The sequence below is a fragment of the Hyperolius riggenbachi genome, chromosome 4 (assembly GCF_040937935.1).
Source record: "Hyperolius riggenbachi isolate aHypRig1 chromosome 4, aHypRig1.pri, whole genome shotgun sequence".
Classification (NCBI taxonomy): domain Eukaryota; kingdom Metazoa; phylum Chordata; class Amphibia; order Anura; family Hyperoliidae; genus Hyperolius; species Hyperolius riggenbachi.
In genome coordinates, this window is record NC_090649.1 from 11,655,832 (window position 1) to 11,727,920 (window position 72,089).

At 47.3% G+C, this 72,089-nt stretch overlaps 1 pseudogene; it reads right to left on the reverse strand.

Annotated features, from left to right (window-relative positions):
* Positions 1 to 9,800: 9,800 nt before the first annotated feature.
* On the reverse strand, positions 9,801 to 48,965 carry LOC137571037 (vomeronasal type-2 receptor 26-like; annotated as a pseudogene).
* Between the last annotated feature and the right edge of the window lie 23,124 nt (positions 48,966 to 72,089).

The following is a 72,089-nucleotide window of genomic DNA, read 5'->3' on the forward strand; positions in this document are numbered from 1 at the left end:
GTGACACGGCAAGGCTTATGAAGCAGAGGGAGACCCTCCAGGCACGCCCCCAGCGATCAACCAATGGGGAGCGGCGAGCGTCCCCTCTGACTTCAGCCGACCAGCCGGTCAGCTGACGCGCCTCCTCCCCGCATAAAGGTCCTGTCTACGTGCGCGCGCGGCAGGGCAACCCTATGTGCAACTGACAGTTCCGTCCTCGGCGTGCTAGACGCCTGAGGCTCGGATACGCTGCTGCTCAGAGCGCTGGAGGTAGCTGCGGTGGTAGCGCTGTTCACCGCAGATGCCTCTTCAGCATATGTTACACCACCCTATATTTTGCTCAAAACACAATTGCTGTGTAATTTTTTGGAGGTGTCTGGGCAGATAACTGTGCTTTCCGAGTTGTGGGGAGGCCCCAACTGTGGCAGTATGACTGCTTCCTGGAACCTCTCCTTTTCAATGTTTTAACTGTGCCATGGTACCAACACTAGGTGCCATGGTGAACTATCTAAACACAATTGCTGTGTAATTTTTTGGAGGTGTCCGGCCTGAAAACTGTCATGTCCCAGATGTGCGGTTGGACTTTGGACACAATGTGTCTGGAACCTAGTCCTGATGTTAATTTACAGCCATTATTTTTTTATTTTATTTTAACTCCCCACATAATCAATTAGTGTTTCTCTTTAAAAAAAAAAAAAAAAAAAAAACATGATGCTTCATGCATCATTTACTTTCAAAAACGTTTTGGAAGTAATTTAAAGGCCACTTCCGATTTTATATCCAGATATCCAAATTAATTTGGATTTACCTGGATAATGGGTTCAGATATCCGATTCTATTCGGATCCCGGAACGTTCGGATTTGGATATCCGATTTGGATACGGATTTCTAGCTATCCAGATCTGAATTAATTTGTATTTTAAAAAGAGGTATCCGAGCACCCCTGCCTGCCACACTGGTGTATGGTGATACTGCTGGATGGTGTACCACCACTAGTGTGTTGCATTCGTGGCATTTGTGCACATTAAAGTGAACCTCCAGACTAAAAATCTAGTCAGACTCAGCAGCCTGAAAAGGCTTGGTGTTTCTTTAATTTTCACAGCATCAAAACAGGCATTTTTCCCTGATGCGGTGCCAAACATGATGGTATTTCTGATGTTGTTCTTCTTCTGCTGTTTTGGTGCAATTTTTTTTTTTAATTTTGAATTTGAGATGTGAAGCCTAGCGCGCACAGCTGGGAGGGGTGATCAGGACACAGGACAGTTGGAACTGTGTCTCATGCTCCCGGTCACCTCCTTTCAACCAAAATGATGGCTGTCCCCATGAAATCACAAACGTTTGCCTGTTCTTTTAAAACAGGGTGGGTAAGATATGATATTACCTATCTATTTTAATTAACATAACTAATGTAAATTAATGACAGTATGTTTGCTTAGGCTGAAGTTCCCCTTCAATGATTCTTGTATTTGACAGTTTATAGTGCAGCATACCACAGTGACTTACTCTACTACAACACCCAGACTGGACTCTTGACCAGTCATGTGATTTGGGAATCATAGTGGTTTAAGTTTTTCATATATTTATCTCCATATTTACTCAAAGGAAACATCCAAGTAAAAAAAAAAAAAAACAAAGATCCACTTACCTGGGGCTTCCTCCAGCCCGTGGCAGCTGTCCTGTGCCCTCGCTGCAGCTCTGGAGGCTCCTGGTCTTCTCCCCTGGCACAGCCAGGTCGGGTTCTGGGTCGGCCTCTTCTGCGCTCCACGGCGTGGGCCACATGGTCCACATTGGGACTGTGCTGCGGAGGCGCAGTAGTTCTGTGCCTGCGCTGTACCGTCCTGATGACGCCGGTCGGACCACGTGACCCGCGCGATGGAGCGCAGAAGACGCCGACGTGGAACCCGACCTGGCGAGGTTGGCTGCACCAGGGGAGAAGATCGGGAGCCTCCAGAGCTGCGGCGAGGGCACAGGACGACTGCCACGGACTGGAGGAAGCCCCAGGTAAGTGGATCTTTGTTTTGTTTTTTTTTACTTGGACACTCACTTTAATGCATACGTGACATGGTCTTACTTGAATTAATGTATATTATACATATAATGTAGGTGTCACGACACTACCTGGTCTGTGCGCCCGTGACATTCCTGTCACTTCTGAGTTGCGGACAGAGCAGCCTGATCTTCTTCTCATCAGCCCGGCTGGTGACACTGTCTCTGCAGTGGTATAAGCACGCACGCTGGGGGTCTTGCTAGTTTGGTGCATGTGGCCGCACACCCGCAATATGCACTCAGATGCTGTGCTAACAGGAAGTGTTAGCACTCAGATGGATTGATTAGTGGTGGCTGGTTGGGAGGTCCTGACTGGTTCATGTGAGTATTTAGTGTGCACTCTGTCAATTGCCAACTGCACATGATAGCATTAGTTGCTGCTAGTTGCTGGGTGTGAATTACTTACTAATTTGATTTTCTGGAACTGACCTTGTTTTGTGTATTGACCATTCTCTAATTGTTGCTTGTACCGACCCCTTGCCGGAATTGACCTCTCTGTGTTTGCTGCCTGGATTGACCTTTGCTTGTGTACGACTATTCTGTGGATTGCCGCCTGGACCAACCTTTTGCTTGAACCTGACTACTCTTATACTTGCACCCTGTTATCATGATTTTTTGGATTTCATGTGTATGACCTTTAGCCTGATCAAGTCTACTCTGCTTGTCATTGCCTGTATTGGCCTTGTGGGTCCTGCTGTTATCTCAGCCTCCATCCTATGAGTCTTTATACCTTGCCCATACCAAGGCCTGGGTGTAACCAGATGTTGGGATGACATACTTTCTCATCCCTCGGCTGACTGGAGACACGCCACACAAGGTGAAGACTGCAGAGGAGATAAGGGCATAAGGACTGATACGTAGGAGGAGAATGCGCCAGGACTCATAGTATGATTCAATAATTCACATTGCTCAAATGTACATAGGATACCATTTACTACAGTCCTCAGAAGCGTTCATATTTATCATACAATTCATCACATTACTGATTGATGGCAGGGCGGCTCCTTTTGTAAAAAAAGGGAGGTGGATCAAAATGATAGGAGGGGAAATTTGAACAAGTTTACTTATGTGGTGCTGGCTGCTAGTTCTCTAATACCCTGATAGTGCTAGATAGCAAAACCTGTCAGATGGGAGTCTAGCAGCACATTGATTTTGTCTACTGTTTATTGAGTGCATTGAAGCTACTCATATTTATGTTTTTAGATGCTGAAAAGCAGTTTGTGAGTGTAACGCTCGGTGAAGCACAGAGAGGTCTGATTACCGGTGACCTGCAGCGTCACGGGGAATACAGACGTATACTAGATTATATGTGATCTGCAGTATCACCGATAATCCAATATACTAGCTAACCTCTGTTCACCGGAGTAGAGTGTAGTGTTTAGGTGTAACAGTAACACTTAGAGGACTAGGCCTCAGTACAGTAAGACGTACTGTACAGATTACTTCCGCAACCCTGAGCTCTCCAAGACGGGAGGAGTCAGACTACTAGCAGGAAGTATCTTCTGAAAGTCACCCTCAGGCGGAAGGGTTACTAACAGAACGAGGAACCTCCTCCAATGGTGAGGTCGGTTCTCGAGGTCGGACAAGCCAGGTCGTACACACACAGACAGATAAAGTACAAGATCGAGAGGCAGAAGCGGAGTCAAAGTACAGGCAGGGTTCGGCAACGGGGTATCAGAAATATCGGAGTACAAAATCAGGAGGCAGAGGCGGAGTCAAGGTACAGGCTGGGTTCAGCAACGGAGTATCAGAGATAACGAGGTACAAGGTCAAGGTTCAGAAGGATAGTCGAGGCAGGCAAAGGTCATAACAAATAATCACAATCAAACTAGTACTTTAAGCTATCAACAAATCTAGCTTAGTGTAGGATTACAGCTCCAGCTGGTCCCGGCACACTAACGGATCTGACTAACGGATCTGGGTGCTCCCACATATGTGATCGCAACGCCAGACAAGGAACAAATGAACAGCTAGCAGTATATATACATATCCTCTCTCCAGCACCTCCCTAAGTGCTGGACCAATGAGGTGTGGAGCCAGGATCAGCTGACCAGCCTGGTCAGCTGACCCCTTCCTTGCTGCCATATATCATCTGCCTGAGTGCGCGCGCGCGTCACTCTAAAACTAGAGGGACTACGAGTCCCAGCCAGCGCAGCCCCGCTCAGCGGTGACTCCGCAGCGGGGACCTGCGGGCTACTCGCCACACCCAACGCGGCGGTTTCGCCGCGTTCTGCGGCCTCATGCACGGAGGCAGCCGCCTCATGATGCGAGGAGGCGGCTGCCTCTCCGTGCGAGACATGGCTGAGTGCGGAAGGAGCCGCCCGCCGCCGGCTCATGGCGGCGGCTCCTCCGCGCTTTCTCACAGTACCCCCCCCCCGAGGAGTGGACTCCGGACAGCTCCTTCCAGGTTTCCCTGGATGTGCCGCATGAAACTCTCTCACCAACTCGTCCGCATGCATGCGGTTCCCAGGCACCCATTGCCTCTCCTCAATGCCGTACCCCTTCCAATGTACGAGATATTGCACCGAATTCTGCACAGTACGTGAATCAATTATCTTTTCCACCTCGTATTCAGGTTGGGCATCCACCAACACAGGAGGGGGAGGAGTGGGACCCACCTGGACCGCTGGCTTAAGAAGGGAAACATGAAAAGACCTTACCCCCCGCATGCTAGTGGGAAGTTCGACAGTATAAGTAACATTGTTGATCTTTTTGGTTATCGGAAATGGACCCACAAACCTGGGACCAAGCTTATTAGAAGGTTGTTTTAGGGCCAAGTGACGTGTGGACACCCAAACCGGGTCTCCTGGTTGGAATCTCCACTCCACCGACCGTCTCTTGTCGGCTTGACCCTTCTGACTCAAGAAGGCCTTCTCCAGGTTATTTCTTACTGTCCCCCACAGGTCCTTGAATGACCTTTGCCAGACCTCCAGGGCTGGAAACGGAGTGGAGGCTATAGGCAATGGGGAAAATTTGGGTGATCTTCCCGTCACTACTTGAAAAGGCGAAAAACCGGAGGACGAGTTTTTTAAATTATTTTGGGCAAATTCTGCAAACGGCAGAAATCTGACCCAATCGTCCTGTGCTTCAGCTACATAACACCTTAAGAACTGCTCTAACGATTGATTTAATCTCTCAGTCTGGCCGTTGGTCTGAGGGTGATATCCAGACGAGAAAGACAGTTTTATGTCCATGAGCTGGCAAAAAGCTTTCCAAAAACGTGAGACGAATTGAACTCCCCTGTCTGAAACTATGTTTTCGGGAATACCGTGCAAACGAAAAACATGCGTAATGAACAACTCGGCCAGTTCTTGAGCGGAGGGGAGTCCTTTCAAAGGTACAAAATGGGCCATTTTGCTAAACCGGTCGACCACGACCCAAATGACCGCCATTCCCTCAGACCTGGGAAGTTCGCCTACAAAATCCATGGACAGGTGGGTCCACGGTTCAGTCGGGGTGGGCAATGACTGCAAGGTACCGACAGGTGCCAACCGGGAGGGTTTACTCTTGGCACATGTCACACACTCCTTCACATATTCCTTGCAATCCGCCGCCAGAGAAGGCCACCAGGCGCATCTGGCTACTAAATCTTGTGTTCTGGATGCCCCCGGATGCCCTGCATTCTTATGTGCGTGGAACATCTCCAGAACCCGAAGGCGAAACGGCAGAGGAACGAACAGAACCCCTGCGGGCTTCCCTTCCGGGATGTCCTGCTGAAAGGGACTCAGCGTCTCCCTCCAATCCTCCCAAGTACCAGTGGCTGCCAGTATCAATCTCTGAGGAATAATGGTCTCAGGAACGGAGGGCTGTGCTGTCTCTGCCTCAAAGCATCTGGACAAGGCATCTGCCTTAACATTCTTGCTCCCCGGGGTATATGTAATGATGAAGGTGAACCTGGAGAAAAATAGCGACCATCGAGCCTGACGAGGGCTCAACCTCTTAGCCCCCTCGATGTATTCTAAGTTCTTATGATCGGTGTAAACCGTAATGGTATGCTCAGCTCCTTCTAACCAATGTTGCCATTCCTCGAAAGCTAATTTGATGGCCAGGAGGAGCTCCCTATTACCAATATCATAATTCTTCTCTGCAGGGGAAAACCTGCGAGAGAAATAAGCGCAAGGGTGCATTCTACCCTGCAAGCCTGATCGCTGAGACAGCACAGCCCCCACTCCTACCTCTGAAGCATCCACCTCCACAATGAACGGGAAGGACGTATCCACATGTCTGAGGATGGGTGCTGAACAGAATAGGCCCTTCAGAGTGGAAAAAGCATGTAAAGCCTCAGGAGACCAGTGAGTTGTATCTGCCCCTTTCTTGGTGAGACTTGTAAGGGGAGAAATGACTGTGGAGTACCCCTTTATAAACCGTCTATAGTAATTGGCAAAGCCAAGAAAGCGCTGCAGAGATTTCAACCCCACCGGCTGTGGCCACTCCAGCACAGCCGAAACCTTGGCAGGATCCATTGACAGGCCTGTGGTGGAAATTATATACCCCAAGAAGGCGACGGACGTTACTTCAAAGATACATTTTTCAAGTTTTGCATATAAGGAGTTCTGCCTTAACAGATTCAAAACAAACCTCACATGGTCTCTATGTTCAGAGAGGTTGTTGGAGAAGATAAGAATATCATCAAGATAGACTAAAACAAATTTCCCCAACACCTCTCTAAATACCTCGTTAATGAGTTCCTGGAAGACGGCCGGGGCATTACAGAGCCCAAAGGGCATCACCAGGTACTCGTAATGCCCGTCTGGTGTATTAAAGGCCGTCTTCCACTCATCGCCCTTTCTTATGCGTATCAAGTTATACGCGCCCCGCAAATCTAGTTTAGAGAAGATTTTAGCGTCTGTAATTTGTGTGAACAAATCGTCTATCAGTGGCAGGGGATAGCGGTTCTTGACTGTAATTTTGTTAAGGCCGCGATAATCAATGCAGGGTCGCAGGCCTCCGTCTTTCTTTTTAACAAAAAAGAAACCAGCTCCAGCAGGTGACCGAGACGGCCGAATGAAACCTTTGGCCAAGTTTTCACGTATATAATCCTGCATGGCTACTTTTTCGGGTCCCGACAGGTTGTACAAATGACCCCGGGGAGGTACACATCCTGAACGGAGGTCAATGGGACAATCGAAAGGGCGATGTGGGGGCAACTTGTCTGCTGCCTTGGGACAGAACACATCGGAATACTCGGAATATTGGTCGGGTACCCCCTCCACCTGAATTCTGGTTTGCCCCAGGGTCAACTTCCCCAAACACTGCTGAAAACAACGAGGTGACCAAGTGGTTAACTGCCCTGTGGCCCAGTCTATTTGAGGTGAGTGGAGTTGCAACCAGGGCATGCCTAGGATGATAGTGGAGGTTGACATGTGCAATACAAAAAATGATAATTGTTCCCCATGAAGTACCCCTATGGTGACCTTCACCTCCGGAGTCTGAGACAGGGGACGATCCCGTTGCAGAGGGGAATTGTCCACTGCTGTGACCTGAATGGGGGGTCTCACAGGAGAAAGGGGGATACCCAACTCCTGCGCAAACTCAAAATTCATAAAATTGGCCGCTGAGCCCGAATCAATAAATGCCTCAGTGGCCATAGACTTATTCTCCCATGTAACCGTACAAGGGAGCAGTAACTTCTTTTCCTTAAGGGGTGCAGTTTGTGTGCCTAGGGTGTCACCCCCCACTATTCCTAGGCAAACTTGTTTCCCGACCTGTTAGGGCAGTTTCGCACCCTATGCCCTGCTGCTGCACAGTACAGGCACAGCTGTTCTGTCATTCTTCGCCTTCGCTCTACCTGGGTCAGTCTCGACCGACCAATCTGCATTGGTTCGGGCGGCGGCAAGGCTGGGGAGGGAGAGACAGGCGGAGAAGGTGTTACTAGGGGTGTAGCGGACGGTGCCACATATGATGTCACCCTGACACGGTGACTGCCCCTAGCCTGCCTCTGATGGCGCAACCTGCGATCCACTCGGATGGCCGATGATATGGCCTCGTCAACTGTCTTGGGCTCGGGTACTGTTAACATTAAGTCGGAGACCTCCTCCGACAACCCAGACAAGAAGTAATCCATTAAAGCAAAGTTGTCAAATCTAGCCGTGACTGACCACCTACGGAACTCTGCCGCATAATCCTCAACCAAACCTCTGCCTTGCCGCAGGAGTTTGAGCTTCCGCTCAGAGGACGCAGCAAGGTCAGGGTCGTCGTAAATTACGGCCATGGCCTTAAAGAATTCTTCTACTGAGGTCAGAGCTATCTCAGTAGAGGGTAGGTTATATGCCCAGGACTGGGAGTCGCCAGTCAGCAACGTTTTAATAAAAATGACCCGTTGGGTCTCAGTCCCCGAGGATCGGGGTCTCAATTCAAAATATGATAGCACTCTACTCCTAAAATTCCGGAAGTCAGACTTGTGGCCGGAAAATTTTTCGGGTACAGGCATACGTATATCATCACTAGGAGGGGATCGCACTGAATCAACTGACGTCTGGAGGGTTCGCACAGAGCCTGATAGGACATCAATCATAGTCTTGTGGCTACCCAGCACTTGGTTGATGTTTTCCACCGAAGTGGCAAGTGCGCCCAGACGGTCAGTGTGTGCGTCCATTTGCATTTTTTGGGTCTGGCGTTCTGTAACACTCGGTGAAGCACAGAGAGGTCTGATTACCGGTGACCTGCAGCGTCACGGGGAATACAGACGTATACTAGATTATATGTGATCTGCAGTATCACCGATAATCCAATATACTAGCTAACCTCTGTTCACCGGAGTAGAGTGTAGTGTTTAGGTGTAACAGTAACACTTAGAGGACTAGGCCTCTGTACAGTAAGACGTACTGTACAGATTACTTCCGCAACCCTGAGCTCTCCAAGACGGGAGGAGTCAGACTACTAGCAGGAAGTATCTTCTGAAAGTCACCCTCAGGCGGAAGGGTTACTAACAGAACGAGGAACCTCCTCCAATGGTGAGGTCGGTTCTCGAGGTCGGACAAGCCAGGTCGTACACACACAGACAGATAAAGTACAAGATCGAGAGGCAGAAGCGGAGTCAAAGTACAGGCAGGGTTCGGCAACGGAGTATCAGAAATATCGGAGTACAAAATCAGGAGGCAGAGGCGGAGTCAAGGTACAGGCTGGGTTCAGCAACGGAGTATCAGAGATAACGAGGTACAAGGTCAAGGTTCAGAAGGATAGTCGAGGCAGGCAAAGGTCATAACAAATAATCACAATCAAACTAGTACTTTAAGCTATCAACAAATCTAGCTTAGTGTAGGATTACAGCTCCAGCTGGTCCCGGCACACTAACGGATCTGACTAACGGATCTGGGTGCTCCCACATATGTGATCGCAACGCCAGACAAGGAACAAATGAACAGCTAGCAGTATATATACATATCCTCTCTCCAGCACCTCCCTAAGTGCTGGACCAATGAGGTGTGGAGCCAGGATCAGCTGACCAGCCTGGTCAGCTGACCCCTTCCTTGCTGCCATATATCCCCTGCCTGAGTGCGCGCGCGCGTCACTCTAAAACTAGAGGGACTACGAGTCCCAGCCAGCGCAGCCCCGCTCAGCGGTGACTCCGCAGCGGGGACCTGCGGGCTACTCGCCGCACCCAACGCGGCGGTTTCGCCGCGTTCTGCGGGCTCATGCACGGAGGCAGCCGCCTCATGATGCGAGGAGGCGGCTGCCTCTCCGTGCGAGACAAGGCTGAGTGCGGAAGGAGCCGCCCGCCGCCGGCTCATGGCGGCGGCTCCTCCGCGCTTTCTCACAGTGAGGAAATGTTTTGACTACATTGGAGATTGCTTGAGTTTCCTTTCTGCAATTATATTAGACCTGGTGTTCAGTTCTGGTCTCAGTAGAATGATGTAACATTTGGGAATGAAGATGCAGCCCAGGAGTCCAGCACTGGAGGCCAAGATGGAGAAGACCTCCACAGCCACCATGTACTTCCCTTTGGTACTGAGGTAGGCTGGGATGAAAGCGATCCAAACACTGCAGAAGACCAGCATGCTGAAGGTGATGTACTGAGCTTCATTGAAGGCGTCTGGAAGTTTCCTGGCTATAAAAATGCTACAGTAAAGCTCAACACAGCCAGGCCTCCCATGTAGCCAATGACAGCATAGAAAGCAGTGACAGATCCCTCATTGCACTGAAATATGATCTTCCCAACCTCCACCCGGGTGGCATATTCGGGAAATGGTGGAGAGAGCATCAACCAGAACATGCAGATCATAACTTGTCCAAGACAGCAGATAATCAGTACTGAAACAGAGAGTTGTTTCCCCAACCATCCCTGGAGGGCTGTGCCTGGTTTGGTGGCTCTAAAGGCCAAGATGACGGTGACTGTTTTAGCCAAAATTAATGCAACAGAAAGAGTAAAAATGATCCCAAAAGCCACTTGTTGTAAGAGACAGGTGAGGTTTGTAGGACGTCCGATGAACAGCAGAGGACACAGAGAGGACAGGATCAGTGAGAGGAGAAGTATGAAGCTTAGGCCCTGGTTATTGGCTTTTATAATCGGTGTGTCTTTGTGTTTCATGAATAAACCAAAAACAACAGAAGCCATTAAACAGAACAACAGAGAGACCACAGCAATAGACAACCCCAGAGGATCTTCATATGACAGGAACACCATGATTCTCGGAATACAGGTGTCTCTTCTGTCATTGGACCACTGGTCTTCCGGGCACTGAAAGCATCTTTCCATATCTGCAAAACAACAACAACAACAACAACAAGATAAACATTTGGAGTATATATTTATTCACAACTACTATATGCAGTTGCAACATTTATTCTCTCTGATCCAAGGAAAAGTAAATTAAACAAAGTTTGGACAAAACACAGGATTTTTTTAAACTCTATCCTGTATAATAAAACCTAACGGTCCCTGCGTCATCTACTTTCCCTGTCTGTCCATCCGTGGCTTTTTTGTACTGCGCAATACAGACAGCCGTTGGGATGGGAGGTCAGGCCAGGAAGCAGGGTGGCCGTGTGCGGGCACAGGACGGGTGCGTGCGGTGGGTGGGTACCTACGCACGTCGGGTGCATGCGCGGCGGCGGGCAGGCGGGCGCACTGACTGGCTGCAGTAATTTCTCTACCTAGAGCCGTTTTTAAACGGGCTTAGGTAGACTAGTATATATATAAAATCGGATGTATGTATGTGTGTATGTAAGTATGTGCCACGATCACTCGAAAATGCCTTGACCGATTCGAACAAAACTTGGTATACAGATTCCTTACTACCTGGGATGATAGGTTCTGGGGGTCTCGTGTCCCCCCTGCACACGTGGGCGGAGCTACAAACAGCCAATCAGATTTCACCCATTCAAGTCAATGGAAAAAATGTAAAAGGCTGCCATTCTCACAGTTATCAAGCCAGAGTCCCCACATTTGGCACAGTTGGTCACTTGGGGACCGAGGTTACAAATCCAGGAAAAGTGGGCGGAACATAAAACAGCCAATCAAATTCCAGCCATTCATTTGCAATGGGAAAATTGTAAACTGCAGCCATTCTTACACTGTTAATCGCAGGGTTTTCAAACTTGGCACACTTGGTCACTCGGTGAATGAGATTAAGATTCAGCAAAGTGGGTGGAGCCTAAAACATCCAATCAAAATTCACCTATTGATTTTCAAGGGGAATATTTAAACTGCTGCCATTCTTACACTGTTAATGGCAGAGGCTTTAAACTTGCTACAATTGGTCATTGGATGACTGAGGTCCAAATTCCCTAAAGAGGTGGGGCCAAAAACAGCCAGCCGGATTTCCTTGCTAAATAAACTGCTTCCATTCACATATTTTTGATGCAAGGAACCTGAAAGCTCACAAACTTGTTCCTTGAGTGACTGTGTGTCCAGGATACAAAAAGTGGGCAGAGCCAAGACCACATTTCACGGGAAAAATATAAACTGCAGCCATTCTTACACTGTTAATGGCAGGGCTCTCAAACTTTGCCCAGATGGTCACTGGGTGACTGAGATTACTATTCAGGGAAGTCGGTGGAGCCTTTAATAGCTACTCAAAACTCACCTGTTGATTTTCAAGGGGAATATTTAAATTGCTGCAATTTTTACACTGGTAATAGCAAATGCCTCAAACCTGTTTCAGTTGGTCATTGGGTGACTGGAGCTCAAATTCTGGAGATGTTTGTTTAAATTTCTATGGGAATATACAAATAATTGATGTCAACGACCCCAAAGTTCCAAAATTTGGTTATTGAGTGTTTGTGTGTTAGGGTTAGAAAAAGTGAGCGGAGCCAACACCAGCCAAATACATACCTGGGCAACGCCGGATCATCATGTAGTAAGTAGATAAAAATAGATTCAGCGGTTTATTTGTAGACATTTTTTAAATTTAAGAAGGGTTAACAGCAGGATCACATGGCCCTGTGCAACAATGTAAACACACTGCATATACGCAGAGAACAGCCAACCACATTTTAAAACTTAGCCCGTCAATAAGCCAATCCCCAAATGTCTGGGGTCTTCTACCTTCAGCTCCCTATGCAGAGATTTCACTGAAAGTATATCAATAAGTTATAAGTACCCCACTGGCTGCAGTTTGTGACTCTTCACTGCAATTTCTGATGCCCTGTGAAAGGTCTGGGGCTCACTGTCACATGACGGCTGTTAGGGTTCTGGTGCTCATATGAAGTACTGCAGTAAAGATGTGAGGAACACTGCTAACACCCAACGAGGTAGCTATGACTTACAGACAAACATCATGTTACACTCTACACCACATACAAATCCAATATGAGCTCTTTATGGCTTGTCTGCTGTTGTGAATACTTTGTGTTAGCGCTCAGACCTTTTGATAGCTATAATTGTAAAGCATTTGAAGACTGTATTATTATTATCTGTGTATGACTCTGGCTTGTTCTGACTTCTCTTTCGCTTAACGCTTCTGTACCTTTGCCCATCTGCTCTTGTTGCCGACTCTGCCTGTTTATTCTTCTTGCCTCTGCCTTCTGATTTTGTACCTTATCTGCCTGTCTCTTGCCAACCCGATTAGTCTGACCACTCTACTCTCACCAGTGAGCCCTTGTCACTGGTGAGGAGCCGCTGTACTGTTAGTACCCACCAGCTCCTCTGGTAAGGTATCTCTAAACCTATCAGTACATACTGTTGCACATCACTTGCCTTGCTATTCTTGCATTATTGGTGATTCTGCAGATCACCACATAATCAGGAATAGTGTCTGGATTATTGGACCCTCCAGGCGCCGACTGCACCAGTGCCATCCCCTGTAGTTATAGAGCCTAGAATGCCCCTCCCTGAAAAGTTTTCAGGGCATAAGTCTGATTTCCAAAATTTCAGGAACCGTTGCCTTTCTTATTTTGAGATGAGACCTATTTTGTCAGGTTCTGAGAGTCAGAGGGTAACCTTTATTAAAACTTTATTATCAGGGGATTCACAGTCATGGGCCTACAGTCTTCCTAGTGGTGATGAGGTGTTGTCTTCGGTGCAGGAATTTTTTAAAACCATGGCAATCATATATGACGATCCCGATATCGCAGTTACTGCTGAGAGGAAGCTTAAGACCCTCCGGCAGGGACATAACACAGTGGAAACTTATGCCGCATAATTCAGAAGGTGGGCTGTGTGTAAAGGATAGCGGAGATACCGCCGCATGGCCAAACGGCATGGCGGCTATCTCCGCGTGTCAGCCGGCGGCCACTGCCACGCAGCTACATGCTGCTGTGTTGCCTGGTCCTTCTAGTGCACATAGATTGAGAGCTACGCGCGCGCGCGCCAGGCGACAGGACCTTTATGCAAGTAAAAGAGGAGTCAGCTGATCAGCCAGTCAGCTGACTCCAGCAGTGCTCCGGATTGGCTGAGTGACTGGGGCGGCACGGTGGAGCGCTCTGAGTATATATAGGACCTGCCTGTCAGTTGCTGGTTGTCTGCTGTTGCAAATGCTAACGTGTTAGCGCTCAGACCCTAGTCAGATCCTACAGTGTGCTAGAACCAGCTGGAGCTGGGGATCCACACTTAGCCAGTTTCCGTTGATAGCTTAAAGTACTAATTGCATTGTGTTATCTGTGTACTATACTTTAGTCTAGATCCCAGGTGTTGAAACCAAGGACTTCACACCTAGACTAGGATGTTGCTACATTGCTATTGTTTATCTGTTATGATCTTCTGCTTCCTTGACTACTCTCCTGTTTGCTGATTTGGTACCTCTGCCTATCTGATTATTGTTGCCGACTCTGCCTGAACCTATACACCGAATCAGCCTTCCGTCTTTGTACTTTATCTGTCCGTACGTTGCCTACCCTGCTTGTCTGACCTTCCTGTCCTCACTAGTGGGCCTAGCCACTAGTGAGGAATCTCTAAGAGCTGTCACCTACTCATTAGGTGATCAGCCCTTGCAGCACTGTCTGTAACACTTGCTCCTCAAGTGTCCGCTAGCTGCAGTACAGTCTGAATCTCCTGCTCCTCAGGAGATTCTTGGCTGTAGTGTAGTCTTATCACCTGCTCCTCAGGTGATCACCCTTGCAGCACAGTCAGTGGTCCCTGCTCCTCAGGTGTCCACTGGCAGCAGTACAGTCTGAATCCCCTGCTCCTCAGGGGATCTTTGGCTGCAGTATTGTCTGAATCTCCCACTCCTCAGGAGATCTCCTCTTCTCATTACTGTTGCACCAAAACACAATTCCACTGTGAAGGATTGCGGAGAAGACTCACAGGCGGTTTCCTCACAGCAACATGCGTCTGGGTTATCTGGACCTAGTAGTGCACACAGATGGAGAGCTATGCGCGCGCACGCCGCAAGACAGGCTTTTTATGCCAATAGGAGAAGAGTCAGCTGATCGAGGCGGTCAGCTGACCCCAGCTCAGCAGATGATTGGTTGATGGGAGCTGGGCGGCGCTGGGGAGCGCTTCACTATATATATCTCTTGCTGTTCATTTGCTGGTTGTCTGGCGTTGCAAATACCTATGTGTTAGCACTCAGACCTTAGTCAGATCCTTCAGTGTGGTGGAACCAGGAGGTCCTGGGAATCCACACTTAGCCAGTTTACTGTGTATCATCTGTGCTATTCATTAGACCAGTTCCAGGGTGTAGAGACCACGGACCTCACACCCCAAACTAGGAATACTGTGTATCATCTGTGTTATTCATTAGACCATTTCCAGGGTGTAGAGACCACGGACCTCACACCCCAAACTAGGAATACTGTGTATCATCTGTGTTACTCATTAGACCAGTTCCAGGGTGTAGAGACCACGGACCTCACACCCCAAACTAGGAATACTGTGTATCATGTGTGTTATTTATTAGACCAGTACCAGGGTGTAGAGACCACGGACCTCACACCCAGACTAGGAAACTTGTGTTATCATTCTGTTATTCTTCAGACTAGTTCCAGGGTGGAGAGACCACGGACCTCACACCCAGACTAGGGAACTTGTGTTATCATTCTGTTATACTTCAGACTAGTTCCAGGGTGTAGAGACCACGGACCTCACAACCAGACTAGGGAACTTGTGTTATCATTCTGTTATACGTCAGACTAGTTCCAGGGTGTAGAGATACCTCACACCCAGACTAGGCATTGTTTGATATCTGTTATGACTTTGCTTTCCTGACTATTCTTCTGATCTCTGATTTGGTACCTTGCACTTCTGATATTCCGTTGCCAAACCCTGCTTGCCTTGGATACCGAATCAGCCTTCTGTCTTTGTACTTTATCTGTCTGTGTGTTGTCGACCCAGCCTGCCTGACCTGTCTGACTGTCACCCACCCCTTGGGTGCTCAGTTCTCCTGCAGGGGTCCCCTGCTTCTCAGAGGGGGCACTGCTGCAAACCAGTCTAGGTCTGCTCCCTCCTGGAGTCATTGACTGCAATAGAGTCTGTTTCTACTTATTGGACCACCTGATACCCCGGTTGTCCGATCCATACTGTTACACCAAATACTTACACGCTTCAGGTGCCCAGAGGTTAGCGATATATCTGTATTGATGTAGAATATATCACTTCAGCACTGAATCATATACGTCCACCACCGAAATCACCATAAAAACAGATGCGCTTACCAGATACTTACAGACCTTAACTACAGGGTCTGCAATATAGCCTTATGAGGTCAGCGGCGGGTATCTTCACAGCCGGCCTCCTCTCCAGATAAACCGAATAATTAAAATTCTTATGTGCAGTGTTTCACCATATTAGGGCATGTAAAGAAACAATACACATCTAAGCGTATCTATAGCGATTTTAATAAAGCTCCATAAAAACAACATAAAAAGTTTTAAAAGGATCACTCACATCTGGGCCCTTATCACAGGGACCCACAATGAAAGACAGCACATCAATCATAGGACGCTGTCCAGCCACACGTCCGCCTCACCCGACCGGTTTCACTGTCAAAGTTTCATCAGGGGCTTCAAGGACAACGTGGCTGGATCTACCTTTATATAATTTCTTTACCTTAATTAGGCAGGGTGGTCCGGAGAGACCCGCGCGGAAAAATGCCGCATAATCTTCCGGGAATATGATGGTGCGCTCCAAGCCGCATCACTTCCGCTTCTGCCCAAACGCGGGCTCAATCCGTACAGACTTCCGGATACCATTACGTATCCCTATACGACTACGCGTACGTCATGTCCGCGTCTATCTCTATATAATATTCTTTTATCTCATAAAAATCTGAAAAAATGTTTTGTTTTCTAGGGGTCTGGATACAGGTGGTACTTTTCACACATTTTCTACATTTGAAAAAACCTTTTTCCCCGAAAAAACTCAGCCCTCTATAGTGGGGTTGGTCAATAGCACTTCCCGTTATTAAACTTTTTACTGTAGGTGCCCTTCTATAAATGATTTCTGGTCGTTTAGGTAATAGTGGGCCTAAAACAGGATCCTCTCCCAGATGGTAGTGTTGGATAAGAAATGCATTGATGTTTGTAAATGGGACGCCGTTCATCCCCACGTTTGCCTTCAGATAATTTTCTGCTCGATAAAGTAATTTTTAATTTTATTTCCCTATAGGATATTATGTAATTTTATGAATCACTTTGGGATATAGATTTTAATAATGTGTTCGCATAGACCTATATGTCATTGGTTATATAGAGATAGACGCGGACATGACGTACGCGTAGTCGTATAGGGATACGTAATGGTATCCGGAAGTCTGTACGGATTGAGCCCGCGTTTGGGCGGAAGCGGAAGTGATGCGGCTTGGAGCGCACCACCATATTCCCAGAAGATTATGCTGCGTTTTTCCGCGCGGGTCTCTCCGGACCACCCTGCCTAATTAAGGTAAAGAAATTATATAAAGGTAGATCCAGCCACGTTGTCCTTGAAGCCCCTGATGAAACTTTGACAGTGAAACCGGTCGGGTGAGGCGGACGTGTGGCTGGACAGCGTCCTATGATTGATGTGCTGTCTTTCATTGTGGGTCCCTGTGATAAGGGCCCAGATGTGAGTGATCCTTTTAAAACTTTTTATGTTGTTTTTATGGAGCTTTATTAAAATCGCTATAGATACGCTTAGATGTGTATTGTTTCTTTACATGCCCTAATATGGTGAAACACTGCACATAAGGATTTTAATTATTCGGTTTATCTGGAGAGGAGGCCGGCTGTGAAGATACCCGCCGCTGACCTCATAAGGCTATATTGCAGACCCTGTAGTTAAGGTCTGTAAGTATCTGGTAAGCGCATCTGTTTTTATGGTGATTTCGGTGGTGGACGTATATGATTCAGCGCTGAAGTGATATATATTACATTGATTAAGACGCTATACTGAAGTGTTGGACTTCGGCTGCTACATATATTGTTCCATAATAATTAATGGGTTTTTGGTTGCGCTGATATTTGTTTGATCATATTGTGATATATCTGTATTATCGGTGATTCTGCAGATCATCAATAATCAGGTATATATCTGTATTCTTGGTGATACTGCAGATCGCCAATAATCAGATTCTCTCTGTGTGCTGACACCCATCGTTACACCCACATTGGTTGTCCCGTGTCTAGCTATACTAGCATTATTAGTGATTCTGCAGATCACCACATAATCAGGTATAGTATCTGTATTATTGGTGATACTGCAGATCACCAATAATCAGAAAAAGCTGTGTTGCTGACACCAATCGTTACACTGTGTTGGCTAGATGGGGACAGTTTGCTTTATTGGATTGCTTTTTAACAAGTTTATCCGATCCAGTGTCTGACGTGATGCTTAGTCACCCTGAGCCTAAGACAGTTGACAAGGCGATCTCACTAGCAGTGAAAATTGATCGCCGCATTCGTTATTAAAAGCAAACTCGTGGTAGATACTCAGTGAGGACTGTTCCCATTGCCTCTCCTTCCCTTTCTCCTCCTCAGGATGAGCCGATGCAAATCGGACATTCAAAATTATCAGAGGTGGAAAAAAACCGGAGACAGACGGAGAGGCTTTGTTTGTACTGCGCTGAAAAGGGTAATTTAGCACAGAGCTGCCCTAAGAAGTCGGAAAACTCTACCGCCTAGGTGTAGCTAGAGGTTCTACCCTAGGCGAGCCAGTTTTACCTCTACCTGATAAACGCTTCCTTCTCCCTTGTTCTATTACCTGGGAGGACCAAGTTCTGTCTACCCAGGCATTTATAGACTCGGGTTCTGCAGCCAATTTTATGGATTATGATTTCGTGAAGAAATGGGGGATACCACTTGTTCCTTTAGACAGGCAAAATTTTGTCACGGCAGTCGATGACTCCCCATTACAGGGCAGGCAGGCTCTTTCGCAGACTCCAGTTCTCTTGTGTCATGTGGGGGTGTTACACAGGGAAAAGTTACAGTTTTTTGTACTTAAAATGGCCACTTCCACTGTGATCCTTGGAATGCCATGGCTACAAAAACACTCCCCTCAGATAGACTAGAGCTCCAGCCAGTTGTTAAGCTGGTCTCCTTTCTGTCATCATCATTGTATGGAGAGAGTTGCTGTATGTGCCACCAAGGTTCAGATTGAGGGTTACCCTCACAGTATGCTGACTTTGCCGATGTATTCTGTCCCAAGTCAGCAGAGAAGTTTTGACTGCCCCATTGAATTGAGACCAGGTTGTATGCCCCCTAGAGGTCATTTGTATAACCTTTCTGGTCCTGAAAAACTCGCTATGCAGGATTACATTAAAGAAAACTTGGCCAAGGGTTTTATCCATCCTTCTAAGTCTCTGGCGGGAGCAGGATTCTTTTGTGTACAGAAAAAGGACGGTGGGCTTCACCCGTGTATCGATTATCGAGAGTTGAATAAAATTACCATAAAAAATCGCTACCCACTCCCTTTAATTGACGATTTGTTCTCCCAAATTACTGATGCATGTATCGTCTCTAAACTGAATCTGAGGGTGTAACGATTGTGGAATTCTCTCCGTGATCACAGGGCGTGTGCGCTGACACTGCGGAAATCCTCCACAAGCGTATAATTTGAGGGAACCCAGCAAAAGGTGCAATGCACCTGTAGAGGGAAATTCCTGTCGACAGGTGGAGCTGTGGAGTGCAGAGGAACAGCTCCTCTGCCCTGCCACACACGCCAGACAGGAATTGTACGAAGGGAAGAAACGCAGGGCAAGATAGCCCTGAAAGAGAGAGATCAAAGCGACAGAGGGTATGTGTGTCCACCAATCTAGTTGCCACCCTGCGACGATGAACACACAACCATGAAGATAAAGTGAGAAGGCAATCGCCAGAGATGCGATTGCTAACAGCGACACAAGACCGAATAAGCACAGATGAGGAATGTATGTATGTCCACCAATCTAGCCGCCAACCTGCGACGGTGGACACACAACAGAAAAAAACAAGTGAGAACGCAATTGCAAGAGAAGCGATTGCGGAAGAGAATGAGCACAGGGACAGAATGTATGTATGTGCCCCAATCTAGTCGCCAACCCGCGACGGTGCACACACAACAGCAGATATGAAGTAGGAACACAATCGCGAGAGAGGCGATTGCCAGAGGTGACACAAGGCTACAGCAAGGCAGAGCACAAGAGTAGCAAAGGCACAGCAAATCATACAATGAGAAGAAAAGGAAAATAACAAATGCTAACTAAACGCGAACACCGCACTCATTCGCAACAGTGCACGCATTTATGCGCGGTCTCCGCGTGTTAAGCACAACAGAGACAAGCACGCCTAACTAACCACCGACAGACAAACATGAAACAGGACGCGAGCGCTTGCTTAACGGTTACCTCACCGAGCCTCCAGCAAGCGTTCGTAGCAGACAAGACAGATACACGAAAACAGGAATAAGTGAGAGATACGATCCACTGCTCTTTCCGCCAGAGCGAGTGCGATCCAGGAATAGAAACAGAGCGAGCTGGATACACTGCTCTTTCCGCCAGAGCAAGTGCGATCCAAGTACAGCAAGAGAGATGGAGATTAGACGGATCCACAGAACTAGCGCAAGGCGAGTGCGATCCAGGCAAGACAGATCAGATGAGATAGCTGGTAGCAACTGCTGCTCCAGCTATACTCCAAGAACAACGATCAGAACGACTTCCTGTCGACCACTGCTGAGACAGGACAATCGCAACAGACAAACAAAACAGATATGCAATCCTAACTGCACTAGGGAACCTGCCTACCGTCTTTCCCCTAAAGTAAGACCTACCCCGAAAGTAAGGCCTCCCTTATATTTCAAGCATGCTTGAAATATAAGGCCTACCCCGAAAATAAGGCCTAGCTGGGGGCGGGGCGCTGTGTGTATGGGGAGGTGCATGGTCTCTTACCGCACCTCCCTTGTGGCTGCGTCCCCCTCCGTTCCTGGTAATTCCTCCGGTGGCGGCGGCATAGTAATCCATCTGTGAGGGCGCCCTGTGACCCACACGCAGTACTCTAGGCCGGCTCTGCACTGGCGCCCTCTTCCTGTCATCATGTGCGCCCGGCAGATGCGTCCCAGGCGCACATTGATTAATCAGTGTGCGCCTGGGACGCATCTGCCGGGCGCACATGATGACAGGAAGAGAGCGCCAGCGCAGAGCCGGCCTAGCGTACTGCGTGAGGGTCACAGGGCGCCCTCACAGATGGATTACTATGCCGCCGCCACCGGAGGAATTACCAGGAACGGAGGGGGACGCAGCCACAAGGGAGGTGCGGTAAGAGACCACGCACCTGCCCATACACACAGCGTCTAGCCCCTCCCACCCCCGAAAATAAGCCCTAGCAGACATTTCCTCCCCAAAAAGAATATAAGACAGTGTCTTATATTCGGGGAAAGACGGTAGTGCAGTCCCACGAATTACTCTAGGCTAATCTTCAAACAATAAGCAAGGCTGACACTCCAGGAGTGTTTCACAGGACTAACCCTTATGACCAGCCCAGGTCTGTGATATCACATGGTATTTATAGAGCAAGCCTACAAAGGATGTGGCTAGGCAATCTGCATGACAAACGTATGCAAATTCCTCAGCAGCAAGCTGCAAAACTGACAAAAGGTCTCTCTTCCAGAGACCTGCAGAATGCAGACCTGAACAGTGGTCAAAAAGCTGCCTGCCTGCCTGCGCAGGCAGCCGAGCGGATCCTCACAGTACCCCCCCCCCCCCTCTAGGGTAACCTGATATTTGCAAAAGACTCTAACTGAAGACTCATGAAGGTCAGGACAGCCCGACAAGGCCCACCCGAAACCGACCTCATCGGAAGGAGAAGCCACCGAAACATGCCCATCAGTACCACAAGTCTCAGTGTAACACCCATCAGGACTGTGAATGCCAGAGAAGAAGCCATCGACACCCACCGAGCCATGCCCACCACCTTCCAAGGACCGTCCAAAAATACCAAACCTGCCACAATACCCATTCAAAGTGTCCCTTTCCACAAAGCACCCACTGCTGATCTCATCCAAGGTACCAGGAAATATTTCTCCCAGGATCTCCCAGAACACTTTGAAGCTCCGCAGAGATCCCAGGAGGGCAGAACGATCACCAGGCTCACACGGAGAACTATCAAGAACCCTTATGGAACCAATGACAATTCCGGATTCAGAATTACCAGGACAAGCATCAAGACCAGGGCCTTCAGGGACCACCTCTGGGCAGGCAGGCAGGCAGGCAACATCAGAACAGGTTTCCACCGAGGAATCATCTGAGCAGGCTGGCAACCAAGACACACTTGGGCTTTCTGGGTCACAGAACACATCGGGGTACACTAGCCCAAGGGGAACCTCAGGACACGTCGAGGAACTGCCAACCTCAGAGTCCGTTACAACAAGACCAAAACCAGGACCGGGCAGAGAATCATCACGAGCAGTGGTCTCAAGCACTGGACTTTCAAAAGAAGGCTTGGACTCAAACCTAGAAATCTCTGTGACAATAATATCATCATTATGAGCGGAATGTACAGGAATATTGTCTGGAACACACACTGACTCCCTAACTTTAATCTCACTGCACCCAGAATTCTGCGTAGCAGTCAAACTAGCTTGCAACTCCAGAACTGCAGAAAAACAGGTGAGTATAGTAGCAATACCTAGACGAGCCTCTAGGGACACTGCAGGAGACTCTAAACAAGGCCATATTAACTCATCCAGAGTACAGGGTGCAGAATCAGCATTTTCCTCAGAACAAGAAAGGGACTCACAAATGTCAGTGTGAGTGGAGATCATATTTTTATTTATGGTACAGGGCAGATTCAGAGAAAGCTTCTCTGGGCAAAGCAAAGAAGCTTCAGAGTCAGATTCGCAAAACCGAAGCACTGTCTCACTCTTAGATTCGGCTAACAATGTCAAATCCGAGGAGTCAGAACGCAACACTTGCAAATCAAAAATCGCTTTAGGTTGTGAAACTGACGCTTCCATAGCACAAACCTCCACGATCTGCGGGGCAGACTGTAAGGCGTTCAGGACAGAAACACTGGAGCAACTGTCACCAGGCAACGGGCCCTTACAGGTGTGAACAGGGTGAGACAAAGACGCATTTGCAGTAAAAATAGCGAAAACATCAGGAAAACTTTATTAGACATATTAATTTTACTTTTGATGCTGCATAATTTAGGAATTTTCCCCATAGCAGGATCACAGATGGAAGATCTTAGAGATCTGTCTCTAAATGACAAGGGGTCCCACACATCCTTGAGAAAACTGGCACATCCATGCCGATCACAATCTGCAGGAACATCCGAGAAACAGGCATCAGATCGCACAGATTCAAACTGCACGCAGTCAGGAGAGAATCCTCCAGGATTCGCACAGGAATCAACCACAGTGGCACACCCATTCATTTCAGATCGCACAATGTCAAGACTCACATGCTTTACCCCAGAAAGGCAGGAACAATCATCCGACAACGATGTCTCTTTATTGGAATCAATTGATTGGTGTGTGTGCAACTCATCCAAAATCGTCTGCCATACATAAATCACCAGATCCACATCACCCTCGTCACATTCATCGGAATCAATCAAAAGGTACATAGAATCGAGACAATCATTCAAGACATCTTCGCTTTTTGCGATGTAAAAATCGCAAAAGGCTTTCCAATCAAAATCAAATTCCTCCATCAAGGCACCAATGTCCCATGAGGCAAATGGAGGTTCAAACAGGCCAGTATCCAGATAATCTCCATATGGGTGTAGATCAGGAACAAGAACAGATTTTTTAACTGCTTTAATATAGTGTGCGATCCTACCTATAATAGGATCCACATAAGCTTTGGATTGGGGCAAAAAACCTGGAGACTGAGCAAAATCGTTGCACACATCTTTAGAGAGTGTTTTATTCAGATGCTTGCGCTTTTTAATTTTTCCCTTTTTGGCCACTTTGCATGTCTGTTTAAATGCAAGAAACGTGTCCAGGCAGTTCTCTTGCATCTGTTTAGAAGAAAAAGTGGCACGAGAAACATTGAACTGATTATCATACTGAATGGTTTTGCACATTTCAGACTTAACAGAAATAACCTCTTTATTTGTGGTTGCTATGGGCAACGGATCTTTTGGCTGACAAGCTGAATCAGCAGACTGGTCTGCAAGCACCAAATCATTAACATATGGAAATGACAGCACAGTGGCGTAGTGGTTAGCTCTCTCGCCTTGCAGCGCTGGGTCCTTGGTTCGAATCCCAGCCAGGGCACTATCTGCAAAGAGTTTGTATGTTCTCTCCGTGTCTGCGTGGGTTTCCTCCGGGCACCCCGGTTTCCTCCCACATTCCAAAAAACATACGGATAAGTTAATTGGCTCCCCCTAAAATTGGCCCTAGACTACAGTACTTACACTACATAATAAAGACATATGGCAATGGTAGGGATTAGATTGTGAGCTCCTTTGAGGGACAGTTAGTGACGAGATATCTATAATACACTGTACAGCGCTGCGTAATATGTCGGCGCTATATAAATACTAAATAATAATAATGACAGAGAAATGTTGCATAACCTACTCTGATCAGCATCATGCACTGCAGGAAAAAACTCATCTCTGGTTTCAGAGTCCAGTATCTTAAACCTCTTAAAGACACAGGACCCATATTTGACCAAATCGTACAAATCGGAAATTCCCTCTACACTGGGTTTCGGTTTGGCTGGTCATACTGTAGCGATTGTGGAATTCTCTCCGTGATCAGTGCACAGGGCGTGCGCTGACACTGCGGAAATCCTCCACAAGCGTATAATTTGAGGGAACCCAGCAAAAGGTGCAATGCACCTGTAGAGGGAAATTCCTGTCGACAGGTGGAGCTGTGGAGTGCAGAGGAACAGCTCCTCTGCCCTGCCACACACGCCAGACAGGAATTGTACGAAGGGAAGAAACGCAGGGCAAGATAGCCCTGAAAGAGAGAGATCAAAGCGACAGAGGGTACGTGTGTCCACCAATCTAGTCGCCACCCTGCGATGATGAACACACAACCATGAAGATAAAGTGAGATGGCGATTGCTAACAGCGACACAAGACCGAATAAGCACAGATGAGGAATGTATGTATGTCCACCAATCTAGCTGCCAACCTGCGACGGTGGACACACAACAAAAGAAACCAAGTGAGAACGCAATCGCAAGAGAAGTGATTGCGGAAGAGAATGAGCACAGGGACAGAATGTATGTATGTGCCCCAACTCGCGACGGTGCACACACAACAGCAGATATGAAGTAGGAACGCAATCGCGAGAGAGGCGATTGCCAGAGGTGACACAAGGCTACAGCAAGGCAGAGCACGAGAGTAGCAAAGGCACAGCAAATCATACAATGAGAAGATAAGGAAAATAACAAACGTTAACTAAACGCGAACACCGCACTCATTCGCAACAGTGCACGCGTTTATGCGCGGTCTCCGCGTGTTAAGCACAACAGAGACAAGCACGCCTAACTAACCACCGACAGACAAACATGAAACAGAGGACGCGAGCGCTTGCTTAACGGTTACCTCACCGAGCCTCCAGCAAGCGTTCGTAGCAGACAAGACAGATACACGAAAACAGGAATAAGTGAGAGATACGATTCACTGCTCTTTCCGCCAGAGCGAGTGCGATCCAGGAATAGAAACAGAGCGAGCTGGATCCACTGCTCTTTCCGCCAGAGCAAGTGCGATCCAAGTACAGCAAGAGAGATGGAGATCAGACGGATTTGCAGCACACGCAAGGCGAGTGCGATCCAGGCAAGACAGATCAGATGAGATAGCTGGTAGCAACCGCTGCTCCAGCTATACTCCAAGAACAAAGATCAGAACGACTTCCTGTCGACCACCGCTGGGACAGGACAATCGCAACAGACAAACAAAACAGATATGCAATCCTAACTGCACTAGGGAACCTGCCTAGTGCAGTTCCAGGAATTACTCTAAGCTAATCTTCAACAAAGAGCAAGGCTGACACTCCAGGCGAGTGTTACACAGGAACTAACCCTTATGACCAGCCCAGGTCTGTGATATCACATGGTATATATATAGCAAGCCTACAAAGGATGTGGCTAGGCAATCTGCATGACAAACGTATGCAAATTCCTCAGCAGCAAGCTGCAAAACTGACAAAAGGTCTCTCTTCCAGAGACCTGCAGAATGCAGACCTGAACAGTGGTCAAAAAGCTGCCTGCCTGCGCAGGCAGCCGAGCGGATCCTCACAGAGGGGTTCATACAACCTGGTACGCATCAGGGAGGGTGATGAATGGAAAACAGCGTTTAACACACCCAATGGGCACTACGAGTACCTTGTCATGCCCTTCAGGCTGTGTAATGCTCCTGCCGTCTTCCAGGAGCTTGTCAATGAGGTGTTCAGAGAGGTCCTGGGGTGGTTTGTTCTAGTTTATCTATATAATATATTGATTTTCTCACCGAATTTGTCAGAACACAGAAAACATGTGAAGTTTGTCCTGGAGAAACTCAGACAGAACTGTTTGTATGCGAAGTTCGAGAAATGTCTTTTTGAGGTGTCTGAGGTTCCTTTTTTGGGATATATTATCTCTACTTCCAGGCTCTCCATGGATCCCAAAAAGGTATCTGCTGTTCTGGAGTGGCCACAACCCACGGGGCTGAAGGCACTCCAGAGATTTCTGGGCTTTGCCAACTATTATAGAAAATTTATTAAGGGATTCTCTTCTGTGGTGTCACCCCTCACTGATCTTACCAAAAAAGGGGCGGACACTTACAACTGGTCAGAAGAAGCGCATTCTGCCTTCTCATCATTGAAGAATTTGTTTTTCGCCTATTTCATGGCACGTAGATGTCACTTGCCCCTTTATAGTGAAAGTGGATGCATCTGAGATTGGGGTTGGGGCTGTACTGTCTCAGCACTCAGGATTTCAAGGCAGATTACACCCCTGTGCCTTTTTTCATGTAAATTCTCTCCCGCCGATATTGGAAACAGAGAATTACAGGCCATCAAACTCGCGTTTGAGGAATGGCGTCATTGGCTCAAAGGGGCAGAACATGTGATTACGGTCTATACAGACCATAAGAATTTGGAATACATTGAGGGGGCCAAGAGGCTCAGTCCCCGACAGGCTCGCTGGTCTTTATTCTTTTCAAGATTCAGATTTATAATTGCATACAAGCCAGGAAGCAAATATGTCAAGGCAGATGCCCTGTCTAGATGTTTTGAGCCTGAGACAGTACAGCCGCCAACCTCCGAAAACATCCTGCCCGAGAAGGTTGTTTTAGCAGCCACCGAAACATGGGAAAATTGGTCACTCACATTAAGAACCTATCAACAAGATGTCCCCGAGGGGAAACCTGATGGGGTTTTATTTGTACCATTGCACTTCCGCCTGCAGATTTTACAGTTATTTCATGCACATAAAAATGCAGGGCATCCCGGGGTTGCGAGGACACAGGGTTTGCTCTCTAGGTGTGTGTGGTGGCCATCTCTGGCCCTAGACTGTAGGGAATTTGTGAGAGATTGCTCAGTCTGTGCCAGAAACAAACCGTCCAGACCTGCAGGTACACTCCAGTGTGCAGCTCCCACCCGGCTAAAAGTAACTAGGAAGTACGGGAGGCAATGGATGTCGTGCGTGCTGGGGGTGGGGCTGGCTTGGCTGTCTCTCTCCTCATTGGCAGGAGGGAGACGCCACTCCAAAAAGGCTGTCAATGATTGGAGGGAGGGGAAGGGGGACAGAAGACAACTCGTGGCTGCTTTCTACAGCAATATGCGCTGATAGGCAGAGGGGGCGGAAGAGTTTGGACGGAGGGGGGAGGCAGGTGACGGCCAGGGGGGTGCGGATGCCCCATTTTGCCTAACATGTGGATGCCCATGCACACAGCATCTCTGCCTGCAGGCCGCTTGGATGCCTTCTCCGCCACCACCAACAGGGTCCAGGACTCCAGGTGGATTCCTGAATTTTTAAGGCCGCTGCTAGCAGTGGACGCTACCAAGAAGAATAACAATGTTTCTGGTGCGTGTACATGCCTGCTAATTTTTCTGGCTGCACTGCAGCTGCAACAACAAAACAAAAGGCATGTACATGTGCCAAATTCCCCTTCCTGATCGTTACCTTGCCACGGTGAAGGTGCTTGCATATCACAATGAATCAATGACCTATATGAGTGTCTCGGGTGGGGGGGGCACACCCAAGAAAATAAGGTCGTTGCTTCATTGTGGGCAGACCAAATTCGATCAGCCGTGAAAACTGGACATTTACATTAGGAGGTCAAAGCTGAGTTTTGGTTTTTGTCATTATGCATCAAAAGCTATCATCATCTAGTGTCTAGTTCAGGTATTCAGGGGGGGGGGGGGGGGGGGTATTGGCGGTTGAGTATAGGGGAGGGGCAGATTAAGATTATTTGTGAGGGTTAAAATAGCATACTTAAAGATCAGAAAGGAGCTAATATCAAATGGTTAGTTAGTGTTAGGCATCAGGACTGGGCTAACATTATGGTAGGTGGTTAGGTTCAGGCATAAGGAAAGGGAATTAGCATTATGAAGACCACTTAGGACTATTCACCTGGGGGAGGATTAAATGTAAAAACTGTACTTACAAAGCTAAGTTATCAAAATTGTAAAAAGTAGTTTGTCAATAATCAAGTTATTAATATTGCTAATATTGCTTCTGTCATGCTGCCCCTACACTTTGGAACTCCCTGCCACACCCATGGGCATATCAATTACCTCTGTGACCCCTGCCATCGCAGTGAGGCCCAGAGGCTTTGTGGACCCTTGTCCTCCCTCCTCCCAACCGCAAATGCAGCCAATTAGCAAAAGACCTCCCAGTTCGCTCACAAAAAACGCGTGCAGGAGCATGTGTCATTTTTTTCCTGATTCCAGGCACTGCTTCACAGCAGAACACTCTCTGCTGCTATTAGCTGGAGTCCTGATCACATGGCCCTCATGGGGTTCAGGAACCAAGCACGCTATCATTTTTGCAGGGGACCATATTAATTCTAGTTACCACCCTGGTCACACCCAATCAGGACAGCTCCATCCCTGAAAGCATTTAAAGGGGTTCTGTGGGGGGGGTGCTGAGGATAAAAACCGCCACTTACCTGGGGCTTCTATATGCCCCATGTAGCAGTAATGTCCCACACCGTCCTCCTTCGATAATATTATCGTATTGTAATTATCATATCGTAATATTATATTATTAACATCATTTTGTATATTTTCTGTGTACCGACCTCCTGGCTTCCTCTCGACCTTGCCTTTGTCTAGTCCTTCTGCCTTTCTGCCATCTGATTTCTGTGTTGACTCGGCCTGTCCCTGACTCCTCTACAGATCATCCTTACAATACGACTGACATGTGACTAATGTGTATGACCCTGCCTGATTATTGACTATGATTCTTGCCTTGCTACCTTGTACTTCAATATCTCTGACCTTGTGTAAACGACTTTGGCCTGAAACTTGACCACTCTACTCACCTCTGCATTGTTTGTACTTGTTACGTTACCTCTTCACGTATCAGCGATGAAACAGATGCTGAAAAGTGGACAGAAGTGGACACAACTGTGTTAGTGGGCTCTGGCCCTCATGGACGATTTAACTACCACCATTTTCTTTTTAAATCACTCAAGTTATAAACTGATATTAAAAGAGGAAGAGGAACAGCGCCAATGTTTATCATCTAAAGACCGCAGGTGGGATAAAACGTTGTGTGATGTTCAAGCAATAACGTAATTGAATCAGCGCAAGTCACAAGTAGGTATGTGATACAATTCCCCTATGCTTCACATCTGAGGGAGCAGGCCAATAAAAGTGAATCCCAGCACTTAAAAGGAAAAAGGCTTACCAGCCAATAACAACCCACGTTATAAGGTTGTATACGTAGCATGAGGCTCCCAGAGGTCACAGAACCGTTCCAATCTTTAACTGCGTAAAGCCGTCCTCCAGATAGCATCGGTATAAGATCGGTGAGATATCATAAAATGATAAAAGACAGCAGTACTAAGTGAAGACCGCTTTCTTGAGGCTAAATGAACCATAAAATCATAAAAGACTCAAAAACAGTACTCACATACGAGGCCCAAAGTTATGGGTACCATGAATTGAAATAGCGCATGTATACTGGCCAGTGGTAGGAACAAAAATATGAGGTGTCGCTCGTCTCCTTCCAGACCGGTTTTGCAAACTTGCGACATCAGTGGATAGGGAGAGCAAGTGACTGACATCCTTTATATACGGTAACTTCTCATAATGGTAGTAATGGTAGATAAGTATTGCTACTAATCAAATCAGTCAACAGACCAAAGTAATAGAGTGAGAAAGGTGGATTGAGTGAAAAGGATACAAACAGTATGCATATTATTTTCATTAGGCATGCCCTTTAAGAAAATGTCAGTAAAAAAGAGGGGACATGATTATTATTATTATTATCTATATATATAATAGGCTAAGTGCCTCAACCTTCAAGCAAGAAGAAGAAGTATCGCCCTGCCCCCAGGGCCGGTCCAGGCAAGAAGAAGGGGCCGGGCCAAGCAAGAAGAAGAAGTATCGCCCTGCCCCCAGGGTCAGTCCAAGCAAGAAGAAGGGGCCGGGCCAAGCAAGAAGAAGAAGTAGCGCCCTGCCCCTAGTGTTGGGCGAACATCTAGATGTTCGGGTTCGGGCCGAACAGGCCGAACATGGCCGCGATGTTCGGGTGTTCGACCCGAACTCCGAACATAATGGAAGTCAATGGGGACCCGAACTTTTGTGCTTTGTAAAGCCTCCTTATATGCTACATACCCCAAATTTACAGGGTATGTGCACCTTGGGAGTGGGTACAAGAGGAAAAAAAAATTTAGCAAAAAGAGCTTATAGTTTTTGAGAAAATCGATTTTAAAGTTTCAAAGGGAAAACTGTCTTTTAAATGCGGGAAATGTCTGTTTTCTTTGCACAGGTAACATGCTTTTTGTCGGCATGCAGTCATAAATGTAATACATATAAGAGGTTCCAGGAAAAGGGACCGGTAATGCTAACCCAGCAGCAGCACACGTGATGGAACAGGAGGAGGGTGGCGCAGGAGGAGAAGGCCACGCTTTGAGACACAACAACCCAGGCCTTGCATGAGGACAAGAAGCGTGCGGATAGCATGCTTTGTACCACCATGCAGTCATAAATGTAATAAAGATAAGTGGTTCAATAAACAGGGACCACGCGGCAACGCTAACCCAGCAGCAGCACACGTGATGGAACAGGAGGAGGCGCAGGAGGAGAAGGCCACGCTTTGTGAGACACAACAACCCAGGCCTTGCATGAGGACAAAAAGCGTGCGGATAGCATGCTTTGTACCGCCATGTAGTCATAAATGTAATAAAGATAAGAGGTCCAATAAACAGGGACCACGCGGCAACGCTAACCCAGCAGCAGCAGCAGCAGCAGCACACGTGATGGAACAGGAGGAGGCGCAGGAGGAGAAGGCCACGCTTTGTGAGACACAACAACCCAGGCCTTGCATGAGGACAAAAAGCGTGCGGATAGCATGCTTTGTACCGCCATGTAGTCATAAATGTAATAAAGATAAGAGGTTCAATAAACAGGGACCACGCGGCAACGGTAACCCAGCAGCAGCAGCAGCACACGTGATGGAACAGGAGGAGGCGCAGGAGGAGAAGGCCACGCTTTGTGAGACACAACAACCCAGGCCTTGCATGAGGACAAAAAGCGTGCGGATATAGCAGCAATGCTTTTTGCCGCCATGCAGTCATAAATGTAATACAGATGAGAGGTTCAATAAACAGGGACCGGAAACGCTAAACCATCCCAGATGTTCATCGGTCATGTTACTTGGTTGGGGTCCAGGAGTGTTGCGTAGTCGTTTCCAATCCAGGATTGATTCATTTTAATTTGAGTCAGACGGTCTGCATTTTCTGTGGAGAGGCGGATACGCCGATCTGTGATGATGCCTCCGGCAGCACTGAAACAGCGTTCCGACATAACGCTGGCTGCCGGGCAAGCCAGCACCTCTATTGCGTACATTGCCAGTTCGTGCCAGGTGTCTAGCTTCATGCCCGGTTTCAGGTCCAGCGGTGCCAGCCACAAATCCGTCTGTTCCTTTATTCCCCTCCAAATTTCCTCCCCTGTGTGCTGCTTATCCCCAAGGCAGATCAGCTTCAGCAACGCTTGCTGACGCATGCCAACAGCTGTGCTGCACTGCTTCCACGATCCTACTGCTGCTGGTGCTGGGTTAGCATTTCCGGATGAGGTACAGCTTTGAGATGCGTTGGAGGAGAAGGAGTCAGAGAGGTAGGTGCTGCTGTTGTTATCCAGCTGTTTGCGGCGTGGGCAACACCCGCGCCGTAGCAGGTGAGGAATCGCTGCCAGGCTCCACAAGGTTCACCCAGTGCGCGGTAAGGGAGATGTATCGACCCTGGCCGAACGCACTCGTCCAGGTGTCAGTGGTGAGGTGAACCTTGCAGGCAACGGCATTCTTCAAGCTTCGGGTTATTTAGCTGACCACGTGCTCATGCAACTCAGGCACTGCAGAGCGCGCAAAGTGGTAGCGGCTGGGAACCACGTAACGTGGGATGGCCACTGACATCATGCCCTTGAAGCTGTTTGTCTCCACCACTCGATATGGCAGCATTTCGCAGGCCAGAAGCTTGGCTATGCTGGCTGGCTGTTACTGCCACGGCCCGGGGGTCATTTGCTGGCAATTTCCTCTTGTGCTCAAACATCTCAGAAACAGACAACTCAACCGTAGCGCTGCACACCGAAGGGCTGTTGGTTGTTGTGTTTGATGAACACTGGGAGACCTCAAGAGCACTAGTCCGGAAAGTGACAGTGTCAGCATCGTCTGATGTTTGTGAATGTTGTGAACCACGCAATGGCTGGGCTACTGCTGCTGCTGAGGCGGGTCTGGTGGTGAGTCTGGTGAACCCAAGGGAGGCAGTGTTGCTGGTGGTACCCTGTCCTGCCGCGTTTGCCCACAGAGTGGGATGTTTGGATAGAATGTGGCGGCTCATGCTGGTGGTGGAGAGGTTGTTAATACTTTTCCCCCTGCTCAGGCGGGTCTTGCACACCTTGCAAATCGCCATGGTAACATCCTCAGTGCAGTCTTCAAAGAAAGCCCAGACTTTAACTGGCTGAGGACTCGGACCTCGTGCGTGATGTGCTGGTGCTGCTTAACCCACTGCTGGACGCTTGAGAGGTCATCCAAGTAATTATCTGGTCCTGTTCTTTTGGATCTGTGAGGGTTGTTGTCCTGGACAACATGGGCAGTATTGAGTGGGTTTTCTTGGGTGCTCCCCTGTGGCCTGTACGTGAACCGTCAGGGGAAACACCTCTTCCCTTGCCCCTCCCTCTTTCACCGGATTTCTTCCTCATTTCACTTATCCTTAAAGTACACGCTGACTGGCAGCAGTACAGTGGCAGTACAGAAATGCTATACAGTGGTGGGTGAGCGGTGTACCACTATTGTCAGCAGTGACACAGAGCACAATGCTATACAGTGGCGGGTGAGCGGTGTACTACTGTTCCCAGCAGACACAGAGTGGAAGTAAACACAATGCTATATAGTGTGGCTGAGCCGTGTACACAGAGTGGCATTAAACACAATGCTATATAGTCTGCTATATAGTCACCCCGAACAGGGTGATGTTCTGCAGAACCCGAACAGTGGCAAACACTGTTCGCCCAACACTACTGGGAGGGAACGCAGATTTTAGTACCTAAACACACGATACAACATGTTTTCCGGGGTCGGACTCTGAGGCACATACAGATGGTCCCGATCATCATCCTCATCATACAACTCTTCTCCTGAGTCTGACCCACCCACCACCTCTGCCACCCCAACATCCCCAGACACAGACCCCTCATCGTCCTCAACATTAACTTGGGATGCTGGCCTGAGCCAGACCTCCTCCTCCACATCAGGCCCCATCATCTCCTCAATGGCAGCCCTCATTAATCGCTCTGGCGACGGACTGATGGACACAACGTTCTCCTCCGGGGAGGGCTGCTGCTGACCACTGGCTGCTGGGGTGGATGTTATAGCTTGCGTGGGGCGTTGGCTGTTGCTGTTGTTGGGAGTGCTGCTCACAGCGGAGGTCTCTGGGGAACTCATGTTGAGCTCATATAGTGGTTGACGGTGAGTGGAGTATTACTGATCCCAGCAATATACACACTGACTGGCAGAGTACGCAATGCTATATAGTGTGGCTGAGCGGTGTACACAGAGTGGCAGTAAACACAATGCTATATAGTCTGGCTGAGCGAGCGGTGTACTACTGTTCCCAGCAGAATCAGAGTGGCAGTAAACAATGGTATATAGTCTGGCTGAGCGGTGTACATAGAGTGTCAGTAAACAATGGTATATAGTCTGGCTGAGCGAGCGGTGTACTACTGTTCCCAGCAGAATCAGAGTGGCAGTAAACAATGGTATATAGTCTGGCTGAGCGGTGTACATAGAGTGTCAGTAAACAATGGTATATAGTCTGGCTGAGCGAGCGGTGTACTACTGTTCCCAGCAGAATCAGAGTGGCAGTAAACAATGGTATATAGTCTGGCTGAGCGGTGTACACAGAGTGTCAGTAAACAATGGTATATAGTGTGGCTGAGTGGTGTACACAGAGTGTCAGTAAACAATGGTATATAGTCTGGCTGAGCGGTGTACACAGAGTGGCAGTAAACACAATGCTATATACTCTGGCTGAGCGAGCGGTGTACTACTGTTCCCAGCAGACACAGAACAGTAAACAGAATGCTATATAGTGTGGCTGAGCGAGCGGTGTACCACTATTCCCAGCAGACACAGAACAGTGAACAGAATGCTATATAGTGTGGCTGAGCGAGCGGTGTACCACTATTCCCAGCAGACACAGAACAGTAAACAGAATGCTATATAGTGTGGCTGAGCGAGCGGTGTACCACTATTCCAAGCAGACACAGAACAGTGAACAGAATGCTATATAGTGTGGCTGAGCGAGCGGTGTACCACTATTCCCAGCAGACACAGAGTGGCAGTAAACAGAATGCTATATAGTGTGGCTGAGCGAGGTACACAGAGTGGCAGTAAACAGAATGCTATATAGTGTGGCTGAGCGAGCGGTGTACCACTATTCCCAGCAGACACAGAACAGTGAACAGAATGCTATATAGTGTGGCTGAGCGAGCGGTGTACCACTATTCCCAGCAGACACAGAACAGTGAACAGAATGCTATATAGTGTGGATGAGCGAGCGGTGTACCACTATTCCCAGCAGACACAGAACAGTAAACAGAATGCTATATAGTGTGGCTGAGCGAGCGGTGTACCACTATTCCCAGCAGACACAGAACAGTGAACAGAATGCTATATAGTGTGGCTGAGCGAGCGGTGTACCACTATTCCCAGCAGACACAGAACAGTGAACAGAATGCTATATAGTGTGGCTGAGCGAGCGGTGTACTACTGTTCCCAGCAGACACAGAACAGTACACAGAATGCTATATAGTGTGGCTGAACGAGCGGTGTACTACTGTTCCCAGCAGACACAGAACAGTACACAGAATGCTATATAGTGTGGCTGAACGAGCGGTGTACCACTATTCCAAGCAGACACAGAACAGTGAACAGAATGCTATATAGTGTGGCTGAGCGAGCGGTGTACCACTATTCCCAGCAGACACAGAGTGGCAGTAAACAGAATGCTATATAGTGTGGCTGAGCGAGGTACACAGAGTGGCAGTAAACAGAATGCTATATAGTGTGGCTGTGCAAGCGGTGTACTACTATTCCCAGCAGACACAGAGTGGCAGTAAACAGAATGCTATATAGTGTGGCTGAGCGAGGTACACAGAGTGGCAGTAAACAGAATGCTGAGCGAGCGGTGTACTACTATTCCCAGCAGCGACACACAATGACTGGGGGGGACCCTGGCTAGCGTGGCTGGAGCGCGAACTACCCTGCCTGCCTACCCAAAGCTAAACCCACAGACAAATGGCGGAGATATGACGTGGTTCGGGTATTTATTTACCCGAACCACGTGACAGTTCGGCCAATCAGAGCGCGTTCGGGTCCGAACCACGTGACCCGTTCGGCCAATCACAGCGCTAGCCGAACGTTCGGGGAACGTTCGGCCATGCGCTCTTAGTTCGGCCATATGGCCGAACGGTTTGGCCGAGCACCGTCAGGTGTTCGGCCGAACTCGAACATCACCCGAACAGGGTGATGTTCTGCAGAACCCGAACAGTGGCGAACACTGTTCGCCCAACACTACCTGCCCCCAGGGGCGGTCCAAGCAAGAAGAAGGGGCCAGGCCAAGCAAGAAGAAGAAGTAGCGCCCTGCCCCCAGGGGCGGTCCAAGCAAGAAGAAGCTAAACAATGCATTCCAGCGGTTCTGGAGGTGTATTTAGCTTCTAAGGGCAACAATGGTTAATTTGCATATATTCAGCAGTGATGCACTGGGAGACATCTCAAGCTCACTCCAACCTGAATTATCACAATTGTTTTCTGCTCCAAGAAAGCAAACTTTTGTTTTCCATAACATTTTAGTAAGGGGGCTTTTAAGACCATTGTAGTCCCTTACACACTCCAATGAGTTCTGGGTCACCATGAGCTTGCTGGTTAGTCTGTACCTCCCGGTGTTACAAACCCTACTCCATAGAGCCAAATTAATCCATGCCATGCACTGATGAGGATCAAACAATCCGAAACAGTCGGTATGCATGTTGGATTATTATGATTCTGTACAAATTAACAAAATGACACATCATTGCATTCTAGTGGCTCTGGAGGTGTGTTTAGCTTTCAAAGGCAACAATGGTTAATTTGCATATATTCAGCAGTGATGCATTGGGAGACATCTCAAGCTCACTCTAACCTGAATTATTGCAAATCTATTATATATATATATATATACTATATGGACGCCCGACATTGCCCGGGTGTGTATTTGGCTGGTGTTGGCCCCGCCCCCTTTTTCTAACCCTAACGAAAAATTACTTAATTACTTAATGACCAAGTTTGTGAGCTTTGCGGTCTTTGGCATCAATAATTTGCATTGAAATAAAATAAATGTGATTGGCTGTGGCTCCACCCCGTTTCTGAATTTGAAGCCACCTCACCCAATGGCCAAGTGTACAGGTGATTAACAGTGCAAGAGGCTTGTGCCATTAACAGTGCAAGAATGGCAGCAATTAAATATTCCCCTTAAAAATCAATAGGTGGATTTTGATTGGCTTTTGTACGCTCCACCCACCTCTCTGAATATTAATCCCAGTCACCCAGTGACCAACTGTGCAAAGTTTGAGAACCCCACCACTGACAGTGTAAGAATGGCTGCAGTTTACATTTCCCCAATGAAATTTGTATTTTTCTCCACCCACTGATTTCCTGACATTGTTCAGGTATGTATTTGGCTGGTGTTGGCTCCGCCTACTTTTTCTAACCCTAACACACAATTACTCAATGACCAAGTTTATGAGCTTTGCGGTCTTTGGCATCAATAATTTGCATTGAGATTAAACAAATCTGATTGGCTGTTGGTGGCTCCACCCCTTTGTCTAAATTTGAACCCCAGTCACCCAATGATCAACTGTAGCAGGTTCGAGGCTTGTGCCATTAACAGTGCAAGAATGGCAGCAATGTAAATATTCCCCTTGAAAATCATTAGGTGAATTATGATTGGCTTTTGTAGGCTCCTCCCACCTTTCTGAATATTAATCCCAGTCACCCAACGACCAACTGTGCAAAGTTTGAGAACCCTGCCATTAACAGTCTAAGAATGGCTGCAGTTTACATTTTCCAGTGAAATTTGTATTTGTCTCCGCCCCCTTTTTGGTTATGGGAATAAAAAGTATCCTATACTTTATTCCAGGTAATGTACTATGTGTGTGCCAAATTTCATTCAAATCCGTTCAGCCATTTTTGCGTGATCGAGTAACAAACATCCAAACATCCAAATATCCAAACATCCGAACGTTCCCATTTATTATATTAGTAGGATATATATATATAGGCCTCAATTCATAAAGCATTACCGCATACGGTAATGCTAAAAACAGCAGACTTTCCCGAGCACTTAGCAATGTGTCAATTCATAAAGGCTGTTATCACATGAAAAGCTACAATTATCGACCAGGGAGATAAATTACCGACTTGAAGAAGTGCGCCCTGCCCCCAGGGGCGGTCCTACACTTGCCGCCGAGCTGGAGGGGGTAGCGGGCAGGAAGGGGGTCCGGACACCCCCCCCCTCCCCCCTCCTTCACCTGGGTCCCCCATCTGCACTCCTCCTCTAGCTTAAGTTCTATGGAAAACAAAAGTTTGCCTTCTTGGAACAGAAAGAATGTGCGATAATTCAGGTTGGAGTGAGCCTGAGATGTCTCCCAGTGCATCACTGCTGAATATATGCAAATTAACCATTGTCATCCTTAGAAGCTAAACACTGCATTCCAGCGGTTCTGGAGGTGTATTTAGCTTCTAAGGGCAACAATGGTTAATTTGCATATATTCAGCAGTGATGCACTGGGAGACATCTCAAGCTCACTCCAACCTGAATTATCGCAAATTCTTTCTGTTCTAAGAAAGCAAACTTTTGTTTTCCATAGCATTTTAGTAAGGGGGCTTTTAGGACCATTGTAGCCCCTTACACACTCCAATGAGTTCTGGTTCACCATGAGCTTGCTGGATAGTCTGTACCTCTCGGTGTTACAAGCCCTACTGCATAGAGCCAAATTAATCCATGCCATGCACTGATGAGTATCAAATAATCTGAAACAGTTTGTATGCATGTTGGATTGTTATGATACTATACGAATTAACTAGCTGACACATCATTACATTCCAGTGATTCCGGAGGTTTGTTTAGCTTTTAAGGCCAAAAATGATTAATTTGCATATATTCAGTAATGATACACTGGGAGACATCTCAAGCTCACTCCAGCCTGCATTATCACAAATTATTTCTGTGCTAAGAAAGCAAACGTTTGTTTTCCATAGCATTTTAGTAATGGGGCTTTTAGGACCATTGTAGTCCCTCACACACTCCAATGAGTTCTGGTTCACCATGAGCTTGCTGGTTAGTCTGTAGCTTAAGTTCAGCAGCAGCCGCCACTATTAGTAAGAGGCAGTGGGCGGGGATGACTCACCTCTTATGCGTTCCAGCGTGCGTTCCACTGCCATCACTTCCTGCAATGCTGACCAGTTACAACACAGTGGGCGGCATTGCAGGAAGTGACGACAGTGGAACGCGGAAGAGGTGAGGCATCCCAGCCCGCTGCCTCTTACTAATAGCGGCGGCTGCTGCTGAACTTAAGCTAGAGGGCGACCCCCCTCCCCGCCGCGAACTTAAGCTAGAGGGGGAGCGCTCATGGGGAACCCAGGTGAGGGAGGGGGGATCCGACCCCCCTCCCCACCGCTGTGCCCAATACCCCCTTCCTGCCCGCTACCCCCTTATGCGGCGTATGCTACGCCGCGGGTCGGCTAGTTTATTTATAAAGCTCCAACATATTCCGTGGCGCTGTACAATGTAAGAAAACAAACAAGGGATACATAATGATACAGACAATGATATACATCAAATATGAACACTGATACAAAATACAGAACTGCTGATTGCAATAGCAAATTTAACATGATGACTAAAATGTATAAGGGCCTCTTTCACAGTGGCAGTGGCAGCTAACGCAGCTAGTAACGTGTATAACGCCCAGCATGCAGTACTTTCACTTAACGTGCAGCGTTAGACACCAACGCAACGTGTGCACTGTGAACGGGGCATTGATTTTACATTTCAGTGCATTATTCTGTGTTATGTTGTTTTAACATGCAACTTTAACTGTGAAAGAGGCCTTATACATGAATATATGCAAATTAACCATTGTTTCCCTTAGAAGCTAAACACACCTCCAGAACCGCTGGAATGCAATGATGTGTCAGCTTATTAATTTGTACAGAACCATAATAATCCAACATGCATACAGACTATTTCGGATTGTTTGATCTTCATCAGTGCATGGCATGGATTCATTTGGCTCTATGGTTAATTTGCATATATTCAGCAGTGATGCACTGGGAGACATCTCAAGCTCACTCCAACCTGAATTGTCGCAAATTCTTTCTGTTTTAAGAAAGCAAACTTTTTGTTTTCCTTAGAATTTTAGTAAGGGGGCTTTTAGGATCATTGTAGTCGCTTACACACTCCAATGAGTTCTGGGTCACCATGAGCTTGCTGGTTAGTCTGTACCTCTCGGTGTTACAAGCCCTACTGCATAGAGCCAAATTAATCCATGCCATGCACTGATGAGGATCAAACAATCCAAAACAGTCTGTATGCATGTTGGGTTATTATGGCTCTGTACAAATTAACAAACTGACACATCATTGCATTCCAGCGGTTCTGGAGGTGTGTTTAGCAACTAAGGGTAACAATGGTTAATTTGCATATATTCAGCAGTGATGCACTGGGAGACACCTCAAGCTCACTCCAACCTGAATTATTGCAAATTCTTTCTGTATTAAGAAAGCAAACTTTTGTTTTCCTTAGAATTTTAGTAAGGGGGCTTTTAGGACCATTGTAGTCCCTCACACACTCCTGGGAGTTCTGGTTCACCATGAGCTTGCTGGTTAGTCTGTACCCCTAGTTGTGATAGTTATTGATAAAGTTATTCCTAATAAAGCGGCAGAGGCATTTTATTCACAAGGTGTAAAAATATCACCTAAGAAAAAACTTGAAAGTCAAAGTGAATTGAAAGGGGACATAATGATAAGGCTGGGCTCACACTATGGCAGACTGTACTACATCTATTTTGATGGATGCATTACCATCACTTATAGGGTCCTTTGCAAGGTCTCCCACCACTGGAGTGGAGGCATGCCATTCATTAAATAAAAGCAATGCTAGTTAATATAGGTTAGAGATAAGGGTCGGGCATGTTTTAGGTGAGTTCAGAGTTAGGATTTGGGGAGGTTACATGTATCAGTACTAAGCTAGGGTGGCTAGGGTGAGGTGTAAAGAAGGACTTTATGTTGGGGAAGGTGAGGGTCAGAAAGGAACCAATATATGGTGGTTTAGCATTAGGCATCACAAAGGACTTATGCTTTGCCAAAGCAAAAGCTTTAGCTATGCCAAAAATCTCAACAAAGGTATTATTGCAAAGCCCATTGATTTATAAGAGTAACGTCACTTTATGGTTATTCTGTTGGTCTCATTTTGGCACCCAAATTAACATTATCTTTATTTGTTGAGTCACCCACCAGTCGCGTTAGTGATCTCTCCTTCTGGGCAGGGACGGCAGGAGAAGCAACATATATGAATCACTTCCATGGGAACCTTGTGATATCCGGGGAGGCAGCTTGCACTGCAAACAGAAGTCGGAGCCTGAGAACATAAATCATGTTTTCATACAGTTAACAATCACTTCCTGATTTTTGTAATGCTTAATTAAACTCAAATTCATGTAGACAAACATTAGTATGATAGATTATTATAAAAGAAAAAAATTAGCTGTCCAACTGCATTACCCAGAATAGCTGCACTGCAGGAGAAACCATGAGTCCTCCGATTTTGGGTTCGTGGACCGCGAACGCGAACCTCCGCAAAAGTCTGAGAACCGGCAAACTCGGTGAACCGCAATAGACTTCAATGGACAGGCGAACTGTAAAAACTACAAACACTGTTTCTGGCCACAAAAGTGATAGAAAAGATGTTTCAAGGGGTCTAACACCTGGAGGGGGCATGGCAGAGTGGGATTTGACACAAAGTAGGATTATAATCCCTAAAGGACAAAAATCACATTGCACTGCTAAATAGGAGGCACAAAGGCCTCAATTCATAAACAGCAGTGCGATAAAAAAATCTTGTCGGGAAAATACCGCACTCGGTATTTTCCCGGTCTGTGTGCTAATTCATAAGGATTTCCCCAGCTGCCCTTGGAGGTCGGTAAATTACCGCAGCCCATTGAGCGGTAGAGTAGAGCAGTGCGATTCTCTCTTTGCCCTGCAGAAATTACTCACACAGACGGCTCTCTCTGGCTCTCCCACTGATGACAGATGAGTCACACAGTCTTTCCCTGCCTGCTAAATGACCCACACAGCCGGCTCTCTCCATTGATGACTCAGACAGATGAGTCACACAGTCTTTCCCTGCCTGCTCAAATGATTCACACAGAGGGCTCTCTGGCTCTCTCCACAGATGAATCAAACAGACTTCGGCTCTCTGCACTTTGCATTCATCAGAGCTGTCAGAGCTGTCGGTAACTTGTTAAGGCCTCACTAGAAGTGTCGGTAACTACCGCCTGGCTTACCGCTTGTTGCAGGCTTTATGAATTGACATTTGCTGACAATTTACTGACATGTGTTGTCGGTAACTGCAGCCAAGTCGGTAATTTATCTCCCTGGTCGGTAATGTCAGCTTTTCATGCGGCAACAGCCTTTATGAATTGACATTTTGCTAAGTGGTCGGTAAAGTCTGCTGTTTTCAGCATTACCGCATGAGGTAATGCTTTATGAATCAAGGCCAAAGTGTTCTAAAACATCTTGTGTGTGTATACATGGATCAGCAGGTAGTGTAAGTAGTGTACTGCTCCACACACTGACACACCAAACTTATTGTTTAATTCACCGCTGCAAACAGCTGTTTGTGTAGTGATGGCCGTGCTCGTGCGCACGTTGGCGAGAGTGCTGGTGATGGCGGTTTTCCAGCCCATAAGGTCGGGCTGAGGTAGCTCAATAACAGAACAACAGTGACTGTGTCTAGCTGATCGAATTTGGTCTGTCCACAATGAAGCAAAGTCCTTATTATCTTGGATGTGCCCCCCCCCAACACTCATATAGGTCATTGCTTCATTGTGATACGCAAGCCCCTTCACCGCGGCAAGGTAATGATCACGAAGTGGAATTGACACATGTACATGCCTTTTGTTTTGTTGTAGCAGCCACAGTGCAGCCATAAAAATTAGGCATATACACGCACCAGAAAAAATATTATTATGTTTGGTAGCGGCCGCTGCTAGCAGCGGCCTTAAAAATTCTGGAATCCGCCTGGAGTCCTGGACCCTGTTGGTGGTGGCGGAACAGGCAGTCAAGTGGCCCGCAGGCAGAGATGTTGTGTGGGGACCGACTTAGTCATGGGGCAGGCAGTCACATGGCGTGCAGGCAGAGATGCTGTGTGTGGGGACTGACTTAGTCTTCGGGCGGGCAGTAGCCCTCCGGGATCCATGCCTCATTCATTTTGATAAAGGTCAGGTACTGAACACTTTTTTGACCTAGGCGACTTCTCACTGACAGTGTCTGCTGCGCTGAAGGTCCTTTCTGACAGGACGTTTGAGGCGGGGCAAGCCAGAAGTTGGATGGCAAATTGTGACAGCTCTGGCCACAGGTCAAGCCTGCGCACCCAGTAGACCAGGGGTTAATCGCTGCTTAGAGTGTCTATATCCGCCCTTAAAGAGAATCTGTATTGTTAAAATCGCACAAAAGTAAACATACCAGTGCGTTAGGGGACATCTACTATTACCCTCTGTCACAATTTCGCCGCTCCTCGCCGCATTAAAAGTGGTTAAAAACAGTTTTAAAAAGTTTGTTTATAAACAAACAAAATGGCCACCAAAACAGGAAGTAGATTGATGTACAGTATGTCCACACATAGAAAATACATTTATACACAAGCAGGCTGTATACACCCTTCCTTTTGAATCTCAAGAAATCATTTGTGTGTTTCTTTCCCCCTGCAGCTATCTTCCACTGAAGTGTCAGGCTGTTTCTTCCTGCAGAGTGCAGACAGCTCTGCCTGTATGTAATTCCTCAGTATGTGAAAGCCCAGCCATCTCAGAGGAGGATTTATCCAGCTTGTAAAAGATAAGAGAGAAGAGAGAAGCTGCCCTAATCTAAATAATACACAGGCAGTGTGCAGAGAGGGGCCTGGAGGGGGGAGATGCATCACAGAACCACAACACTGAAGAACTTGGCAGCCTTCCAGACACAGGCCTGACAAGTCTGACAAGAGAGAGATAAGTTGATTTATTAAAGAGATGGTGATAGTAGAACGTGCTGCAGTAAGCCAGAACACATTAGAATAGCTTTTGGAACTTGTAGGATGATAAAAAACAGGATGCAATTTTTGTTACGGAGTCTCTTTAAGGCCAGGTAGTCAGCTACCTGCCGCTCGAGGCATTCGTGGAGGGTGGATCCGAAAGGGCTGAGGTGAGGCGTTGGACTAAAGAAAGTCTGCATGTCCGATATCACCATGAGATCACTAGTGTGTTCTGTCCTTGCCTGCATGGACATGGGAGAAGGAGGAGGAGGATTACTGGCACCTTTTTTCTGTTGTGCTGTGACATCACCCTTAAACGCAGTGTAAAACATAGTTGCCAGCTTGTTTTTGTAGTACTGCATCCTTTCTGCCCTGTGGTAATTTGGTATCATCTCCCCCACTTTGTGTTTATATCGAGGGTCTAGTAGCATTGCCAACCAGTACAGGTCTTTCTCCTTAAGTTTTTTTATACAGGGGTCCCTCAACAGGCTGGACAGCATGAAATATCCCATCTGCACAAGGTTGGATGCTGACATAGTAGTCTTCTCCTCTTCCTCTTCCTCAGTGATGTCAAGTAAGTTCTCCTCCTCCCCCACGGTAAAGGTGAGCAGCACAAGCTCCCTGTGATGCCTGCTGCAGTTGTTCTTCCACCTCCTCCTCAAAGCCACCTTCCTCCTCTGACTTCTCTTCCCCAGATGACTCCTCCTCCTCCCCCCTTCTCTGTGTTGGTGTCAAATCTGGTTTTGGTGATGGTTCCCACAACTCTTCCTCCTCTTCCTGTTCACGCACCTCTAAAGCTTGATCCACCACTGCTTCAGAAGCTCCTGTAAGCTTGGATACTTACACACAAATCTTTGGATTATCAGATTCAGCACATGTGCCATCATGCAGCTTACATGCGTCAACATAACCTGTTGCTGACCTTGCTCTCCTGCTGACTCTGATATTCTGCCTGATCTATTTTGTAATGTGATTGTGTGTATATTATCCTGTATATATTTTCTGTATATATTTAGATAGTCAGGGTGTTATATATATTTACCACTGCTTTCCCGGGTTATTGTATATATTGTGTGCTGTGCATAGGTGGGTTTGCATGATATTTGCATTCACGTTTGTATGTATGCCTGCATTTGCAATAAAACATTATATTTGCACCATATTCCTTGGTTCAGCGTCTGTATACTGAAAACTGTGATCAAAACCCTGTTTCTCCATTCAGGCTTGTGACACTGGGGTTCCAAGGCTACTAAACATGATTGCTGAGACTCAGGAACTGATGTGGTGCATCTATCGGTGTCTGCTGGAAAATATGGTTTGCAGGATGCAGAAAACAGAGCAGTAGGAATGTGTTTGTATTTTTTCGCAAAACGTTTTGCGATCAATTTATCAAATTCCAGGGAGTCATCAAAAACCTCCTTGTTTTCATCAGCATCTTCCTCAGCCCAAGTTCTCATCTGGCTATCAAGCAATGTTGAAATGTTGTAGCTGATCTGAAGAAAGAACATGAATTCAAAATGTTGAAATTTTGCAAGAAATTCGATCATTCGAGATCTCATTCTATGCATCAATCAACGGAATCACAAAGTCATGCACACAGAGATTCATTTCAATCAAAGAAAAAGCAGACGCAATGCATGCATGCAAAATTATGTTACTCTTAGCAGTGTAAAATTTATAGAAATATTTTCAGTCATTCTCCAGTTCCTAAATCCAAAGCTTCAACTTCCCATTTTTCAAACGGAGGATCCCATTCATTCTTGTCAGGAACTAAACAATTATTCTGGGCATAATTTACAGTTGGATCAGTCTGCAGGAAGCTAGCTGGAGTGGACTTGGCTTGCTTTACTCCTGATAGAGAATCAACTTGATTCCCTGGATCATTACTAGGGTTCTTAAAGGACTTACGAGCTGAATTAAAAAAAAAAAAAAAAGTTAATTACCTTAGAGCACTATCAGACCTCAGGGCAGACGATCTGTGGCTCCCTTGTACTTTCCAGATGCACCATTATCACAATCCACTTATCATTACATGCCCTGGCCCAGTCCAGGGTCGCCTTATCTCTGGGCGATTACAATCGCTGCTTTAAAAATCCTCTGCCTGCATTGTTCAAATAGACGTGGCTGCGCAGGATTACAGCTCTGCACGCAGCCCATCGTCACTCCGTACACGCCCACATGACATATTACTCAGTGTATGGAGTGACGATGGGCTGCGTGCTGGGTCAGGGCATGTAATGATAAGTGGATTGTGATAATGGTGCATCTGGAATGTACAAGGGAGCCACAGATCGTCTGCCCTGAGGTCTGATAGTGCTCTAAGGTAATTAACTTTTTTTTTTTTAATTCAGCTCGTAAGTCCTTTAAAGCGGTATCGTCACCATAAAAATCAAATTTCAATAGCAACTGGTCTGAGTGTATTAAGTGATACAGATGCTAATGCTGCATTCAAAACTTTCAAAACTTGTTCTGCTGTTATGATTTGGAGTTATCACATACTTAAGGAACACTGGCCCTTTAGTAGTCGTGCCAAAGAATTGCATGCTGGGGGTTCTTTTTATCTATAATCTATTCCTCCTCTTCCCTTTATTTCCCTGCTATCTGCTTATCTGAAACCTAATCCCCTACTCACTTGTGTTTACAAGCAAGGCTGAGGCAACTCAGCGATTGGAGGAGACAAGAAAAAAGTAAAGGGCAGAAATGACATCACGAGTTAGCCTTAACTGTGGGCAAAAGACATGGCCCCCACCACTAACAGAATTCTCGTCATTTACTATATAACACTCACTGAAATCAAAACGTGGACAGTACAATACATGTGTTATGTAAGTAGATCAAGTATTTATCTACTTATATATGTGTTTTTTTTCCCTGGCATAGTATGGCTGATCCTACCGCTTTAAGAATGTCCAGGACTTGCAACAACAATAATAATAATAATCTGAACATTTATATAGCGCTTTTCTCCTGTCGGACTCAAAGCGCTCAAGAGCTGCAGCCACTGGGACGCGCTCGAGAGGCCACCCTGCAGTGTTAGGGAGTCTTGCCTTGAACTCCTTACTGAATAGGTACTTGACCTAGCCAGGATTCAAACCCTGGTCTCCCATGTCAAAGGCAGAGCCCTTAACCAGTACACTATCCAGCAACAGGTGTTGAACTGCAGAATATGCAAATTTCCCTTGCTGCACAAACAATTTGATTTGCTCAGTACTCTGTAATATTTCCTTATAAGAATATTTAGACAATTCTTTTAAACAAAAATCTTTATTCTCCCTGGATAGCAAGTTCATTGGTAGTTTCATAGGTCCATTTGACTCCCATGAATGACAATTGGATTTCATTATCTGCGTGTCAGGGGCCTGAACGGAGAAACAGGGTTTGACCACAGTTTGCAGCATACAGACACTGGAACCAGGAATTAAGGTGCAAAAATAATGATTTATTAAGAACCAAATCATGCAAATAACATACAACCATATGCAAACAATATATACAGTGAATCTCCCGCAAACCAAACAAAACAGTGTGCACACATAAACCAAAACCCTGACTATCTATCTAACTACAAACGGCATGCAGGAGATATATATGTACAAGCAAATATATATACAATAACGCGGTATCAAAGGGAGCAGGCAAAGACAGGTCAAAACAGAATAACAGAGTCAGCAACGGGTAATCAGATACAAGCAAGGTACAAAAGAATAGACAGAAGCAGAGTCAGGACTAGCAGAGGTTCAGCAGCAGGTAATCAGATCACAGAGCAGGTACAGGAAACCAGGTATCAAACAACAGAGGTGACCAGAGACTCAGACCTGTAGAAAGGAAGTTCTGGCAATGACTTGCAGGAAGAGGCAGACTTATATAGTCCATGTAATAGGAAGCATCTGGTGGTAATTGCTCAGAGACACATTAGAGGCCTCTGCAGGCCATACAAAGAACTGCAAGTCCTTAAATGTGATGATAAACCACCTGCTGGTGGATAGTGGAAGTCCAGGGCAGTCCAACTCAATACCACCACCAGCAGGCAGGAGATGATACAATATGAATCGTAACAGTACCCCCCCCTGAAGAAGCGGCCTCAGGACGCTCCACAGTGTCTTTAGAAAATGTCCACCAGGGTCCCACAAGAGGGCAGACAACCCAAACATTGGCCAGGTGGGTCGCAGAGGCCAAGCTTGGGAGGGCAGGGAGGGAAAACACTTTGAAAACTTGGTCTTTGGATGTTGTAACATAAGCTGTAAACGTCCAAGCAGGATGGCAAGTTGGATAAAAGACTGTACAACATCAGGCAGGACCCAGAAAGCAGCAACAAATACAGGAGGCAGTAAAAGGCAAACCTGGGTGGGCAGGGAGGGAAATAATGCCAACCAAATCCAGACCAGCATCTTTTGGACAGAGAGCAATTTAGAAAACAGGATCTCAGGAAACTGGAGGATATCAGACAAGGTATCAGGCTGGACCAGAGACTGGCAGGCATAAGGCTTGGCAGGAGACTGGACAGGACCATTAGGCTGAGCAGGAGACTGACAGGTATCATCAGGCTTGACAGGAAACTGGACAGGATCTTCAGACTGAGCAGGCGACTGGACAGGATCATCAGGCTGAGCAGAAGGCTGGACAGGATCGTCAGGCTGAGCAGAAGGCTGGACAGGATCGTCAGGCTGAGCAGAAGGCTGGACAGGATCGTCAGGCTGAGCAGAAGGCTGGACAGGATCGTCAGGCTGAGCAGAAGGCTGGACAGGATCAGGCTGAACGGGAAACTGGCAGGCACCAACAGGCTTGGCAGGAGATTGGCAGGCATCATCAGGCTGAGCAGGAAACTGGACAGGAACAGGCTTAACAGCAGACTGGACAGGATCATCAGTCTTGGCAGGAAAATGAGCAAGATCAGGCTGAACAGGAGACTGGCAGGCACCAACAGGCTTGGCAGGAAACTGGCATGCATCATCAGGCTGAGGAGGAGACTGGACAGGATCAGAGTGGACAACAGGTTGGCAGGTCTCAGACAGAGCAGGAAACTGGCAGACATCAGGCGCTGCAGCAGGCTTGGTACCAACAGGGCAGACAGCAGTCTTGGAAGCATCAGGAGCGTTGATAACAGGAGTCTCTAGTGGCTGGGCATCAGCAGACATCTGTGGAGGCTGGGCAGCAGCAGACATCTGTGGAGGCTGGGCAGCAGCAGACATCTGTGGAGGCTGGGCAGCAGCAGACATCTGTGGAGGCTGGGCAGCAGCAGACATCTGTGGAGGCTGGGCAGCAGCAGAAATCTGTGGAGGCTGGGCAGCAGCAGAAATCTGTGGAGGCTGGGCAGCAGCAGAAATCTGTGGAGGCTGGGCAGCAGCAGAAATCTGTGGAGGCTGGGCAGCAGCAGAAATCTGTGGAGGCTGGGCAGCAGCAGAAATCTGTGGAGGCTGGGCAGCAGCAGAAATCTGTGGAGGCTGGGCAGCAGCAGAAATCTGTGGAGGCTGGGCAGCAGCAGAAATCTGTGGAGGCTGGGCAGCAGCAGAAATCTGTGGAGGCTGGGCAGCAGCAGACATCTGTGGAAGCTGGGCAGCAGCAGACATCTGTGGAAGCTGGGCAGCAGCAGACATCTGTGGAAGCTGGGCAGCAGCAGACATCTGTGGAGGCTGGGCAGCAGCAGAAATCTGTGGAAGCTGGGCAGCAGCAGACATCTGTGGAGGCTGGGCAGCAGCAGAAATCTGTGGAGGCTGGGCAGCAGCAGACATCTGTGGAGGCTGGGCAGCAGCAGACATCTGTGGAGACTGGGCAGCAGCAAAAGTCTGTGGAGACTGGGCAGCAGCAAAAGTCTGTGGAGACTGGGCAGCAGCAAAAGTCTGTGGAGACTGGGCAGCAGCAAAAGTCTGTGGAGACAGGGCAGCAGATTACATAACATCAGGTGAAACAGAAGGCAGGAAAACTTCAGGCAGGTTAACAGGTTGGGAAACTTCAGACAGGGCAACAGGCTCAGTAGTTTCAGGCAGGGCACCATCCTGCATAACTTCATGGATCTGGACCTTTGGCTTAGTACTTGGCTGGGCCATTGGCTGAGCGCATGGCTGAACCGTTGGCTGAGCGCTTGACTGGACCTTTGGCTGAGACCCTGATACAGTTTGTGCGAGTTGGCACTGAGCCTGTGCGGACTGGGCCTGTGCGAGCTGGAACTGAAACTGAGTGGGCAGGATACTAGATTGAAATTCTGTAGGCTGTATGCCGTTTTCTGTAGACTGGATGCAAACTTTTGCAAATTGGATCAAAGTCTCTGCAGGCTGGAAGTGAGGTTCTGCAGACTGAGGCAAAGTCCCTGCAAGCTGGAGGCAATATTCTGCAGACTGGGAACAAGGTTCTGCAGACTGGATGCAAAGCTCTGCAGACTGCGAGCAGGATTCTGCAGGTTGATTTGAAGTCTCTGCAGACTGGAGGCAAGGCTCTGCAGATGAAGACAGAGTCCCTGCAGGCTTGAAGCAATATTCTGCAGACTGGGAACAGGGATCTGCAGACTGGATGCAAAGTTCTGCAGACTGTGAACAGGATTCTGCAAGCTGTTTTGAAGTCTCTGTAGGTTGGAAATGAGGTTTTGCAGACTGAGCACAAGGCTCTGGAGACGGAGGCAAAGTCTGCAAGAGTTGTGAGAGGAAGGCAAGAGTCTGTATAACAAGTGTCACAGGAACATTAACTGGAGGCTGCACCAAACAGGAGTTGGATGGAGGCTGCACAGGAGGCGAGATGACTGGAGGCTGCACAGGAGGCGAGATGACTGGAGGCTGCACAGGAGGCGAGATGACTGGAGGCTGCACAGGAGGCGAGATGACTGGAGGCTGCACAGGAGGCGAGATGACTGGAGGCTGCACAGGAGGCGAGATGACTGGAGGCTGCACAGGAGGCGAGATGACTGGAGGCTGCACAGGAGGCGAGATGACTGGAGGCTGCACAGGAGGCGAGATGACTGGAGGCTGCACAGGAGGCGAGATGACTGGAGGCTGCACAGGAGGCGAGATGACTGGAGGCTGCACAGGAGGCGAGATGGCTGGAGGCTGCACAGGAGGCGAGATGGCTGGAGGCTGCACAGGAGGCGAGATGACTGGAGGCTGCACGGAAGACAAGATGACTGGAGGCTGCACGGAAGACAAGATGACTGGAGGCTGCACGGGAGGTGAGATGACTGGAGTAATGGAAGCTGTAGGAAAGTATTTGCGTCTGGTTTTGGTGACCACTCTGGAAACTGGAACAGCAGGTTCTCTTGGTATAACTGGACACTGCCAGGACCAAGGTGTGGATCTGATAGCGGTTTGTAATGTTGCTGATTTTACAGGTTTTTTAACTATTGCAGGTTCTGAGTTCTGGACACAAGAAGAGACACATGGAGAATGAGCAGAAGGAGGAGAGTGGAAACAGGAAGAAAGGATTTCACGCCAGGCAGTAATCAACATAGAAGCAAATTCACGCTTACAGAGCTTATGCAGCATCAATGACTCAGTTGCACGAACACAGGCAGACACATACAATTCCCCCTTCTCAAAGTAAGATTCATAAAACCCTTGTTTGTCTCTCTTTAAATAACCATATAAGTGATCAATCTGATCAGAGTTGAAAATGAAATCAAATTGTTTTTTAATGGGTGATTGGCATTTAAGCTGTTTAGTGGCTGTGGGCTGAGGATTCTGAATGTGACAGACATTCGGAGGGTTAACTAAAGAATGTATTACTTGCAGGACTTCTAAATAGGCAGCAATTAAGGCAGAAGCGGATTCATACTTGCAAAGCCTATGCGCAATCAATGTCTCAGTTGCACATATACAGGCAGACACAAAACCTTCACTTTTGTCACAGTAATACTTAATAAATCCTTCTCTATCCTTTCTCAGAAAATCAAACAAATCATCAATCAGTTCAGAGTCAAAAATAAAATTAAATTCTTCTTTGCTGGGAGACTGACTTTGCAGCTGTTTAACTGCAGTGGACTGGGAGTGAGTGGCATTCAGAGGGTTAACAGGAGGTGTGCATAATGACAAGATTTCTGAATATGCATTGATCAAAGCATGGGCTGACTCAGGCTTACATTTTCTGTCAGACAACAGATTCTCGACTGCACATTTACACCCCCTTACAAACTCAAAGCTTTGTCTTTTATAGAATTCAAAAAAGGCATTTTTGTCTCTCTTTAAATAATTGGAATACATGTTCACTTGTTCTGAGGTAAAATCAACCTGAACTGGATTCACAACAGGTGAGGTAAGGGTTGTGGAACCTGCAGAAATAATCTTCTGCCAAGCGTTTAACAGAAGGGAGGCTTTCCCATACTTGCATATTCCCTGAGTGATCAGGGACTGGAGGGAATCTATGCAAGCCTGCACGCTCTGTTTACCTTTGTTTGAGTAATGATCAAGAAAATATTCCCTGTCATCCTCAAACAAGTTAATCAGAGCTTCTATGGCATAATTGTCAAACGGTGGATCATAATCACTGACTACACCTTGGTCAGAATCAGGTTGCATGCAAATATTTGTCATTTTGGGGTATGCAAGATCATTCCAGATCCTGGCTAAATTTTCAATATCTTCTGTACGAATTATTCCTAATTTGACATAACTATATGTCTGGCTAATCAACTGCTGCAATTCAGCTTTAGAGAAATCAGCAAAATCTGCACGACACTCAGCTTCATCCTCATCAGCAAGCAATGCATAATAATCAATTTGTTGTAGATCCATTTTTGGACAGAACAGCCAGGTATCAGTGTGCAGTATAGCTGCAGTGGTCAGTGTATATATGGCCAGAACTTACTGTCAGGGGCCTGAACGGAGAAACAGGGTTTGACCACAGTTTGCAGCATACAGACACTGGAACCAGGAATTAAGGTGCAAAAATAATGATTTATTAAGAACCAAATCATGCAAATAACATACAACCATATGCAAACAATATATACAGTGAATCTCCCGCAAACCAAACAAAACAGTGTGCACACATAAACCAAAACCCTGACTATCTATCTAACTACAAACGGCATGCAGGAGATATATATGTACAAGCAAATATATATACAATAACGCGGTATCAAAGGGAGCAGGCAAAGACAGGTCAAAACAGAATAACAGAGTCAGCAACGGGTAATCAGATACAAGCAAGGTACAAAAGAATAGACAGAAGCAGAGTCAGGACTAGCAGAGGTTCAGCAGCAGGTAATCAGATCACAGAGCAGGTACAGGAAACCAGGTATCAAACAACAGAGGTGACCAGAGACTCAGACCTGTAGAAAGGAAGTTCTGGCAATGACTTGCAGGAAGAGGCAGACTTATATAGTCCATGTAATAGGAAGCATCTGGTGGTAATTGCTCAGAGACACATTAGAGGCCTCTGCAGGCCATACAAAGAACTGCAAGTCCTTAAATGTGATGATAAACCACCTGCTGGTGGATAGTGAAAGTCCAGGGCAGTCCAACTCAATACCACCACCAGCAGGCAGGAGATGATACAATATGAATCGTAACACTGCGAATGACTAGAGATGGCTCAAACTTCGAATTTTCAAACGCGAAACTCCGCAAAAAGTTTGGTTCGTGCAAAATTTCGCGAACCGCAATAGACTTCAATAGGGATGCAAAATTTGAAAACTAGAAACATTTATGCTGGCCACAAAAGTGATGGAAAAGATGTTTCAAGGGGTCTAACATCTGAGTTTTTGCATGGATGAGTGGGATAAACGCCAAAAGTCCCGGGGAAAAATCTGGATGTGACGCAAAGCAGCGTTTTAAGGGCAGAAATCACATTGCATGCTAAATTGGAGGCCTAAAGTGCTTTAAAACATCTTGCATGTGTATACATCAATCAGGGAGTGTAATTAGTGTACTGCTTCACACTGACGCACCAAACTCACTGTGTAACGCACCGCAAACAGCTGTTTGTGTAGTGACTAGGGATGGTCGCTGCATTCCGCGAAATTATAAATTCCGTGATTCCGGCTGGAATTTGGTGATTTCGGTTCTGAAGAGATGGAACGGAATTGCTATAGCCCTAACTCGGAATTTCCACGGAACAAAACGAAATTCCACGGAATTCAATTTTTTTTCCCACCTAACTGATTTCTGCCTAATTTCTACTCAATAGACTCCCTCCTCCAGGGAATTGTAGGATTTCAAAAGCCAGCTTACATACATTGGCCGGGAATTTAACCCAGGTCTAATGCTCGGCAGGTAGCTCTTGGCACCACTATACCACCACTACATGCTGAAGCCAGCCTAGCATGTACCATTATGATATATCCAAGAGAAAAATGAGCTTGCTTAGGGAATTTTAGGCTTTCAAAAGCCAATTCACATACATTGGCCGGGAATCAAACCCAGGCCTACCGCTCTGTAGGCTGCTATCCTAACCATTATACCACCAACACAACACACTACAATGCTAATTATGCTACATGCTGAAGCCAGCCTAGCATGTACCATGGTAATATATGCAAGAGAAAAATGAGCTTGCTTAGGGAATTGTAGGATTTAAAAAGCTAACTCACATACATTGGCCAGGCCCAGGAATTGAACCCAGGCTTACCGCTCGGTAGGCTGCTATCCTAACCATTATACCATCAACACAACACACTACAATGTTACATGATGAAGCCAGCCTAGCATGTACCATTGTGATATATCTAAGAGAAAAATGAGCTTTCTTCAGGAATTGTTGGATTTCAAAAGTCAACTCACATACATTGGCCAGGCCCAGGAATTGAACCCAGGCCTACCACTCTGTAGGCTGCTATCCTAACCATTATACCATCAACACAACACACTACAATGCTACATGCTGAAGCCAGCCTAGCATGTACCATTGTGACATATCCCAAAGAAAAATGAGCTTGCTTAGGGAATTGTAGGATTTCAAAAGCAAGCTTACATACATTGGCCAGGAATCGAACCCAGGTCTAGTGCTCGGTAGGCTGCTATCCTAACCATTATACCACCAACACAACACACTACAATGCTACATTCTGAAGCCAGCCTAGCATGTACCATTGTGATATACCCAAGAGAAAAATTAGCTCTCTCTCTCTCTCTCTCTAGGGCTTTCATGCCACTGAACTGAATTTTTAGCTTAAAACCATCAACGCATACCGGCAGAATTTCACAGGCAATTTCGAAAATTCCGCCGGATTGAAAAAGCAATTCTGTTCCGACCAAACGGAATGGAATGACCAATTTCCACCTAAAATTGCGGAAAATACAACTCCGCGGAAAGCGGTGACCATCCCTACTAGAGAGAGAAAGAGATGAATCTACATGGCTATCTGGGATTCTCTTCGGACAACTGTTGAACACAAAGCCATGCCTGGGTGGGCTTGAACCACCAACCTTGCAGGTAAGAGCCAAACGCACTAACCAATTGTGCCACAGAGCCTGCGTACCGCAAAGACTGTGCATGCAGTTGCTGTTTAATGATTTTATGGGGATGTATGTGTGTCTTTTGGAGGAAGGAAGTAAGTCTGCTCCAAGAAGTTTCAGCATGTAGTGATGGTGGTATAATGATTAGGATAGCAGCCTACCGAGCACTAGACCTGGGTTCAATTCCTGGCCAATGTATTTAAGCTGGCTTTTGAAATCCTACAATTCCCTAAGCAAGCTCATTTTTCTCTTGGATATATCACAATGGTACATGCTAGGCTGGCTTCAGCATGTAGCACTGTAGTGTGTTGTGTTGGTGGTATAATGGTTAGGATAGCAGCCTACAGAGTGGTAGGCCTGGCCAATGTATGTGAGTTGGCTTTTGAAATCCTACAATTCCCTAAGCAAGCTCATTTTTCTCTTGGATATATCACAATGGTACATGCTAGGCTGGCTTCAGCATGTAGTGTTGGTGGTGGTATAGTGGTGAAGAGAGCTACCTACCAAGCATACCAAGCACTAGACCTGGGTTCAATTCCTGGCCAAGGTGTGTAAGCTGGCTTTTGAAATCCTACAATTCCCTGGAAGATGAGACCCTCCTCTCTCCGGGGTGAGGGAGTGAGGAGGGAGTGTATTGAGTAGAAATTAGGCAGAAATCAGTTGGATGGGAAAAATTTTTGAATTTCGCGAAATTTCATTTTGTTCTGCGGAAATTCCGATTTAGGGCTATAGCAATTCCGTTCCGTCGAATCGGAACCGTAATCACCAAATTCTGGCTGCAATCACGGAATTTATAATTCCACGGAATGCAGCGACCATCCCTAATCACGGTACAGTTTAGGTATCTGTAACAATCTTACCTGTCGGCGACAGGTCCCGCAATGTCCTCCACGGCGTCTCTGGCAGGAATCATACGGGGACTTCCGCTCCGGCGGCTCTGAGGGAATCCCCGGCATCCCTCCAGTGGTGGCAGGCACGTGCTGACCCTCCAGTCAGACGCGCGTGCAGCACAGAAGGCTTTATAGGCTGAGAAGGCGTATCTGACGGAGGGGCTGTCATCCTGGGGGTGGGATCTTGTGATGACTTCTGGGCATATTAGGCCAAGTGAGTCAGTTGCTCACTGGCCTTGATACTAATCACTTTGCTGATTCTAGGTCATGCTAGCGATTTGAGCTACATTGATATATTATGTAGACGCACAATATATATGTACTCCAGTTAGTCAGTCTTTTGTTATTTTCATACTTGTAATATTATATATTAGTAACATCTTATTGTATATTATCTGTGTACCGACTTTTGCCTGCCTCTCAAAACTCGCTCTTGTCTGATCCTTCTGTACCTCTGCCATCTGATACACGTGTTTGACTCGGCCTGTCCCTGACTTCGATTTTGCCTGATCCTTACAATACGACTGACATCTGACTTATGTGTATGACCCTGCCTGTTATTTGACTAAGATATTGCCTAGCTGCTCTGTACCTCGATACCTCTGTCTTTGTGCTTGACTACGGCCTGAATCCAACTATGCTTATTCTCTACCGTTGTGTATAATACCAGTTACGCTATAACATCACGTATCAGCGTGGCATTATCAAGGCCTATAAAATATGGAGGATCTGCAAAACCAGATTTTGACACTTGCAGTGTAACGGTTGGGTGTCGCAACTCAGATGTCTGATTACTTGGTGATCTGCAGAATCACCAATAATGCAGACGCTATACCTGATTATGTGTGATCTGCAGAATCACCAATAATACCAGTATAGCAACACAAGGAGCTGAGTGTGTAGTGTTTGGTGCAACCGTAACTAAATAGTTTGGCGAGACCTCACCAGAGGGGCTGGTGAGGTACTATCAGTATACTGACTGTATACTTAAGTACAGTAACCTTTAATAGTTTGGCAAGACCTCACCGGAGAGGCCGGTGAGGTACTATCGGTTCACTGACCGTATAATAGAGCACAACCCCAGCAAGCTGAAGATACAGCAACTGAAGAGATAGAATCTCCCGAGGAGTGGGTGATTCAGGCAGTACTGCAGGCTAGTGGTCACCTGAGGGGCAGGTGACCAAGACTGTATTGTAGCCTGCAGAGCAAGAGATGCAGACAGTACGGCACTAATGATCACCTGTGGAGCAGGTGATTCAGACTGTACTGCAGCCTTGGAGATACAAACAGTACGGCACTAATGATCACCTGTGGAGCAGGTGATTAAGACCGTACTGCAGTCTAGGAGATACAAACAGTACGGCACTAATGATCACCTGTGAAGCAGGTGATTCAGACTGTACTGTAGTCTAGTGAATAAGCTCACCAGAGGAGCTGGTGAAGCTAACACCTCACCAGTGGCGTGGGCCCACTGGTGAGTAGAATGGTCAGACAGGCAAGGGTCGGCAACAGAGAGGACAGGATCAGAACAGAATCGTGAGACAGAAGAGTAATCAGTAATCAAGCAGAGGTACGGCAACTAATCAGATGAGCAGAGGTACAGAATCAGTAAGCTTAGATTGAAGTCAGAGAATAGCCAGAATCATACACAGAAATAATCAATAACAAAATAACAATATCCTAGTCTATTTATTTATTATTATTTATTTATTTATTGTATTTATAAAGCGCCAACATATTACGCAGCGCTGGACAATAAATAGGGATACATACAATATTTAGGGGTGACATACAGCAAAATGACTATACCTGAATACAAGAAAGATCAGATCACACAGCACAGTATGAGTACCAGGTAATGCTTAGTCAGTCACTGGATGGAGCATTGAGATTAGGCAAGTTAGATTCACTCAGATGCATAGCATGGGTGCACAGTAACGGAGGTGCATGATCAGGTTGGACACAAAAGGAGGAGGACCCTGCCCAAAGGCTTACAATCTAGAGGGAGAGGTGGGGACACGAAAGGTAGGGGACCAGAGTTCAGCTGTGGGTTTAGAGCACTTGTGAGGGGTAGTAGGCCAGAGTGAAAAGGTGAGTTTTGAGGGCTTTCTTGAAGATGTTGAAGGAGGGGGCTGCCCTAATGGGTGGAGGTAGGGAGTTCCATAGTGTTGGAGCAGCTCTTGAGAAGTCTTGGAGGTGTGTATGGGACTGGGTGATGCGGGGGGCGGTTAGGCGAAGTTCATTGGAAGAGCGGAGTGAGCGGCTAGGTGTGTACCTCTGAGTAAGATCGGAGATGTAGGTTGGACAGGTTTTGTGTACAGATTTGTAGGTCAGACACAGTATCTTGAATCTGATTCTGGACTGGATAGGAAGCCAGTGGAGGGATTCAAGGAGGGGATCCGCCATGGTGGAGCGATGGGAGCAGTGGATAATTCTGGCTGCTGCATTCATGATGGACTGCAGTGGGGCTGTTCAGGTCATAGGGAGACCAGACAGAAGGGCATTGCAGTAGTCAAGGTGGGAAATTATGAGGGCATGGATGAGGAGTTTGGTGGTGGCAGAGGTCAGGAAAGGGCGAATCTTACAGATGTTACGAAGGTGGAAGTTGCAGGACTTTGTGAGGTTTTGGATGTGGGGAGTGAAGGAGAGTGCGGAGTCCAGGGTGACACCTAGACAGTGGGCTTGAGAGGTAGGGTGAATGGTAGTGTGGTTAAAAGTGACATGCACATCTGGGAGGTTTATGGATGTCCGGGGTGGGAAGATCATAAATTCCGTTTTGTCTAGGTTTAGTGTCATAAGACGACAGCCTGACCGCATTCAGCAAGCGGAACGCGGTTTGTCCGCGTCCGCATCAGCGGCACCATCCACCACATGGTCGCATGCGGAACGCGGAGAAACGTCCGCATCGGCGGTGCGATCCACCGTTCGGTCACAGGCCTTTCGGCGTACTTTACGTCGAGGCTGTGGTCCGGTTCTTCCCTCACAGGCCTCAGGGCCTGTCACACACCAAAGCTATCCTCAATCCAGTCTGGACCCCGTAGGGGCTGCACACGTGTGCAATAAAGCCTTTTATACTCTTAGGAGGAGAGTCAGCTGACCAGCTGGTCAGCTGACCTCAGTAAGGTCCTTGAGCTGTGCTGCAAGGTCCTTGAGCTGTGTTGTGATTGGCTGATTGGCTGGGCAGGCTGTTTGAGCCCAGCACAGTATAAAATCAGGCATTCTGTCAGTTGCAAGTTGTCTGCAGTAAGCGTTACTTTGTGATAGCCCTCAGACCTTAGCTAGATCCGAGAGAGACAGTCCTAGCTGGAGCAAGGCTCCTGTCTCTCATCAGTCAGTCTTTGTTGTTTTCCTGATTATTGTATATTTGTATGTAACCTGATCTCTGTTATAGTCAGCCAGTCAGTTGATCTAATAGTCAGCCAGATAGCGATCTGACAGTCAGTACCATCATGGGCCAAGTGCGGCTTGCCGTAACTAGCCCACAACAGTCAGATTTGTTATTTTCCTGATCTGCGACATATATTGGTTTTGCCAATATATTCGCAAGCACTATTGTTATCTGTGCCATTTTCTGATCTCCCGTTGCCGAACCTCTGCTTGTCTACTCTATTTCACTACGAGTTCGGCTTTCTGACTTTGTACCTCCCCCTATCTGATTTCCGTTACTGACCTTGGCTAGATTTCTGACTCTGCTCTCTGTTTCACGATTCGGTACCTCGCAGCCAGTTTGTTACCGAACCGTTTCCGTCTGACTTTGCCCCCATTAGTGGTTCTCCCACTAAAGGGTTTATTCTGCTGAATCCCTCCTTGCGGAGCTCTCAGTGGTTCCCCAGTATATCCTTGCTGCTGGGGAACGCGATTCTAGCGTTACGTCATCTAGTCGCAGAATCGCACACACTGCGTTTCTCTTTTAGAGGTAGCCAGTCCTCTTAAAGATATCAGTGTCGTGGGTTTTCCACTGTCGTTATACCCTTTATCCAGAGTTACGAATAAATATCCGCATTATTGGTGATTCCGCAGATCACCACATAATCGGATATATCAGCATTATTGGTGATACTGCGGATCACCAACAATCTGAATACTCTGAGTGTGCACCAAACACCACACATTGTTACATTTAGTTTCAGGAACCTAGCGGACATCCAGGAGGAGATGGCTAATAGACAGGAGGAGACCTTGTCCATGGTAGTGGTGGATATGTCAGGGGTGTGGAGGTAGATCTGGGTGTCATCTGCATACAGATGATAGTTAAAACCCATGGAGGAGATAACCTTGCCAATGGAGGATGTGTATAGGGTGAACAGTAGGGGGCCAAGGACCGAACCTTGGGGGACTCCCACCGAGAGGTGGTTGGGGGTGGATGAGGACTCATTGAAAGCGGTCGTGAAGGAGCGGTTGGAGAGGTAGGATGAAAGCCAGGACAGGGAAAGATCGTGAATGCCCATGGACTGGAGGAGTAGGGGATGATCTACTGTGTCAAAAGCTGCTGAAAGGTCAAGAAGGGGGAGAATGGAGTATTTACCTTCAGCTTTAGCTAAGGCAAGGTCATTGACCACTTTGGTGAGAGCAGTTTCGGTTGAGTGGGCAGGCCGAAATCCAGATTGCAGTGGGTCTAGCAGTGAGTTGGCATTGAGGAACTGGGTCAGGCATTTGTGAACCAGACGCTCAAGGAGTTTTGAGGCAAAGGGGAGGAGGGAGATAGGACAGTAGTTGGAGGGTAGCGAGGGGTCGAGGGAGGGTTTCTTGAGCAGGGGTAGTACAGTGGCCTGCTTGAAGTCTGAGGGGAAGGTGCCTGTGGATAGGGAGAGGTTGAACAGGGTAGTGAGGACTGGGGCCAATTCCGTGAAGTGATGGGGTCAAGGGGGGAAGTAGTGGTATGGGAAGTCTGCAGTAGGTGGATGACTTCCTCGGTGATAGTAGGAGTGAAGGATGTGAGGGGAGGATAGGGTGGAGGAGGAGCTGGTTTGGAGGGGGTGGGAGGTGAAGATTTGAGATTGGATATTTCCTGGCGGATAGAGACAATTTTGTTGGTGAAGTGGGTGGCTAAATCTGTGGCAGAGAGGGAGGAAACAGAGGGTGGGGGTGGGGGGTGTTAAGCAGGGAGTTGAAAGTGGCAAAGAGACGCCGGGGGTTGGAAGCTTGTGCTCCGATGAGCTTGGTAAAGTATTCCTGCTTCGCATGAGCAAGGGCAGTGTGGAACTGCAGCAGGTTGGTCTTGTACTGTAGGAAATCCTGGTTAAGTCTAGATTTCCTCCATTTCCGTTCAGTGGCGCGTGTTTCCCTCTGGAGGTTGCGAGTATGGGTAGTGCACCAGGGCTGGGGGTTAGGGGGTCGGTTGCGGCAAAATATTGGTGGAGCAGCTTTCTCTAGGGCTGATGAGAGAGTTTGGTGATACTGAGCTGCAGCAAGATTAGGACAGGTTAGGGTGGGGAGAGTGGAGGAGAGGGCATGGAGGGAGTCAGCAAGGACGCTAGGGTTGAGCTTGCATAGGTCTCGCTGCCATCGACCAGGTGGGCGGGCGGGTAGTTTGGAGGTGCCTTCCGTGAGGAGGTTGAAGGTGAGAAGGTGATGGTCTGAGGGTGGAAAGGGTGCGATGTCAAGGTCTGTAATAGCGGTGGATTTAGTGAATATAAGGTCGAGAGTGTGACGTGCAGTCTAGGTGTTAAGTCCTTGGTTTCAACACCTGGGATCTAGTCTAAGGTCTGAGCGCTAACACAGGGTGTATTCACGACAGCAGACAGTGTGTGAATGAAGCCCGGAGGCTTAAGAAGCAGAGGAGACCTCACTGGCACTCCCCCAGCAGTCAGCCAATCCTGGGCGCTGTGAGGCTCCTCTGACGTCAGCCGACCAGCAGATCAGCTGACGAGCCTCCTCTTCGCATAAAGTTCCCGTCTGTGCGCGCGCTTGCATGAGACGGAGACCCCTTGGGCAAAGAAACATTCCGTCCTCGGGGTCCTAGACGCCGGGAGGACGGGGAGTGGCACAGAGGCAGCTGCGGCGGCGGTGCTGTTCGCCGCAGCTGCCTCGTTCATTACATGCAGGAGCTGTTAATAGGCTCACTGAGCAAGTGGCGTCTCAGCAAACTCAGTTAACTCAAATAACAAACACTCTTGTTCAGATGAATGTCGCTGCGAATGTCAATAATCAGCCAGTTCCTTCCAATGTTCCTGTCATGCCTGTATTAGAGCCAAAAATGCCTTTGCCAGAAAAGTTTTCAGGTTCACGATCTGACTTTAGTAACTTTCGAAACCGATGTATGTCTTATTTTGAAGTTAGGCCTAGATCTTCTGGTACTGAGTCACAGAGGATCAATCTGATAAAAACTTTGTTACAGGGTGATTCACAAACTTGGGCCTATGGTCTGAACCCTGATCATGAAGCCCTCACCTCTGTAGAAAGTTTTTTTGATGCGATGGCTACTATTTATGCCGATCCTGATGTCTCAGCCACTGCTGCTCACAAGTTAAGAGAACTCCGTCAGGGTCGGCGTACGGCTGAGGAATATGCTGCAGAGTTCAGGAAATGGTCCGTTTCTGTTAAGTGGGGTGGGGCAGCACTCTTAGATCAATTTTTATATGGCTTTGCTGACTCTGTGAATGATGCGTTATTCAGTCACCCTGAACCAAAACATTTAGAGGAGGCTATCTCCTTTGCAATCCGTGCAGATAGACGGATCAGGCACCGTCATCAGGGTAAAGCATACTCTGCAAATTCTAACAAACCGGCTAGCACTTCTTCCACTTCTGGCGAAGAGCCTATGCAGCTGGGATTTTCTAAACTCTCTCCAGCTCAGAAAAATAGGAGAAGACAGAAAGGACTTTGCATGTATTGTGGGGTGAGGGGTCATTTCGCACAGTCATGTTCTGCCAAGAGAGTGCCGGAAAACTCCAGCGCCTAAGTGGAGTTGGGGAACTTCTCTTGGGCGAGCAGCCTCTTCCCCTCAAAATAAAAAAAAAAAAAAATACTACCAGCTACCCTTTATTGGAATGAAAAACCTTTTCACTCCCAGGCTTTTATTGATACCGGAGCAGCTGTTTATTTCATAGATTCCACACTTGCCACAGATTTGGGTATTCCGGCCATGTCTTTGCAGAATAAACTGTATGTCAACGCCATCGATGACACTCCTTTACAGATTAAACAGCCTATATCCATTACTCCGGAAATTTCCTTGCCATGCATTTTGAAAAAATTCAGTTTTACTCAGGATGCCCTCTAGTCTGGTGGTTCTGGGTCTGCCGTGGTTACAGATTCACAACCCTTGTATTGACTGGTCTTCAGGGCAATTGATCAATTGGTCACCTCAGTGTCAGGCAATCTGTTTGAGGAACATTCCACTCCTAAACGTAGAAGTAGAATATGTCAAAATACCACCACCATATCAAGAATTTTCTGACTTTTTTTGCCCCAGTCAGCTGACAAAGTACCTCCACATAGACCATACGACTGCCCCACTGATTTATTGCCTGGTACCATGCCCCCACAAGGTCACCTTTATAATCTTACAGATCCCGAAAAAATGGCTATGAAGGATTACATAAAGGAGAATTGTAACAAACATGGAAGAGGTAGCCGTGGGGAACAGCGATGCCTCCGCGGCTGCCTCCAGCTCCCTGTCTAGCAGTATATCCGTGCCTCAGGCGTCTAGCACACCGAGGACGGGTCGTCAGTTGCACATAGGGTTGCTTTGTTGCGTGTGCGCGTGCACAGACAGAACCTTTATGCGGGGAGGAGGCGCGTCAGCTGACCGGCCGGTCGGCTGACATCAGAGGGGACGTTCGCCGCTCCACATTGGCTGATTGGAGGGGGCGTGCCAGGATGGTCTCCTCTGCTTCATAAGCCTAGCTGAATCACTCGCAACTTGTCTGCTGTTGCGAATACTTTGTGTTAGCGCTCAGACCCTTAGATAGTTCTGGTGTGCTTTGATCCGGGAGGAAACCGGGGATTTCACACAAGATAGGAATTGTTTGATAGCCTTAAAGATTATTCATTACTGTGTTATTATTTGTGTATGACTCTGGCTCATTCTGACTACTCTTCTGCTCAGTGAATCTGTACCACTGCCCATCTGATCTTGCTGCCGACTCTGCCTGTTTATACCTTCCTGTCTTTGCCTTCTGATTTTGTACTGCATCTGTCTGTCTGTTGCCAACTCGATTTGTCTGACCACTCTACTCTCACCAGAGGGCCCTTGACTCTGGTGAGGGGTTCTGTACAGTTAGTACCCACCAGCTCCTCTGGTGAGATATTGCTAAACCTAACAGTACTACCGTTGCACCAATCACTATACTTGCTATTAAGTTATCACATCAGCTTCTGTTATACCAGTATTATTGGTGATTCTGCAGATCACCATATAATCAGGTATACATCTGCATTATAGGTGATACTGCAGATCACCTAATAATCAGAATTCTGTTCCTTGCTGACACATGTCATTACAAGAATCTTGAGAAGGGGTTCATTCGACCTTCTACCTCTACAGAGCAGGATTCTTCTTTGTGGAGAAAAAAGATGGGGGTTTACGTCCCTGTATTGATTACAGGAGATTTGATAAAATCATCATTAAAAATCGATACCCCCTACCTCTGATTGACGATCTTTTTTCTCAGGTGTCAGGTGCTAGAATTTTTTTCTAAACTGGATTTAAGGGGCACATACAATTTGATTAGAATATGCCAGGGGGATGAATGAGACAGCTTTTAATACTCAAGACGGTCATTACGAATTCCTGGTGATGCCTTTTGACCTTTGCAGTGCTCCTGCTGTCTTCCAGGACTTCGTTAATGACTTGTTCAGGGATGTGTTAGGTACATTTGTGGTGATCTATTTAGACGACTGTAATAGATAGCGGAGATACCGCCGCAGAGACAAGCGGCATGGCAGCTATCTCCGCGTATCAGCCAGCGGCCTCAGCCGTGCAGTTACATGCTGGTGCTCTGCCTGGTCCTTCTATTGCACATAGATTGAGGGCTACGCGCACGCGCCAGGCGACAGGACCTTTATGCGAATAGAAGGGGAGTCAGCTGATCTGCCTAGTCAGCTGACTCCAACAGTACTTTGGATTGGCTGAGTGACTGGGGCGGCGCTGCGGAGCGCTTCTGTATATATAGTACTGGCCTGTCAGTTGCCCCGTGTCTGCTGTTGCGAATGCTAACGTGTGAGCGCTCAGACCTTAGTCAGATCCCAAAGTGTGCTAGAACCAGCCGGAGCTGGGGATCCACACTTAGCCAGATTCTGTTGATATCTTAAAGTACTATTTGCATTGTATTATCTGTTATGACCTTCTGCTTCCTTTGACTATTCTCCTGCTTACTGATTCTGTGCCTCTGCCCATCTGATTCCTGTTGCCGACTCTGCCTGAACTTAACTCTGAGTTAGCCTTCTGTCTTTGTACTGTATCTGTCCGTACGTTGCCGAATCTGCCTGTCTGACCATTCTGTCCTCACCAGTGGCCCTAGCCACTGGTGATGGATTCATAATATTTGTCACCTGCTCCTCAGGTGATCATCAGTTGCAGTACACTCGGTGAACACCTGCCCCTCAGGTCTTCACTGGTTGCAGTACAGTCTTAATCACCTGCTCCTCAGGTGATCATTAGTTGCCGTGCAGTCTGTAGCACCTGCTCCTCAGGTGCTTGCCGGCTGCAGTACAGTCTTAATCACCTGCTCCTCAGGTGATTCTCGGCTGCAGTGTTGTCTGAATCACCCGCTCCTCGGGAGATCTTATCTCTATCTCATTACTGTTGCACCAAACACTTATCTCACATTGGTTGTCCTGTGTCTTGCTATACTAGCATTATTGGTGATACTGCAGATCACCACATAATCAGGTATAGTATCTGTATTATTGGTGATACTGCAGATCACCAATAATCAGAAAATCTGTTTTGCTGACACCAATTGTTACAATGACATATTGATTTATTCTAAAAACCTGTTTGAACATCGCAACCATGTAAAATTTGTGTTACAAACATTAAGGGAAAACTCTCTATTTGCTAAATTAGAGAAATGTCTGTTCGAGGTCACACAGGTACCTTTTTTAGGTTACATAGTTTCTGATACAGGTCTTTCTATGGACTAGAAAAAACTTTAGGCAGTTCTAGACTGGTCACAACCCAATGGGTTTAAGGCTATTCAGAGATTTTTAGGTTTTGCCAATTACTATCGTAAGTTCATCAGAAATGTATCCACTATGGTTGCGCCTATTACTGATTTGACTAAAAAAACGCAGATCCTATCAACTGGTCTTCACAAGCATGCAAAGCATTTTCCGATCTAAAATCAGCTTTTTGTTCTGCTCCTATTCTTACTCATCCAGATGTTGGCTTGCCCTTCTTTTTCGAGGTGGATGCCTCTGAGGTTGGAGTAGGAGCAGTTCTATTGCAGTTTTCTGGCCAGCCTGAACGTTTGTGTGGTTACACAGATGCAGTGAACAGGTTGCAGTGACTGCTGGTACAACAATGTGCGGTTACACAGGTGCAGTGAACAGGTTGCAGTGACTGCTGGTACAACAATGTGCAGTTACACAGGTGCAGTGAACAGGTTGTAGTGACTGCTGGTACAACAATGTGCGGTTACACAGGTGCAGTGAACAGGTATGCAGTGACTATTATTACAATACAATGTGCAGCTGTCACACAGGTGCAGTTAACTGGTGATCACGGAGTGGTATATCACACTGCGTGCGTTCACATAGGTAGGTGGGTGCACTGAACAACAGGTAGGTGTATGCAGTGCTGCTGGGTATTACAAATGTGCACCTGTCACACACACACACAGGTACTGTGAACAGGTGCAATGATTGGTGGTATTAACAATGCGTGCGCTCACGTAGGTAAGTAGGTAGGTAGGTGCACTGAACAGTGAACAGGTGCAGTGATTGGGATTACAAATGTGCAGCTGCCTGTCACACACACAGGTAGTCATTGAATGTGCTGGGCCTGGCAGTGGCACAATAGGAATTACCACCAAGGGGCCAAAGGCCAGCTGAGACTGACTGACAGGGCTGTATATAATGCAAGTGGGCCACACAAAAAAAAATAGATCACAAGAACAAGATTAGCTCTCAAAAGAGCTGTTGAGGGGTTCATTTTCATCAATAAGAACCAGCAAGGAGCAAGCTAACAAGCCTACAAGAGCCTAACTAAGCTTTCCCTATGAGAGTCTGCAGCAGCTCTCCCTTCTCTAATTACTGCAGGCACATGAGTGAGTGAAATGCCTGATGCTGCCTGTCTTTTATAAGGGTGGGAGGGGCTCCAGGAGGGAGCAGGGGCGTAGGGCCTGTGGTCGCAACGGTCGCCTCGGCGACCGGGCCCGGCTCCTGAAGAGGCCGGGGAGGGGCCCGGGGGGCCCATGTCCGTTTGGACTCGTCTCGGAGATCCGTGCGTGCGTTATTGGGAGGGGGGAGCTGCAGCCGTGGGGAGGGCAGCCCGACCTCTCCCTCTCCCCCCCCCCTCAGATGCAGAGTGAGCGGCGCACGGAAGCGCTGTAGGCAGAACTCACCTGCCTGCGTTCCAAGCGCCGCTGGTCTCCTCCCGCTCTGCATAGATGCTGTTACACACTGCTTCCGGCTAAACAGGAAGCAGTGTGTAACAACATCTATGCAGAGCGGGAGGAGACCAGCGGCGCAGGGACGGAGGTGAGTTCCGCCTACAGCGCTTCCGTGCGCCGCGCACTCTGCATCTGAGGGGGAGAGGAAGGGAGGGAGAGGGCAGCTAGCGACCTACCTACCTACCTAACCTACCCTGGGGGGCCAGCTACCTACCTAACCTATCCTGGGGGGGCCAGCTACCTACCTAACCTATCCTGGGGGGGCAGCTACCTAACCTATCCTGGGGGGGGGCAGCTACCTACTTAACCTATCCTGGGGGGCCAGCTACCTATCTAACCTATCCTGGGGGGGCAGCTACCTACCTAACCTATCCTGGGGGGCCAGCTACCTACCTAACCTATCCTGGGGGTCCAGCTACCTACCTAACCTATCCTGGGGGGCCAGCTACCTACCTAACCTATCCTGGGGGGCCAGCTACCTGCCTAACCTATCCTGGGGGGCCAGCTACCTACCTAACCTATCCTGGGGGGCAGCTACCTACTCTAACCTATCCTGGGGGGCCAGCTACCTACCTAACCTATCCTGGGGGGCCAGCTACCTACCTAAGCTATCCTGGGGGGCAGCTACCTACTCTAACCTATCCTGAGGGGCAGCTACCTACTCTAACCTATCCTGGGGGAAAGCTACCTAATCTATCCTGGGGGGCAGCTACCTAACCTATCCTGGGGGGCACCTACCTCATCTAACCTATACTGGGGGGTAGCTACCTAATCTAACCTATACTGGGGGGCACCTACCTATCTAACCTGGGGGCACTTAATTGTCTAACCTGTATTCGGGGCACCTAGCTAGCCTATACAGGTGGCAACTATACTGGCTACCTATATTGGAGGCACCTACCTAACTAACCTATACTGGGGGCACCTACCTATCTAACCTATGCTGGGGGCAACTATTCTGGCTACCTATATTAGAGGCACCCACCTAGCTAACCTGTACTGGTGGCGCCTGCCTATCTAACCTATACTGGGGGCAACTATACTGGCTACCTATGCTGGAGGCACCTACCTGGCTAACCTATACCGGGGGCAACTATACTGGCGTACCTATGCCTGGCTACCTATACTGGGGGGACCTATAGCTGGCTATAGGGATTCGGATATGTGTGTGCGTCGGGTGTTGCCGGGGGAGGGGGGGGGGCTGTTGTTGCCGTGGGGGGGGGGCCCACATCCAGATTCCGCATCGGGGCCCAGAGGTTTGTAGCTACGCCACTGGGAGGGAGTGTAGGCTGATTGGCTACAATGTGCCTGCTGACTGTGATGTAGAGGGTCAAAGTTGACCTTAATTATGTAGTATAGGGGGCGGGTCGAACTGCCATAAAGTTGCATTCTTTCGCAAACGCGAACCACTGAAATTCGTGCAAATATGTTCGCGGTCGAAAAGTTCGGACCATCTCTACCAATGACAGAGTCTGACTATGGGTCTGATACGCAGTTGCTATGGACAATGACTCTGCTGGTTGTGAACGTTTTCTGGAACGTTTACATTTAGTTTTGTGCAAGACTTTAGACTTTGCTTTTAAATGCTGCTGAAGAGGCATTTGACTGACTAGCAATCAGTTCATTAAGAGGATATGGTAATGTAGATATTCTTAACCAGTTATGGATCACAAAAGCTATGCATTCTAAAGGCTTTTCTCTCAAAGTAGTGTGATTCAAAATATCAACTGCCCAATCAAAAAGCTTGTCCTTGAACAGAGTGAAAACTATCTGATCAGCCCAGGTAGAAAATGCTGTAGCCTGAAAATCTGGATTTAACAAAAATCAAACCAATTCTGGCATAAATTTGCTTGCTGATTCACAGTCAAGCTTTTCAAATCTTTCAAAAGACAGGGAACCATAACACATGGTGTTAGAGGCCTCCTCCATGTGATTTTGTGTTGGGCCCGTCATCGTGTAATACTGGGGAGGCATACTTTGACCACCCAGCACAACAAGGCTAAGCAGCTCGACAATGGAAGAGGTTGTCCAGAGCAACTGCAGCTCTGGGCTTCTGATATCGCTACAAATAAAACACAATGGCAGCGCAGTGCGTAATTGCGCTGCCTATGGTCTGAGTAACCAGACAAAGAACAAACACACAGACAGAATGCTAGCAAGACTAAGCGCTGCCCTAGCAATAGCAAGCATTCAGACAGATACAAGACAGGACTAAAGACTGGAACTAACTAGTAGCAACCACCGCTCACAGTCACGTACACAGTAGAGATGGGCCGAACCTCAGATTTTCGGTTCACGAACCCGGCTCGCGAACCTACCGCAAAAGTTCAGTTTGCGTGAACTTTCGCGAACCGCAATAGACTTCAATGGAGAGGTGAACTTGTAAATTTAGAAAAAAATATGGTGGCCAGAAAAATTATGGAAAAGATGTTTCAAGGGATCTAATACCTGGACGGAGACATGGTTGAGTGGGATACACGTCAAAAGTCTCTGTAAAAAACCTAGATTCAATTCAATTCACTTTATTGTCATTGTGTAACACAACGAAATTACTTTTCATGACAACCCCACGGTGCATATAGGGAACATAGTGATAGTAACAAGGAAGAGAAGACATTATACAAGTATGCCAGGTATTACAGATGTTTAAACAATTTGTACACAGTGTTAATTATTTCAGAGAGGATTCAGAGTTCATCAAGTTTATGGCGGATGGGAAAAAGCTGTTTTTCAGTCTGTTTGTGTGTGTGCGGATTGATCTAAAACATTTTCCTGATGGAAGGAGCTCAAACAAGGCATTTCCAGGGTGAGTGTTGTCCTTGATAATGTTTTTGGCCCTTCTCATGCTGCGAGTATTATACAAAAGTTCCAGTGATGGTACTTCAGTGCCAATAATGGCTTCTGTTGTTTTAACAACTTGCTGCAGGGCTTCTCTAGTAGCCTTCGTGCAGCTGTTGTACCAGGCCGTCATGCAATTGGTCAGGACACTTTCTATAGTGCATCTGTAGAAATTAACCAGCAGCTTCTGTGGGAGGTTAGCGCTCCTTAGTTTTCTCAGAAAGTAGAGGCGTTGTTGTGCCTTGCCAGTTAGAGCTAAAGCATTGTCAGCCCAGGACAGGTTCTCTGCAATGGTGACTCCCAAAAATTTGAAGCTGGAAACTCTCTCCACAGCCTCTGCATTGATCATTAGCGGTAGGTGAGTGGTCTTTTTGGTGGTCCTAAAGTCCAGAATAATTTCTTTGGTCTTCTTTGTATTTAATAACAGGTTGTTAATGTCGCACCATGCAGTCAGGTTCCAAACCACTTTTTTAAGGTCAGAAATCACATTGAATGTTGAATTGCAGGCCAAAACTGCTTTACAGCATCTTGCATGTGTATACATCAATCAGGAAGTGTAATCTCCTCTTCCTCCTTCCTCTCCTCCAGAGGAGGATCTTGTCTTCCAGGGATTTGTAGGATGTCAAAAGCCAGCTTACATACATTAGCCAGGAATCTAACCCAAGTCAACTGCTTGGAGGGCAGCTATGCTCACCACTATACCACCAACACTACAGGCTGAAGCCAGCCTAGCTGGCCTGGGAAGGATGAAAAGCTAGGTGGCCATGCAACCATTCCTGCTAACCCAAAGCTTACTTGTGCCCTACAACACATTGGCTTAAGACTTGACCAAATCCAATGCTCCAATATGGGGAAGCTTCTCTGTTTGCTGTTTTTTTTTTTTTTTTTTTTTAAGTGCGGTGTCACACTTCACTCATCTCTTCAACTACAAGAATGGCCCTGGAGTAGTCTTAGCTACCGTAATATGTATGTTACAGCAGGGCCCTTATTACACTTTCTCTTACAGGGCTATGGAAACCGTTTTGCCCATGCGATAAAGCGAGGTGCAAAAATGAAATAATGCCTAGCAGAGGATGGTTTTGATCCATCACCCTCTGGGTTATGGGCCCAGCACACTCCTGCTGCACCACTCTGCAGTCTACTTACATTTGTGTACAATCTTTAAGTTTAAGAAGGGTACATTAGTTGAAATAGTTACACTACTATCTATGTTACAGCAAGGCCCTAATGACACTTTCTCTTAAGAGGCTATGGCCACCGATTGGCCCAAGTGGTAGAGCAAGGTGTAAAAAAATAAAGTACACCGTAACGATCGGTGTCAGCACACAGAGATAATTTGATTATTGGTGATCTGCAGAATCACCAAGAATACAGATGTATACCTGATTATTGATGATCTGCAGAATCACCAATAATACAGATATGACTAACCTCTGGACACCTAATGAGTAAAGTATAAGGGAGCTAAAGGCTATTTCCTGAGGAGCGGGGAATGTAGCCAGCTAGGCTGAGAACCACCTGAGGGGCAGGTGGCCCTGGGCAGTGCAGGAACTGTCTCTTAGATAGTGAGGGCCTGGTTGCAGCTAACCCCTAGTGGATTGGTGTTACTGCTAGTACAGTAAGCTGAGCACTCCAGGGGAATGACAGCTTGA